Raw genomic sequence first — 60,948 nt, 5'->3', positions numbered from 1 at the left:
TTAATCCAGTAATGCACCCCTCTCTCCCTCCCCTCATAGAATTAGCCCAGGGCACCAGCCGGCCGTGTGAACCGGCTAATAAATGCACTTAATGTTGGGGCAGTAGACACATTCGGGTGTAATAAAAGCATTCTGCATTCACTACAGTCGGATATGAAAGCTATCGGTACATGGTTTGGCCATCGTGGATTATTTGCTAGAGAAACAATATTGCTTGCTTTTCCCACCCTTTGGACAGGCGTGTCTTGTTTTGTCCTCTTTTCTTCTCATTTTCCCCACCCCACCCTACCATCATTTTGAATTTGTCTTTGGTGTTTTATTCCCCACCCGTCTGCCCGTTCTCTGTGTCTCTCTTCCACAGTCTTCCTTCCGTCTACTTTTTGCTTTTCTCCTCCGTGGGCTTCTGATCTGTACTTGAAGATTTCTCCACCTTCTGGGTGTCCACGTCACTGGCTTCTTTTTTGGGTGGCTTTACCGCATCCTTCTTCTCTTCCTTCTGGTCCTCCACCACAGCTTGCGATTTCTCTTTCTTGGGCTCTGCCTTCTTCTCCTCTTCCTTGGGTTGGGCTTTCTTCTCTTCTTTCTTTTCTGCTTTTTTGGGCTCCTCTTTCTTTGCTTCTACTTGTTTTGGTTCCTGTTTCTTGGGCTCCTCCTTCTTCTCTACTTTTTTGGGCTCCTCTTTTTTATCTTCCTGTTTGGGCTCCTCTTTCTTCTTTTCTACCTTTTTGGGCTCCTCTTCCTTCTTTTCTACCTCCTTGGGTTCCTCTTTCTTCTTTTCTACCTTTTTGGGCTCCTCTTCCTTCTTTTCTACCTCCTTGGGCTCCTCTTTCTTCTTTTCTACCTCTTTGGGCTCGTCTTTCTTCTTTTCTACCTCCTTGGGCTCCTCTTTTTTCTTGTCTACCTTCTTGGGCTCCTTTTCTTTCTCTTCTACCTTTTTGGGCTCCTCTGCCGCCTTTTCTTCCTTCTTGGCCTCATCTTTCTTCTCTGCCTTCTTGGGTTCCTCTCTCTTTTCCTCTTTGGGCCCTTTCTGGTCTTCCTTCACAGGCTCCTCTTTCTTTTCCACTTTCTCTTCTTTCTTGGCTTCAGGCTTCTTCTCCTCCTTGTCCTCTTTGGACTTGGCTTTCTCAGTTTCTTTGGCTTTATCCTCCGGCGTGGGCTTCACGGGCTCCTTGGTTCCCTTTTTGACTTCACTGTCTGATTTCTCGGTTTCCTTCTTTTCTGACACTTTGGGCTCTCCTTCCTCCTTTTTTGTGGGAGTCTTCTCTTTCTCATCTTTCTTGGGTGCAGATTTGTCTTTCTCTTGCTGCTTAGTTTCTGGCTTGGCTTCGTCCTCCGCCTTTGGAGGTTTTTCAGTTGTTTTGCTGCCTTTCTTTGTGTCATCGTCCTCTGTAGTCTTAGGTTTCTCCACCTTCTCCACTTTCTCTTTGGGTTTGTCCTCTGTACCAGGTGAAGATGGCTTGGCTGCTGGAGATTTGGACTCCTGTTTAGCTTTGTCTTTTGCCGGCGTTTTTGCCGTGTCTGCTGGCTCTGGAGACTTTGGTTTCACGTCTTCTGACACCTTCGGCTTTGTGGGTTTTTCTCCTGGGGACTTCACCTGTGGTGCCACGGGAGATTTGGGCTGTGGTGATGTTGCTTTTTCCTGTTTTGGAGACTTTGGTTCGGGCAATTTCAGACTTTCTCTTGCAGGTGACTTGGGCTGTGGTGACGTTGCCTTTTCTTTTGTGGGTGATTTCGGCTGTGGTAGCTTCAGTTTGTCTTTAGCTGGTAAGGTTGATTTGGGCTTTTCCTCCACAGGGGATTTTCCTCCAGGAGACTTAGACTCCTCTTCCTCAACTGGAGATTTGGGCTTTTGTTCTTCTGTTGGGGATTTGGCTTTAGGTGACTTTGCTTTCTCTTCTTCTGCTGGGGATTTTGCCTCTTCTTCTTCTTCTTCCTCAGCCGGAGATTTTGCCTCTTCTTCTGCGGCTGGGGATTTGGCACCTGGTGATTTGGATTCCTCTTCCTCGGCTGGAGAGGCCAGCTCTGATTTCTCCCTGCTCGGTGACTGTGCTTCCTCTTCTTTCTCGCCCTCCGATGTTGGTGCCTCGTCTTCTGCCTCATCCCCGTCTTCGGTCACTTCTTCTGTCACCTGCGTCTCCTCTGTCTGCTCCTCCAGGATGACAGTCTCAGATTTCTCTGCAGCTTTGATCTTGTCTTTGGTTTTAATCCTGATATGTTGAGGACCTCCCGGAAGTTTTGTGTGGCCATCGATGTAAGGATATGGCCCAAGACCTGAGCTGAAGCGCGTCTCCTCTCCTTCAAGCAGTTTTCTGGAATGATAGAGAAAAAAGTTAAGAAGCGGGCCTAGCAGCGGGTAGCTCGTCACATTTCAAGGGGCCACAACTATGGAAAGTGCCTAAAATGGGGGTGATGCCACTTACAGTCTTAGACGAGTCAGGTCAGGACTTTGGCTCCAAATGTGTTGTTCCATTCTTTTGGTGGCACTCAGTAGGCACCACGATTCCTTCAGGAGATTTTGGACTGAAGTCCATTTAAGTTAAGCTACACAGAGTTCAATCTAGTAGCCTAAAAGAGTAATCCGGTCAGAAACATAAGGCCTGCCCACGTGAGATTCTCATAGCAGAGAGTTTATGGCACCCTGGCACCCCTTTGTTTCATTAGGTTCGACAGCCTAAGTGGAGACAGGTGAGTTGTGGGTACTTGGGATCTCTCAGCGGCAGACAATGAGAATAGGCAAGCGGGCCTTATCAGGAAGACACTATGGCACAGTGGCCTGCTGCTTACTCCCTTTGTTCATCCCTATTTCAATTTTGCTTTGGGGTTAGGTTGTACTTAGCAGTGTCCCTGGTATCCATATTTGTGTGTGTGTGTGTGTTTGTGTATATATATGTATATATATATATATATATATATATATATATATATATACACACACACACACACAAACACAGGGCGAGTCAAAATTATGTGAACATTTGAATGGCAGAAACATTTTATTCACTAAACATACTTCATATGTGCAAGATGATTTACACGAATGTCTCCACCTGTTCGCTATCATGTTCAGCACATGCCCCATATGTGGCACATAAATTGTATACAAGTACATACATAGCAGTACCATTAGGGTACCATAATTTTGATTCGCCGTGTGTGTATATATAATACATATAATATAAAAATGTGGAGTCCATGGTGGCAATTTTTTTTTTTGCCGTTTAGACGCTGTGGTTGCCATCCATCCATCCTCTTCCGCTTACCCGAGGTCGGGTCGCGGGGGCAGCAGCTTGAGCAGAGATGCCCAGACTTCCCTCTCCCCGGCCACTTCTTCTAGCTCTTCTGGGAGAATCCCGAGGCGTTCCCAGGCCAGCCGAGAGACATAGTCCCTCCAGCGTCTTCCCCGGGGCCTCCTCCCGGTTGGACGTGCCCGGAACACCTCACCAGGGAGGTGTCCAGGAGGCATCCTGATCAGATGCCCGAGCCACCTCATCTGACTCCTCTCGATGCGGAGGAGCAGCGGCTCTACTCTGAGCTTCTCGCCCTATCTTTAAGGGAGAGCCCAGACACCCTGCGGAGGAAACTCATTTCGGCCGCTTGTATTCGCGATCTCGTTCTTTCGGTCACTACCCATAGCTCATGACCATAGGTGAGGGTAGGAACATAGATCGACTGGTAAATTGAGAGCTTTGCCTTACAGCTCAGCTCCTTTTTCATCATGACAGACCAATGCAGAGCCCTCATCACTGTGGATGCCGCACTGATCCGCCTATCGATCTCACGCTCCATTCTTCCCTCACTCGTGAACAAGACCCCGAGATACTTGAACTCCTCCACTTGGGGCAGGATCTCGCTCCCAACCCTGAGAGGGCACTCCACCCTTTTCCGGCTGAGGACCATGGTCTCAGATTTGGAGGTGCTGATTCCCATCCCCGCCGCTTCACACTCAGCTGCAAACCGATCCAGAGAGAGCTGAAGATCACGGCCTGATGAAGCAAACAGGACAACATCATCTGCAAAAAGCAGTGACCCAATCCTGAGCCCACCAAACCGGACCCCCTCAACACCCTGGCTGCACCTAGAAATTCTGTTCATAACCGGTGACAAAGGGCAGCCCTGGCGGAGTCCAACTCTCACTGGAAACGGGTTCGACTTACTGCCGGCGATGCGGACCAAGCTCTGGCAACAATCGTACAGGGACCGAACAGCCCTTATCAGGGGGGCCGGTACCCCATACTCCCGGAGCACCCCCCACAGGATTCCACGAGGGACACGGTCGAAAGCCTTTTCTAAGTCCACAAAACACATGTAGACTGGTTGGGCAAACTCCCATGCAGTTGCTGTGGGTGCCATCACAGTTTATTACTTGCTGTCTTCTCTGTGCCCAATTATTAAGGGTCCTGTAGATGTTAAAGTAGCAAATAAAACAGTGAAGCCATCTTGTGGTACGTGGACACTGTGACTTTTTTTTTAAAGTGCGCACCATGCACATCCAGCCCGCTTAACGGTCACGCAGTGCCACAAAGAGTTTCATCAGGACCACCCTCACCAACCTGTAAGCTGCAATTTCAATATCCAGTGCCATCTTGACGTTGAGCAGGTCCTGGTAGTCCCGCAGCTGGGCCGCCATCTCCCACTTGGTGCTCTTCAGCTCGTTGTCGAGTTGCTGGATGGTCTCCTGAAATGAGGCACAGTCGACAAGAGGGTGAATTGTAGTGGACTTGACCAGCTTCACTAACAGGAGGTACAGTACAATGGCGGTTTAGGGTCTGGCCATAGAACGAAAAACTTGTATCGTTACAGTAAAAATAGACGGCCCAGTCACAGATAGGCCAAGACAATGCTGGTTGTTGGTGTAAGTGAAATAGTGGAAGCTCCCCTTGTCTGATGGACACGGTGGGGGCGGGGTTACTACATGGGCTTGGTCATGTGACCTGTAGATGGGTGTGTCCATTTCCAGGTGACTCTAAAAGAAGCCTTTGATTGAGCTGCACCCAAAGGGCCTTAAGTGACAGCAGTGACGTTTTGTGCACTATTTGAGCCTGTTAAGAAACAGACAGAGTTGAAAGTGAATACTTTTTATCAAATAAATACATTTTGATTTTTTTTTTTTTGATTGTTTAATGATGTCAGGAATTGGACAAGGAATCCAAATGTGTACATTACAGTAGCCTAGTACTGCGTCAGTATCTTATCTGTGCAGCTGTGAAAGTGAATACAAGTCAGCCCTTGAGATTCTCAGATTTAAGAATCCCGGATCTTCCCGTTCACGGGTTTGTCTTCAATAATTTAACTGAAAATTAGCCGTACGCTAAAGTTCTTGCAGCACGTAAACTTTATGGACTCAGATTTCAAGTGCTGGCTACGCACAGAAGACCCACAATGGCGTAAACAAAAAAGAAATAATTTGGATTTTTATCTCTTTCATTGTTTCAGTCTATTATCTTTTAATGTTTCATCAGTGGTCAACCTGTTGAAACTTGGTCAAAGATGTTTTCCGTTTAGAATCTGAACACAGACGCACACTCCAGAAGCTCTTCTAATGCTATTCTGCCATTGTTTAGGGCAAGTGGAAGTGAGTTTACCCATCGACGACGCCTCCTGGTGGAAAACATGCGGAAGTGCGAAAGGAGCTGATTGCAGCAGTGTTTCACACATGATGTCTCCAGCGCGTAGGTGATGAAAAGCTTGCGCAGTACAAGGTGGCGCATATCCATGTATGATGCTGTTTGTCTGCTTCACATCTACACGTCCTGAGTGAACGCGTTCGCCGTTGCTGATTTATTATTCCATAGTACATGTAGAGATCATGGTGGCGTGAGGAGACCCGGGTTCGCTTCCCGGGTCCTCCCTGCGTGGAGTTTGCATGTTCTCCCCGTGTCTGCGTGAGTTTCCTCAAACAGTCCAAAGACATGCAGGTTTGGTGCATTGGCGATCCTAAATTGTCCCTGGTGTGTGCTTGGTGTGTGTGTGTGTGCCCTGCGGTGGCCCGGGGTTTGTTTCCTGCCTTGTGCCCTGTGTTGGCTGGGATTGGCTCCAGCAGACCCCCGTGACCCTGTAGTTAGGAGATAGTGGGTTGGATAATGGCTGGATGGATGTAGAGATGTAGCAGCACTTCCTAATCACCGTAGATTATTATGCACACAGCTTGAAATTCCATCTTTTTTGAAAGCATAATCATTGGCAACTCGATGTATTACTGAGGTAAGTGACAAACACGCCACACCGCCGAGTGAGATTCACAGGGGATTGAGGACTGGGTAAGAGAGCCCGTTGGTCAGAAAAACAAAAAGAACCAGTGGGCGACATTGTTGGTGATTGGCTGCCAACATGACAGCACAACTCTGAATTGCTCAGTGTCGTCCCCGTGTGCTCTGCTGGAGACGCTGCGATTAGCACCATTGCAGAGGTGCGTCTCTGCTGAATTCGTTGCTCGCAGGAATGGACGTCTCCCGGTTCTCACTTGTGGACAAGATGTTCGCGACCCCACTGACTGGCCGGTGTTTGCTTTGTGAAGCAGCCCAGAGCTGGAGGTCAGGGTTGGTTGCACCAAAAGTATCCAAGAGCCCCAACTTCTAGGCCTAAAAAGGTAAAGATTTTTTTTTTTTATCCAGTCATTAGCTAAATGGAGGCTTCACGGCTTTATTCGTGTGGGAATAACCTTTGTGTTTTGGTTTTCTTTTATTCCTTTTGCAGATCCATGCTGACGCAGCAGTTCACCAACTCCTCACTTTATAGGTATGTCTGTTCTTCTTTTTTTTTATTTTCCTTAGTATTTATCAGAATTCGGCACATGCTGTTGCTGCTTGCACCCTGCTTCATTTCCGGTTTTGTCTAATTGAAGGGGAGCCAATGGTGACCAGTGCTGGACAAACGGCAAATGATGTCAAAAACGTCCACACAACAGAAAACGTCTCGCATGACTCGTGTCACATAATCCACACGTCTGTCCATTTGTATGCTCAGAAAGTCCAAAATACATTCCTTTTTACTAAAATATTATTCATATTTCTGGAAAACTCAATGCACAGTATAAATTATAAAGGCACTTTCCAATAACTCTGTCATTGTCCAGCACTGGTCTGTGTTAGGTCCCATTCAGTTACAGTCTTTATGTCCGTTCTCCGTGAAAACAGCGGGCAAAATTTTTTAACTATGAAAAAAATTGCTTTTTTGTTTAAAGTAAGGAAAAGAAATGAAGGTGAGGAAGGGGGTCTAACGAACACCGCCATCCACAGAGGTCACTCTTGATATGCCCATAGTCGTCATCATCATCAGTTACATCTCAGTGTTAGAGCAAAAGTTAGAAATTAAGATATCCGAGACTTTAACTAACATTAAGCATCACACTGCTGAACTTCAGGGCAACGATTTTCTTCTTCATAAATTCTTTTGAGTCCACCATCATTGGATAGTCTGCATTAATAGAAAGCATTTAAGGGTCTGTGTATCTGTGTGTTCTTCCAGTTGTTGTGTCTCTGTCCTACCAATAGATGGCGCATCATAAACCATCCATCCATCCATTTTCCAACCCGCTGAATCCGAACATGGGGTCTGCAGGAGCCAATCCCAGCCAACACAGGGCACAAGGCAGGAACCAATCCTAGGCAGGGTGCCAACCCACCGCAGGACACATCATTAACATTTGTAGTAATAAACTGCATTATATTTGTAATTCCAACAGGTGGCACATCACACACATTAACTCTGCTTTTATGAATCCCATACCAAGTCTGGAGCTTCCAAGTGGGTGGAGCTGACTCCGGTGGGGAGTCCAGGTGGGTGGAGCTGACTCCGGTGGGCCCCAATTTAGTCTAGTTGCAGAGCTCCGCCCAGTTACACTATGGTTAAGGCTAGGATTGTGGGAGGCTTATCTGACTGAAATAATGACGACTATCCATTAGCAACTCCTGGGTGGTAGCTTCAGGATAACAGAGATAGCAGAATCTACTAAATGGCGTATAAGAGAGACATATGCTTTGCATTTCTCTTTCCACCTGATGGCGTATCACACACATTTGTTGTAGTGCATTTATTACTACAAATGTTTGTAATACACCATCTGTTGGAATGACGAATGCGATGCATGTTATTACTGAATGCAATACAAAGTACATTCCAGTAGATGCTGAACTTTAAACGTTAATGCTGAGGTCTACGTTAATTATTTTTATTTCAACCCATCTTAGACAGGTAGCACAGCTAGTAAGGTATAAATGATGCCATTGAATGGGTGCGACAAGAGTGGCATTTATAGGTGGGACGTTGCAGGTATTCCAAACTGCAGTTACACTTTAATGGATGTCAGACCCTTACCTTGAATTCTGGTAACAAATATAATGATACTCGTCATGTACAGTGATGAGTAAATAAACAGCAGCATTTCAGAGGATGAATATATTTACTTACTGTAAATATGTGAAATAGACAATAAGGTAAAAAAGAAGATGATGATTTAACTTCAAACTTTCTTAATGGTAAGGCTCTGATGTGTGGCCCTACCCCATCCCTCTTTTTCCTGTCAGAAATGTTTACATTTGCTCACAATTATCATTGAAACCCACAAGAGGGCAGCAACTTCGCACTTTTGGGGTGCGTGTCCCACCACTGTCAGGGAGAACCGACACGGGGTCACTTGCGACAGGGGGCTTCAATTTTCATTTTTTGGGTTTCTTTCTTCTTCAGTCTGAGTCGTCATACAAGTCTACACGTCAGACTCCCCAAACATTTTGTTTTGTGTTTTATTGAGTGACTGGCAGCCATTCCAGGTAGCGCTCCATGTTAAAGTGTCATTGGGGCCTAAGTAAGGAAACCCAGGAAATTTAGGGAAGTACTTGGTGGGCAGTGGGTGTAGCTCTCAGTGCCTGGTATTCTTTGGTCCTGTCTCATTGTGTAAATGTGTGACCCCTAAACCATTGCATCACTAAAAGAGAAATAATCAGGTGCTTTTCAGCTATCATTTCAGGACACGATTATTTGCTGCTCTGTGGGCATTTTCACCCATGTTAAACCAGGCAGGACCCCCCACCCCTTAAGAGCTTGTCCTCCCTCAAGTAGATTCCCTAATGGCATTTTAAGTAGAGCTCAGGTAAAGTGGAGTGATGACCTTTTTTTTACCTGCAGTGATGAAACATCGCCGTTGTGCCGGTCCTCGATCTCTGAGCGCTGCCTCTCCAGGGAGTCCCGGGTACCTTTGAGGGTCTCCAGTTCGGTGGTGCGGGCCTGCAGCTGTCGGCGATATTCGGAGATCTCATCCTGCGCGTTGCGAATGGCGTCGTTGTTGGAGCGGGCGGCTTGGGAAAGTTTGTCCAGACGCACTGTTAAAAATAAATAAATAAATGCAACCTCTTGAGTAAGGTCTGCCTAACCGGGAAGAAAAAAGCTTTCTTAAAAGTTTTAATTCTCAAGGACGATTTGCGCGTTGGGCGTTTTCTGTTGCATTTGAAGTCAATGGGGTGGCAAGGGGGCACCTCGTCCCGTTTTTGTACACTGGGTGTAACTATGGGCATGAGGTGTACCTGATCGGTTAAGCTCTCCGAACCGTTTAGTGACAACCACAATTAGACCTTTCACCTTTTAGACTTAATTTCGAGAAACATCGATACTGGCAACGTGTTAGAGATACCTTTCGGGTGAGTCGTATGAATTTCGTATGTGAACCCAGTATATTTTATGACATTTCCAATGGATTAAAATTCTGTCTATAATCAATACATGTACTTTCTCAAAGTATAAAGCCAGCTTGTCAGAGGGACATCCAATCTCGGCGGTTTCCCATCTGCCTGCTGTTCTGAGAGTGAATGGGCAAATACATTTTTGAGGTAAACCTGAAGATGCGAAAAGGAAAACAATAACAGGTTTGAGAAACAGGAAACTAGATTCAAAATCCGAGAGACGACAATCAAGGTTGAGGGGCCAGGCAGCGGGTCAAAACCCGTAAGTTACCCGCCAGTAAAGTTTGCACTAGGCTTTTCGAGAGATTTGTTCTCCGCTGATCGGATAAGCGAATGAAGTTGAGCTAATCCTGTTATCCCATCGTGTCGACTACGCATAGGGTCACGTCTTCTGAGGCCCTGCCCCTGGAAAGGTGGGAAAGCAGACCTAACGACAGGAATTCAAAATGGCGGAAGGCGTTGAGAAACACGACACAAAATAACTGCTAAGTAATCCACATAAAACCAAATCGTAACACCTACACCCCTAAAAACAAAGGTGCCAATGCAGTTCTTTAGTGGTGTGCTATAGGGCAGAGGGTCTTAAACAATCAGTTGGGTCGTGGGCTGCTGCCGTTGGGTCCCAAGTATTGTTGTTTTTAATGGTAATGTGTCGTGGATGATGTGCATGGTGGGTTGATTACGCCAGTTGTTGCTCTGACCAACATGCTGTCATAGCCAAGCAGGACCCCACCCTCCCTACAACTGGATGATCGGGTTTGAATGACCAAAGGGGGTCCCAGTGGGTCACGCAGAAATTAACTTAGTGGAAAAAAGTTTGAGAAAGGCACTGGCTTAGATGATGGAAATGTTGTGCCAACGTAAATCCTTTTTCAGAGGTTGCTTCCTGTAGGTCAGTGTCGCCCATCTTGTGTTTGTAATGGATGTTCCTTTCGCCCACATGGAGCACTTTGCGCTTCCTCCTAAGATGAATGGGGCTTTGGAAAGGTCCTTAATATGTGGACAAAATCAGCATCTTTAAGGTGTAGTCTGCAGGATACTTGAGCGATCAAGAAATCCTGGACTTGGCCCATGCCATTGTATACAACAAGACTCCGTTCAAAGCTACTGGTATTTTACAAATCCCTTATCATCCGTTAGTGGCAGTGGAGGCTGTTACAGATCAAAATAAATAAAGCTTCTTTCTGGGTCCTTCATGTGGATGGTACTTAACCAGAAATGTTCCAATATGGCATCAATCTGAAGATCCACCAAGGCACCTTTCAAGAGTCTATCCTGCCTACTATACCTTATGGATTTCTGTTAATGTCCTCATTTTAGGAATCTTCTTAAAGCGCAAAGAACAATTCCCAGAATGAAGTGGTCCTCGGTCAAGTAAAGTTTCTACAAGGAACGCATTTGAGAGCCATTATTGTTAAGAGTGTAGACGCAGTCACTCGATCATACAGTGGTAGCTGGTGCTGAATTGGAGTAAAACACTGTACACAGACATATAACTTTACTTTTACTACCACTAATAACAGAATTAACTGTGCAGCCAAGCCACAGGGGATGTACAAACCAGTGTGTGTCTTCACGCCGGTCCCAAGCCCTGGTAAATGGGGAGGGTTACGTCAGGAAGGGCATCCGGTGTAAAATTTGGCCAAATCAATATTTGGACAACAATACAAATTTCCATACCAGATCGGTCGAGCCCCGGGTTAACAACCACCACCACCAGTACTGTTAGCCAACAGGGTGCTGGCGGAAATTGGGCTACTGCAGACTGAAGAAGAAGAGGGGAGACGTATCCAGAGGCAGGAGGAGAGGAAGAAGGTGAAGAGAGTGGAACTGAGGGTAGGAACTTTGAATGTTGGCAGTATGACTGGTAAAGGGAGAGAGTTAGCAGATATGACGGAGAGGAGGAAGGTTGATATATTGTGTGTGAAGAGACTAAATGGAAAGGGAGTAAACCCCGGTGGATCAGAGGTGGATTCAAATTGTTCTATCATGGTGTGGATGGGAGGAGAAATGGAGTAGGAGTTATTCTGAAGGAACAGCATGTCAAGAGTGTCCTGGAGGTGAAAAGAGTGTCAGACAGAGTGAGGATTATGAAGCTGGAAATTGGAGGTGTGATGATGAACGTTGTTAGTGCATATTCACCGCACATTGGGTGTGCAGTGGGTGAGAAAGAAGATTTCTGGGGTGAGTTGGATGAAATGATGAACAGAAAGTGGTGATTGGAGTGGATATCAATGGGCATGGTGGTGAAGGGAACAGTGGAGACGAGGAGGTGATGGGTAGGTATGGTGTCAAGGAGAGGAATGAAGAAGGTCAGAGGATAGTGGATTTTGCCAAAAGGATGGACATGGCTGTGGTGAATACGTATTTTAAGAAGAGGGAAGAACATAGGGTGACGTACAATAGTGGAGGAAGAAACACACAGGTAGATGACATCCTATGCAGAAGAGTTGATCTGAAGGAGATTGAAGACTGCAAACTGGTGGAAGGGGAAAGTGTAGTTAAGCAGCATAGGATGGTGGTCTGTAGGATGACGTTGGAGATCAAGAAGAGGAAGAGAGTGAGGGCAGAGCCAAGGATCAAATGGTGGAAGTTGAAAAAGGAAGACTGCAAGGTTGAGTTTAGGGAGGAGGTGAGACAGGCACTGGGTGGCAGTGAAGAGTCACCAGACAGCTGGGCAACTACAGCAGATGTAGTAAGGGTGACAGCAAGAAGGGGTGCTTGGTGTGACATCTGGAAGGAGGAAAAGGAAACCTGGTGGTGGAATGAGGAAATACAGGAGAGCACACAGAGGAAGAGGATGGCAAAGAAGAAGTGGGACAGTCAGAGAGCTGCAGAAAGTAGACAAGAGTACAAGGAGAAGAGAGAGGTGGCGAAGGCTAAAGAAAAGGCGTATGATGAGTTGTATGAGAGGTTGGACACTAAGGAGGGAGAAAAGGACCGGTGGGCTACAGAGAGGGGCAGAGCTGGGAAAGATGTGCAGCAAGTTAGGGTGATAAAGATGGAAATGTACTCACAAGTGAGGAGAGTGTGGTGAGAAGATGGAAACAGTACAACAGAGAGGTTGATGAATGAAAAGAACAAGAGATAGAAGAGGTTGGATGATGTGGAGATAGTGAATCAGGAAGTGCAATGGGTTAGCAAGGAGGAAGTAAGGACAGCGATGAAGAGGATGAAGAATGGAAAGGCCGTTGGTCCAGATGACATACCTGTGGAAGTATGGATGTGTTTAGGAGAGATGGCAGTGGAGTTTTTAAACAGATTGTTTAATGGGATCTTGGAAGTGAGAGGATGCCTGAGGAGTGGAGAAGAAGTGTACTGGTGGGCCGATATTTAAGAATAAGGGGGATGTGCAGGACTTCAGTAACTACAGGGGGATAAAATTGATGAGCCACAGCATGAAGTTATGGGAAAGAGTAGTGGAAGCTCAGTTAAGAAGTAAGGTGATGATTAGTGAGCAGCAGGATGGTGTCATGCCAAGAAAGAGCACCACAGATGTGATGTTTGCTCTGAGGATGTTGATGGAGAAGTTTAGAGAAGGCCAGAAGGAGTTGCATTGCGTCTTTGTGGACCTGAGAAAGCAAATGACAGGGTGACTGAGAGGAGCTGTGGTATTGTATGAGGAAGTCAGGAGTGGCAGAGAAGTACGTAAGAGTGGCACAGGATATGTACGAGAGAAGTGTGACCGTGGTGAGGTCTGCGGTAGGAGTGATGAAGGTGGGATTACATCAGGGATCAGCTCTGAGCCCTTTCTTATTGGCAGTGGTGATGGACAGGATGACAGACGAGATTAGACAGGAGTCCCCGTGGACTGTGATGTTTGCTGATGACATTGTGATCTGTAGTGATAGTAGGGAGCAGGTTGAGGAGACCCTGGAGAGGTGGAGATATGAGAGGAGAGGAATGAAGGTCAGTAGGACCACCAAGACAGCATACATGTGTGTGAATGAGAGGGAGGTCAGTAGAATGGTGAGGATGAAGGGAGTAGAGTTGGTGAAGGTGGAGGAGTTTAAATACTTGAAGTAATGGGGATTGTGGAAGAGGTGAAGAAGAGAGTGCAGGCAGGGTGGAGTGGGTGGAGAAGAGTGTCAGGAGTAATTGGTGACAGACGGGTATCAGCAAGAGTGAAAGGGAAGGTCTACAGGACGGTAGTGAGACCAGCTGTGTTATATGGGATGGAGACGGTGGCACAGGAGACAGAGCTGGAGGTGGCAGAGTTAAAGATGCTAAGATTTGCACTGGGGGGTGACGAGGATGGACAGGATTAGAAATGAGGACATTAGAGGGTCAGCTCAGGTTGGATGGTTGGGAGACAAAGTCGGAGAGGCGAGATTGAGTTGGTTTGGACATGTGCAGAGGAGAGATGAGGGGTATATTGGGAGAAGGATTGTGAGGATGGTGCTGCCAGGGAAGAGGAGAAGAGGAAGGCCTAAGAGAAGGTTAATGGAAGTGGTGAGAGGGACATGCAGGTGATGGGTGGGACAGAAAGATATGGAAGAAGATTATCCGCTGTGGCAACTCCTAACAGGAGCAGCGAAAAGAAGAATTCACTGTGCCACGAGTTGGGGTTGCTTGAGCTTTCGTGTGTTACGTCCGCAGACTTACTTGATTTGAAGAATGAGTAACAGTAAAAGGTCAAGACCGTGATCTTCAAAGCCAAAATCAAATTTACAAATTGTGGTGAATTAAGTGTCAGAACCACAAAAACATACCGAAGACTTCAGAACCAGCACTACTACGAGATTGGGTTTTGTATCCACAACTTGGATAAAGAGGGACCTTTTTTTAGATCACATTTAATCCCTTTGCGTCGATACCCGGTGGTCAGGGGGGGCCTGTCAACCAGAACAAAACCTTAGCGGCTATGTGATGTGATGTAAAACGAAGCACAAAAATTAAGTATCTTTTAACGTGGTTGGAATTTCCAAACTTAAACATCATAATTAAAATCGGGAGCATTCAGAACACCTTAACAGAACTGTTTGATTTTTCAAAACCCATGCAGGGGGAAAAAAACTATTAAAAACAAGCCAGCACTCTAATATTGTGCGCTAACTGCTTATATCGGGTACACCCATGGACCACCCTTCCATTCTTTTCCATTGCCCATTACTTGATGGGATGTCAGTTTATATCCAGTAGGTGACCAGTTTGGGTTCCACACATAGCAGAACTCCCAACAATGGGTCCTCAGCAATTTCACCTTCAAAGTGGCCAAGAAGGCACAATTCTGCTGAATTTCCTCCGAATAACATGGTGGCGAGTCTCCTGCACCTGGCAAGACGGGCAGACGAGCCGCGCTGGTGGAATTTACTTTTGGAGTGAGCTCGCCAGCTCCTCCGGTCTGCTTAACCCCGCCCTGTCCTACATCCAGCCAATCGTTACAAGGCATGTTGGCCCAAAGCCCGTCCTGCCAGCTCCGCCTGTGTGCCCGGTGGTTTTCGGTGTTCTGCGCTCTTATTTTTGGGCCTCTGCCTGTTTATGCTTCTCTTTCCAACGCAAGTAGTTCAGGTGGCATAAGAAGGGTCTGTCTGCGGACCTCCAGTGGATTTATTAGTGGCCTGCAGCTACACTTGATGCTTAATATGCATGTTTGCCTTCCCCTGCAAGCATCGGTTACGGTTATCGTTTTCAAGAAAGGCCCTGAGCCAAGACTTGCTATTGTAGACCTCCAGCGGCAGCCCCTCACACAGTCCTATGGCTGGAGCTTACACAGAGGGGTCTGCCGCTGGAGATCTGCAGCCGGACTGGATTGGGGTGGAATCGTAAAACTCTGGACATGTAGTTTCGAAACGCATTTCCTCAAGATCTAGAAGAGGTGTTTGGTTTGTTCAGTATTAACATCTTGTAGTAATTTAAGGCATTGCATTTTCATCCCCCCCAATCCAAAGAAGTCCACAACATATAGGCGAGAGACTAACCGTAGCCCTCCCAATGAAGCTCTACCTGCACCTCAAGAGCAACTACCCAATGGAACATCCCTCTCTAGGAAACGACTGGGTCAAAGGTGGGCGAAACAGGGGACAACCTATTTAGATGGGGCCTCACAACAAGCCCACCCACACAATGGACCACATTCTCTGTGCCCTACACGCACCGATGGAAGATCTTAAGGATGCTAATGACGCCGCTCTTACCTGGATACGGCAGTGGCGTGATGCGATGGTTTTTCGTTCCAACAGATGGCGCGGTACAAACATTTGTAGGAATGCATTTCATTGTCACAAATGGTTGTGATGCACCATCTGTTGGAATAACAAATGCAATGCGTGTTATTACTTACATGCATTACAAAATACATTCCAATAGACAGGCCTACGTTGAGTAGTAAGATTTGAACCCGTTTTAGATGGGTAGCACAGCTAGTTCTTGCTCTGAATGTTTAAAAAAAAAAAATGTGAGTGGAGACATCTTAGAGATTTCAACAAGAAGGGGGGGGGGGGGGGACGCTTGCATTAATTTGTATTGCTGTATGCAACTCTTGTACCCCATAATTGGCAGCCAGGAGCTGTTTGAGATTAATTAATTATATTTCAAGATATTCTGAGGCATTTCAGTTAGGCAGACAGTGCGGCGTACACCCGTTATGGAGCTGAACTTCAGACCGCTAGGTTCTGGTGCTCAAATCCCACTCCTGACACCATTGTGTGCCCCTGAGCAGGTCCCTTCACCTGCCTGTTCTCCATTTGGTTAAACAACAGAAATGCAACCCATTATATCTCCGATGTTGCAAGTCGCCATGGATAAACGCGTCAGCCAAATAATTAGAAATTCTAATATGACGGATAATTCGAGACTCTGAGATAAACGACTCCTGCTGTTCGTTTTAATTTCGTAACAGTCAGACACTATTAAATGTTAAGGCAAGTGCAGTAGACGCGTATTGTTAACGCCCCTTTAATATTTATTTGATATATAGCGCCTTTCCAGACCCTGGCACCCGCAACCTCCCTGTAGTATCAAACGCTAACTGTAGTGCTGAAGGACAGAAATGAAACTCCTGCAATGTAAAACCGTTTAATTTGAAAAGAAGATGACGGCGAGGTCATTTCAAATCGAACATCAGCCGCCGTTCTGAAGAATCCGATCTCCTCTCCATTGTTCTCTCTCCTCGTTATGACGCAGCATTTTTTTTGTCAGCTCTTAATGAAAACGAGAGTCGAGCCTGGCACGGTGCCATGTTGCAATGCAGAGAATGACTTTGGGGGAAAACTGCGTCCTTACCTGTGTGAAACGTATAATCCGCTCCTTTGTTAAATTTACAAAGAAAACTTTTAGGAAGAATAAAAAAAGTTTTAATGTGATGATAACGTGGCCGGTTGTGCTGCTTTAAACCATCAAGTAAATGTCCTGGCGGAGTAATCGGAAGCGCAGTGCGCCCGGCTGAGTGCGGACAAGGGCGGCATGCAAACACGGATGCCACTCACTACGTGGGTACTCGGTTAGAGGACGAGGTGCGCTCGTCAGGTCTCCGCGGATGGATTTGTCACTGTCGCGCATCCTCCGAAATGAAGGGTACGCGCTATTGCGACAACTTGCCATTTTCACGGCGATTGAAATTTAAACGCTTAAAAGAAAAAAAAAAGAAGAGTGCGATTGGGTGATCTTTAACCTCATGTAGCGCCTTCCGCGAGCCTGGTACTATAAAGTGCGCGGAGCGACATTGGCTCGCCTCGTCAGCAAAGCGACACGAGACCGGCAGAAGCGCAGTGCAGTCGCCGCTTTAGCGCATCGCCCTCTGCGACTCCAGCAATCCTCTTGATAAGGGGCTGCGTTTTGGGGGATTTGACGGGAAGCCGGAGTGTAGTCGGGAGGCGTGATTTTGTAGTGCAAAACTGCCGCATTGGAGCGCATCCCTCCGTCTCCGCTCCCTGCTTTTGACGCGTTTGAAACAAAGTGGAAGGAAAGAAAGCCGGGCAAGGCGATGATACACAGAAAAAGCTTTATATGTTACACAGCGAGATGTCCAGTGTTAGAAGGGTGTGTGTATACACATTGGCATTTTAACTGTTCGTGTAACACTATCGATTTTCAAGTGAGCTGTAAAGGCCCCTGATGGAAGTGAAATGGCATATAAGATCGATAGATAAATAAATGACGGACATGTCATCTCAAATGCTGACTCGACGGCGCGGTTCCTCTTCTTTCTCAAGTCTCCGTTGTATTATTTCAACCTTTAAACGGCTGGCTGCCGCACGTGCTCTCGCTAGGACGATACCGTACATGCGCATTATTTTGCTGCAATGGAGGAGGTTTCCAAGAAAAAGTTTCACCTCAGATGATGGGCGTTTTATCTGCGAGTATTGAGAAGAAGACAAAGCCGCGTACTGTATGTCGATGTTCAACTGTCGCCTCAGTAAGCACTGCAGTCGCTGTCGGTCACGTCATTAGGCGACACAGGCGGCCGCCTTTTATGAAAGTTCAGAGGGGCGCGCGCACGCTCCGGACACCGAAGGGCTCCGCTTATTTTAAGTCAAGCAGCGCACTTTCCGGAAATTCCACAAACCCGACCCCGCTACTCCGCTCCATAGGCTCCGAAGGGGACACCCAAACCGTCCTCAAAGTCTAGTAATACAGAATACGCGCTCCGGATACAGGAACTGAAATAGCTCTTCTTGTCGTGTCATCAAGGTGGTGGCAGTTGAAGTGGCGACCACTGTCTACGTAAGAAGCGAGCGAGTGGGTGTCTGGAAAGCTCCTCTATACTGTTAATTGTAACTTGATCGATTCTAGGTGCGACATTTCCTCCAACACGCACGAAATCGCTTCGTCGCCGCTAAGCGCATGCGCACGGACACGGATTGGGGATCCCGTAGCTCTGAAATTCCACACCCCCGACGCGCTACAGACACCAAGGTGCACCCCCGCGACCCACTGTCCGCACACTCCTGTTCTCGAAGTCTAATACTGAATGCGCTCTCCAGACATCGATTAAGACCCCCATCTATTAGAGATCCTTAGGGGCTTCGATCAGCTGTTTTTCCATTGATTCGAAAACTGACCACCCCCCCCCCCCCCCCCGTATATAGGGTGGTCCAGATCGAATTATGCAATTTTCATTATGCTGTAACTTCTTAAGTTTATTACATGGAGAATCCACAGCACCTGCCCTGCACATAGAGATTTCACTTAAAATTCTTTTTGTTGCCGATAGATGGCAGCACCTGCCCTGCATTCCAAATGGCGGGGAGACGGGTGTCAGTATAATTAGATCTGGACCACCCTGTATAGAGGTGAAAGGAACGATCCTTCTATCATAGATTGCCTTAGCTTCCATTTCCCCCCCCCCCCCCCCCCCCCCCCCCCCCCCCCCCCCCCCCCCCCCCCCCCCCCGTCTGGGATTATTATATGTGGCGGACACCTTCACCCAAAGCGACTTACAACACCTGAGATGCAGTTGGTTCATGTTAGGTAGAATGCCCAGAGGGGACTGGGCGGTCTCGTGGCCTAGAACCCCTACAGATTTTATTTTTTTCTCCAGCCTTCTGGAGTTTTTTTTTGTTTTTTCTGTCCACCCTGGCCATTGGACCTTACTCCTTTCTATGTTAACTAATGTTGTCTTATTTTAATTTCTTATTTTGTCTTTTATTTTTCTTCTCTTCATTATGTAAAGCACTTTGAGCTACTTTTTGTATGAAAATGTGCTATAGAAATAAATGTTGTTGTTGTTGTTGGTTGCATTTCGTTTGTTTGCCGGTGAAGTGACATGCTCAGGGTCACACTGTGTCGTTATCAACACAGCTTCACGGCTTGACGTCCAAAGTTTAAACCCCTTCGTTACCATCTTGAAAACACATCAAGTACCCCACGCGCCTGTCCCAAATTTCTATGTCGCGAACCTTGATGTCATGTCCAGGGTCAGGGGGCTGGGGTTGTGGTCTATCCAAGAAGCACCTGTGGGACTTGAGTTCATTTCAGGATACATCGACGCCCACACCCGCAATATGCTCTTTCATCCAATTAATGTTTTAATTTGGAAATCGGGTGTAGTTCCGGAAAATTTCATTTTTTTTACTTTTTGTTTTTTATTTTATAATTTAAAGAATAACAGATGGGCGTCACCGTGTCCCAGTGGGTGCACCTTTAAAAACCGAAGTCGCCAAATGGTTCTTCAGAGCAGTAGGGCTTCCCCAGTCTTGTAGGATTCCAAAAATTAGCCATGATGACAGATTTGTGAAATCCCAACTTTAAAAGGACCCTCACTGCATTGAATATCTCTGCCTCAGGTCAGCGTTTCTTCGTCTGTCAGTATCCTGCCTACTACTCGGTAAAACGTCCATTTTGCGCACATATTAGGGACCTTCTCAAAACCCAAAGCACCAACTTCATTTGCAAAGACCCCTTCCAAAAAGTAACCTACGCTCTATGGATGACAGAACCTTTATAGCGACCCCTCTAAATTAACCACATCAGCTGACTCGATTCATTAATTTCAAAAACCACTTAAAACTTGCGACAGTCCGAGCCGTCTTCTCAGTCCAAGTTTTCTTGTAGTATTTGCATTTCTGTATTTTATTCTAAATATCACTTTTTGTTGTTACTTATTATACTTATTGTTATTAAACGGTTATTTGTCAAGCAAAAGGTCTATCGAGAAGCACACAGCACAGTAAAGAGCCGTTAGACCGCCGTTATTTTTAAGAGTGTGTCATGCGGCCGGTTCGTTTTCTGGGTTGTTTGTGGAAGAAGTGCGAGTGCGGCCAGCAGGGGGCGCTAACATGTGGTCTGAGTGTGGAGCCCAATGTCCCAGCGCAGTGACGAGGACGCCGTGACTGAGGAAGATGAAGTCAGAAAAGATTCTTCGGCAAAAGAGAGTAGGGTGCCCACCACGCCTTGGTCATTCTGGCCCCCGAATCATCTCCTAACTATCTCACTCACTGCTTTACCACCTAATGGCTAATGTGCGCTGAGCAGACTGGCGCGTAAATCTTTTGTGTCGCGTCATCCAGATGGATGACCACCGCTGTCTACGTAAAGGGCATGTGAGTGCCCCTCAAGGCGCTATATACTGTACATGAATTTTTATTTCCTTTGAATTAGGCTAACTGAAAATTCGAAATCGATTCGTCATGACTGAGCGCGTGTGCACCCGAATGTACGTAGACACGGATTGGGGGTCCCGTAGATCTAAATCGATTCGAGCGTAGGACTGGCGGTATGTGCAGAAAATGGTGGTGGTGGTGGTATCACCCCGAAAAAGGACAGCTATTTCGACACCCTAGTAATAATCTCTTCCATCCATACCCACATTTAAGTACAGCATGATGATGATAATATTAATAATAATAAAGAAGCAGCAGTTCCAAGTCACCTGCTGGTAAGCGACACTTCACATAACAGTAAAACAAAATAAGAGAACCTTTTAGCCCCCCAAATAAAATGGACGCATTATTTTACCGCAGTCCATCAAGAGGTGACCTGCAATGTAAAAAATTCTTTTTGAATATGAGAGAAAACAACTGCTCCATTCATATTTAAGCACTTAGACTTAACACATTTTTGCGCCTGTTTTTCCTGTAGTCTCTCCCGTTAATGGAATGGCAACCGGACAGCAGAAAAAAAAAGCCAATTTTACCCTTGGGGATAAATTATCTATCTATCTATCATATAGTGCCTTTCACTATCTATCATAAGATATAAAATGCACTATATCTGTCTATTTCTATTTGATAGTGATTTTCATATCTATTATATAGTACCTTTCACATTATCTATCAATCATATAGCGCCTTTCATATCTATCAATCTTAAAGTGCCTGTCACATCTTTTTGTTCTGGATTCTTTATGCTCGAGTGAGACTTTATATAACCCCATTCGCAGAACCTTCCGTAAAAGAGGATTCATTGATCGTATAAAAAAAATAATATTCCTATATAAATAAATAAAGAAATAAGAAGAATTTGCCCAAGTTGATGTCACCTCCTCAAAGCGCCCCGGTATGTCCTGAGAGTCGCCAGACATCAGTTGATGGGACACTATCTGACGTCCGTTATATTCTGTCACGTCATGTCATTTTCTAATCCAGTCCAGGGTGGCATGGGGGCGGAGCCTATCCCAACTAGCATAGAGCGCAAGGTACGAACAAACCCAGGACGTGGCGCCAGACCATCGCAGGGCCAACACCTGTACACACACACACATAACCACGCACTTGGGGACAATTTAGTGTCGCCAGTTCACCTGACCGGCATGTTTCTGGGCAGTCTGAGGAAACCTACGCCAACTCCACGCAGGGAGCACCCTGGTTCGAACCCAGGTCTCCTCACCTGCCGATTAGCAGCGCCACCGTATTCTATTCGATTGGATTCGTGTAATTAGTTACCCAGTCCCGTTAAGTTTCGCCCTCCCGCCCGCCATGCTCACCTTTAAACCACTCCTCCGCCTGCAGGGCGCTTTTGCTGTTGTACCCCTCGAACTGCGAGCGGATCTCCCGCAGGGCGCTGGTTATGTCCGACTTGAGGGTGTCCCTCACTTCCAAGGTGACCTGCGAGCCCTGGATCTGGGACAGCAGCTCCCCGACCTCCTCCTGGTGGTTCTTCTTGAGGAAAGTCGCCTCGTCCTGCAGGGACTGCAGCTTCTTGTCCAGCTCCATCCTGGCTAGCGCCGACTCGTCGAGGTAGCGGCTCAATGCCCTCACGGCCGCCTCCAGCTCCTCGCGCACCCGCGTCTCATCCTCCACCCTCTGCTTCAGGTGCACGATGTCCTCCTCCAGGTGCTCCTGCTCTAGCTGGACTTGCGTCTTCTCGCCGCTCAGCTGCACCACGATGGAGCGCAGGTCGCCGATCTCTCGCTCGTAGAGTTCCCCGATGGCCGACCTGCCGGCCTGGCTCTGCCGGAGGGCGGCCGCCTCTGCTTCCAGCTTCCTGTTGTCCACCTCCAGTTGCCGGACCCTGTCGATGTAGCCGGCGAAGCGGTCATTGAGCGCCTGCAGCATCTCCTTCTCGTTCCTGAAGCGCGGCTCTCCATTCATGGAGTCCAGGCTGTCGCCCTTGCGGAGGGAAGACACGCTGGAGCCTCTGGACCAGGACTGGGAGTGGAAACCGCTGGAGGACAGCGAGGTGGCCGACCTGGAGACATTCTTGTGCGGCTCGCCCAGGACCTTGCGGTAGGCGGTGGCGCCGTAAAGACTATCCAGAATGTAACTCATGTCCGAGGCGGCACTCAGCGCACGGGCAATGCGGCACAGCGATGGAGGAGCCGGCTTTTTATAGGTAGTCGTCCAAAAAAAAAAAGTCAGCAAGAACTGGGAAAAAAAAGAAGAGCAGGCCACCCCCCCTTAAAGAAGCCACGGCGCCTTTTCAGAGGGTGCTGCAATTTTTTTTTTTTTTTTGCGCCAGGAATAAAATCCAGCGGGTCACCGTCCCGATTACGCAGTGGATGACTTCGCACAAAATGATGTCACCTGCTTTCGAGCTTCTCGGCCGGTGTGTCCTGAGAGGCGCCAGACCTCGGCCACCTGGGACACGAGCTGATGTCCACAGAATGGAGGTGATGATCGCATTCCCTTTTGTATCTTTTCCTATGTGCTTTTGCAAGGCGGGCTGGTTTGCCATTTCAGCCCCCTTTTTTTTTCCGTTTTTCATATCCGACATTGATATTCGATAGCAATTGTTACCAGGACGCTGGAAATGAAAATGCGATCCCAGGCAGATTCGTGCAGGGGGTTAACTTTGTAAGCACCATTTAAGATTTTTAAGTTGTTCCCATGCCCACTAGGGCTTCGTGAGTCGGGGTGGAGGGGCGCTTTATGGGATGCGTTTACATCCAGTCCAGGTTTGAGTCCTTCGGTGCTGCAGATGGAAGGCTGCAGCAATGCCATCGACCCACCGATCACGTCCATTAAACAGGCACCCATCCCAAATCTAGACGGGACAAGGTGATAGGACTTGCACTCGGGCAAGGGGACGTATCATTCATCTGTTTTTTTATTATACCCCTTTAAAAATAACGAAACCATTTCACGCTGGGAAGTGAAAAACTTTAAAAAGGTTTATAATATAAGGACAATCTAGCAGGACAGTAACGGGTCAAGAACACCTGAATTTAGATTGTGTCATAACGCGAGTCCTTGGAAAATCAGAAAGCCGTTGGCACTTTACAAGTCCGTTATCTCCTACACAAGGTTAGTTACTGTATGGAGCCCGTTACCGATCTAAGCATATGGAGGTTCTTTCTGGAATCTTCACGTGGATGGTCCTCACGGGAACCAAAAACCGCTCTGAAGATCCGCTTTTAAAAAATGTGTACTCATAAAAATAAAATGGCGCCGAACATGACTGGGCGCCACTAGCAATGGAATCGATCTGGAAATCGTAAATATCTATTATGTAGCGCCTTTCTTATCTGTCTGTCAATCAGTCGTATCGAACTTTTTATATTATTTGTCTATAATGTAGTGCCTCTCGTCTATCTGTAATATACTGCCTTTCGTATCTATTTGTTTGCGTCATTCTATATTATAGACAGATGGGAGAGTCACTATAATAAAGTGCCTTTCACATCCGTCTGTCAATTAGTCAGATAGTGTCTGTCTGTATTATAGTGCTTCTTATACGTTTTGTCTAACGGCCGTGACTGTCTGTTTATAGTATAGTGCTTTCACACCTGTAATGTAGTGCCTTTCACATCTGTCTGGCTGTCTATAATGCAGTATAGTACCACTCGTCTATCACTGTCTCTGTTTGTCTGTAATATAGTGTCTCTCACATCTGTGTCTATTATATAGTGCCTCTCACATCTGTCTCTGTTTGACTATAACATCGCGCCTTTCACATCTGTTTGTCCGTCCGTCCGTCTAAAGTATAGCGCCTTTCACATCTATCCCCCTCTGTTTATAGTATAGTGCCTTTCGATCTGTGTCTAGTATATAGTGCCTCTACTATCTCTGTTTGACTATGTACAATATAGTGCCTTTCATATGTCTATAATGCAGTACAGTACATGTCGTTTATCACTGTGTCTGTCTATAATATAGTGCCTCTCACATCTGTCTCCCTCTGTCTATAGCATAGTGCCGCTCACATCTGTGTTTATTATACAGTATAGTGCCTCTCCTCTATCTCTGTTTGACTATCTATAATATAGCGCCTTTCACATCTGTCTGTCAATTAGTCATATAGTGTCTGTCTGTATTATAGTGCTTTTTATACTTTTTGTCTAACGGCCGTGACTGTCTGTCTATAGTATAGTGCTTTCACATATGCCTACCTGTAATGTAGTGCCTTTCACATCTGTCTGGCTGTCTATAATGCAGTATAGTACCTCTCGTCTATCACTGTCTCTGTCTGTAATTATAGTGCCTCTCACATCTGTCTATAATGCAGTACAGTACATGTCGTCTATCACTGTGTCTATTTGTCTATAATATAGTGCCTCTCACATCTGTCTCTGTTTGACTATAACATCGCACCTTTCACATCTGTTTGTCGGTCCGTCTAAAGTATAGCGCCTTTCACATCTATCCCCCTCTGTCTATAATATAGTGCCTCTCTATCTCTGTTTGACAATCTATAATATAGCGCCTTTCACATTTATCCCCCTCTGTTTATAGTATAGTGCCTCTCACATCTGTGTCTAGTATATAGTGCCTCTACTCTCTCTGTTTGACTACGTATAATATAGTGCCTTTCACATCTGTCTATAATGCAGTACAGTACATGTCGTCTATCACTGTGTCTATTTGTCTATAATATAGTGCCTCTCACATCTGTCTCTGTTTGACTATAACATCGCACCTTTCACATCTGTTTGTCCGTCCGTCTAAAGTATAGCGCCTTTCACATCTGTCTCCCCCTGTCTATAGTATAGTGCCTCTCACATCTGTGTTTATTATACAGTGTAGTGCCTCTCCTCTATCTCTGTTTGACTATCCATAATATAGCGCCTTTCACATCTGTCTGTCTGTCTGCAGTAAAGGGCCTTATATCTTCATATCTCCATCTGTCAGGCTCCGAGTCAGTGCAGCACTTTTGAGGTTTTAGCTGCGACTGCAGTGCGTTAGCCGTGTAGCCTTCCAAGAAGGCGCCCGACTGTTTAGTTTTGTGATCATTGAACGGATCCTTTATTTTTTTTGGAGGTTATGGTTTATGGATGCACTCTGGAGGTTTAATGGCGCGGTTTCTTCTATCGAAGACATTGGGAACATACAAACGAGAAAGAATAAAAAGAAAATAACGCCCTTATGAAGCTGGAGAGAGTCTCGTATTTTCAGTTGACTCGCGACACAAGTGTCGTCTCATTTGCCTTCAGTATACTTCCTCGTATTTATGCGTCGTTCATCTTCCAAGCTCCCTAATTCTAACACAAGGTCACACGGAGTCGCCGCCTGTCCTATGCAGTAGCGACGGCAGCCCCACCTGAGCAGGCCGTTCGCGCCCTTTAGAATGGCGCTGGACAATCGCAAACGACTTCACTTAGGTACAGAAAGGAGACGAGCCGGGCTGGGGAACATCCATGTCCTCACACGGTGCCCATCTTCTTAGACGGCTAAATGTCTCCGCGCGCTCGGCTGTCTCTCCCGGATGTTCTGTTCGTCCGCCGCTCCGCTCTCCTCGCCGGCCAGGCGCCTGTCTGACGGTCGTTTGCTGCCCTCTGCTGGTCACTTTGTTTGCGCACCTGCTCGATTTGATCTCAACTTTGTCCGTCCAGTGGTGGGCTGGCCGTCGGTGTGTTCAGGTGCTGCTCCTGCCCCCTGCCCGGACGACTCCTCGGATGGGCTCCAGCTACTAAGCGACCCGACCCCTCTATAAGCGGGTTGAGATGGATCCGATTTGGTACAGAGGACCCATCATTCAAATTGGCAATTCCAATAACGAATTCTAACAAATAATGTACGGAATTTCTCTACGTTTTAACATGTATTTTATGAGAATGAGAGCTAATTGTGTGTGGTCGTATGACTAATGATCCGTACTCTTAAAAAGGATTTCCTCAGAAATGCCATAGGTGCCCAAATATATAAATGTAAAGAATGATTATTATTATTATTATTATTAATATGTCAACCTAGAGCCGGGAAAGTGACCAAGACACTATGCAGGATGTGTGTGACCACCACCGTGAAAGGCGCTATGAAAAAATGTTCATTAAAGCGGGCAAGAAAAAATAACAATTTTTCAGCAATATAATGCACCCATCCATTATTAACAAATGTAATCTCAACAAAACATAGGAACCGCCTGGGTGGGCTACCAATTAGAAAAATTAGGTTGTTTGTTGTGGGATTTCGATGGCTGCTGTGCCCACCTATAAAAATGCCCATCACAGTCAAGCGTGGGTGCAGTATGGAAGAACGTAACAGTTATGTCACCCCCTAGTGGTTAAGGTGTTATATTGCATTGTATTACACCAGCTGGTCCTAGTTGAGCCCCAGCATTAATAGGCCAAGTGACCTGCCATTGCTCCAATCGCGGGCCTTTAAACGGACACGGCGGCGCAGTGTGTAGCACAAGTGACACGTAGCTTGATGAGTTTGACTCTCATCCTGTTTTTCCTTTGTGTATTTAGTGTTAATTGTTTTTTCGGCTTTCGTGGATTCCACGTACTTTCATCTCCATCATCATTCCAGACTGGGTTAACTGGTGAAAGTAAAAGTGTGGACCCCTTTCAGGGTTCGTTACTGCCTAGCACTCTTTAATGGCGGGGCGCACTCTGAGTTGAAATTGATTGAATAGGTCCTTAGCGCGGCGTTGCCATTGAAAAGGCACTATATAATTTCATAAGGGGGTAGGTTTCATGCGAGTCGATTCTCTGTTGGTTGTCAAACCTGACAATGCTGAAGATGGCAGAAATGTCCAATCTGTGTCCTGTAAGGCACTCTGTTGTAGGTTTTCATGTTGGAAAGCCACCTCGACTTGTGTTAAGCGCGTTTGATTAAGAACCCCTGTGTTCACCTGTCCATCCATGCAGTTATCTGATCCAATGTTTCTCAAAGTGGGGGTCCGCAAAACAGCTGGCAAAATTTGGAAAGTAATTCATCAATTCTGGTTTATTCTCTTCTTTGCTTCACTTTTTTTTTAAACAATCACCGTCCGATTAGACCGCAACAAATAATGTCCTTTGTTATAAGACAAGCCAAAGAAGCGTTTAACAACACAGACATTCCAGACCGCGCCGCTGTGTAAATGAGCGGGGGCGTCAGCCAATCACGCCAGCCCCGTTTTCCGACAGCCAATCAAAACCCGACTAGACGCTGCTTTGCGCAGCGTGACAGCTTTTAAAGGGGGAATACGGAAATCTAAAAGACCTGAACTTTTATTTTAACACATTCTGAGACCCCCGCAGAAGCAGACAAACTTGAATTTTTGCCTGTTTCCCTCTTTAATGTTATGAGCGAACAGGAATAATTAGAAAGCTTCGAATTGCTCATTTTTGTATTTACTGTGTCACAGCACAGGTTGCCTTGTATCCCGACCGGGAAGCCATTATTATAAAAGGACGTTAATGGACAGGCATCCCAGCCAGGGTGGTATAACAGAAGGTCAAACTGCTTCACGGGGGCCACGTATTCTGCGTTTACACGGGGCGGCGGCATCCTTTTGGTGCAGCTGTGGTGCATATTGGGATATGTAGTCCTGATAGACGGCCCTGTAGTTGTACTTGAGTGGCCGCCAGGAGGAGCTGTCCGGCAACATTTACGCGTGCTTACGAAGAGGAGGGGCTTACTGTGGCACTGGGAGTGCTCCCGGGGTCTTCTGGCATAAAAGAAGCTTCTGGGGCGTCGTGGAAAATGCTTGTTGGACTGTGTGGAAGGAGAGGAAGTATACGGGAAAATTATTATATAGCACGGCTTGATAGATAGATATATACTTTATTAATCTCAAGAGAAATTCACATTAAAAATAAATAAAAAACACAGAAGGTTTAAAACGCCACTTTCTCGCAAGCCGATTGGTAAATGACGTCCGTTATATATGTGTTAGGGTTCGGCCATCTGAACGTAATGGACTTGGAGGAATCCAGTCTCCTTAGGAAATTAATATAGCGCCCTTTCAAAGGCAACACACACTAAGGTCTGTCCACCCCACTATGGGATTCCTGAGCACATCGTTTTTATCAATACGGATCATTAGCCATACACACACATTTTAAAATGTAGAAAATGACGTGCATTATGTATGTGTGTTAGGATTACTTAGTGGATTCATTGCCCACTTCAGTGATGGCCTCTCTTTACCAAATCTTTCTAGCGCCTTTAATTGTATTATACGTCCTGATGGACTAGCGCCCCGTCCAGGGTTTTGTTCCTGCCTTACGCACTATGCTAGCTGTGATAGGCTCCCGCAGGAGCCCCTCTGAGCAGTCTCCAATCACTAGGTAGGAATCGTTCCGGGCAGCCCAGCAAAGGGTGAATGAAGGAGAGGAATAAGGAAGAATTATGAGATTGTACCGCGAGGCGACCTATTGGAAGGTGTCGTGACAAATGGCTGGAGTTTGGGGCTTGAGGGATGTAACGGAGGGATTCGTGGGTCACGTGTCAGCACCGTCAAGTGAAAATAAGCCAACGTCTGCACATACATTTTTAAAAAAAGTAGATGACGATTACTTTAAAATATTTGGGCGTCTGTGCATTTAAGTACCGTTTTCCATGGGATGTTGCCAAAGAAAGAAACTGACAGCGATTTAAACCTGAAGTGACATGTAATAAAGTTTCAAAATGAGCGCAGGTGGGCAGCACGGGTCTGCCGTCTCAATTATTCTCCTGGTTGCGGCTGTCACTTTGCTTTACTGGTCACTCCGCCAGCTCTGTGGAAGGCGTTACACCATCACGTCAACATGGACCAGACCAGAATAATAATAACACATATAAATTTTATATGACGAATAACATTTTGTGGAATCCACGCCACGAAGAACTGCGAGGAGAAGGAGGTCCTACCGAGTGTTTGGGTGGTGATGCGATTTTCTAACTCGCTTAATCCAGACCAGGGTTGCAGGGGGTGCTGGAGCCAATCCCAGCCAGAATACTGGAGAGGGCGGCAGACCATCACACAAACACACGGCCCTTAGTGTCGCCAACTCACCTAAACGGCACGTCTTTGGACTGCAGGCAGACACGCAGACTCCACTTTGGGTACAACCGGGACGCGAACGCTGGTCTCCTCACTGCAGCGCTACCACTGCGCCATCCATTCACGATTTGCACCCAAGAATTTGATTAGTGTACAAAATCCTAATGTTTATTCTCACTAGTGCCACACTGAAGTGAGCGACCGTACCTACCGGTGCACCAGGTTCTTCTTTAAAATTGTCCCCCCTGTGCCACCCGGAGAGACAAGTCACCGAGTGGCGCTCAGAATTTAGACGTGACCGATCGGGCGAACGCGCTCCTCGCCATTTGAAAGTCACCTTTGGGTTAAAATCGGGCGCTTATTGCGTGGCGGGCCGGCCCTACGAAGATTGCCGAACCTCACCGGAGTTTGCCGAAGGGCCTGTCGCGGCTGCATTCCGGCGACATTAATGCGAACCGCTGGTAGTATTGGCAAGCCACAAAAAAAAACCAAATGCTTCTTAACAGTCGGCTGGTTGACCCCGACCTCCGTACATCCGTTTGAAAGTCATCGGACAGGGGCGCGCGGAGGGTTATCCCCGGCCGAAGGACGTGTGCCACGTTCGCAACTCTCGTGAGAGCCGGGGCGCCGTGTGGACGAGGACGGCGCATGCCGAGCAGCCCGGGGCCCGTCACCGTGCAGAGCGGGCGCGATGTTTCCACGGAGTCCGGCGCCGAGATGCCCGTAGAGCTTGGCCCGAACATTCGAAGTTAACGCCCCCGCTGGGACCATGGCGGCTTTTATTGTGAGTATGGTGACGGTTTCGGTGACTTCGTGGGCCGGCCGGGGAGAGCCGTGTTTGAGGCGGACAGGCAAGAGCTGACAAGTGGGCCTCCGACGTGGCGAGTCGCCGCTGACTGTCCCTACAAAGGCTCTGCTTGAAACCTGATTGTTTCTTCGGGGTCCGGCTTCCCCAGACCTCATTTTTTTAAATTCCTGCTTACACGTTTGGACGGGGGGGGAGCACCTGGGGGGTTGGCGTCCATTAACAATTAATGAACAAAACGGACAATTAGGTAACGGTGACACGTGGGCGGGGCTTTCAGCATTGGCAAGCGTTAGACTTGAGGCGTGGTCTGTTAACGGGGCGTGTCTCCTTAAGCTGAGGCCACACCCCCGGTTTCACTTGTACCCTGATTTCAATCTTGTGCTGCAGTGAGGAGCGGCGCTGCCTCGTGGCTCCACCATCTTAAATCTGAATTTCTTCTCCTTGGTGTTCCGATGGGGGCTGGGATATGGTCCTCTTTGCAGATTCCTGCAGCTTGTGTTTGGATGTCATATCAAAGAGTTTTTGGTCTTGTTCATGTCATGTGTGTCTATCATTGTGAAGAGCTGGTGCTGGGGGTCTCCCCTTGTAGACTTTGGAAAGTCTTTCAAGCAGGGCACATTCCTTGGAGATTGACACGACTCATGCAGGGATGAAAGTGGTGGTGGGGGCTTGGGGGGGGGGTGATGGTGGTGGTCCCCCTCGGAGATTCTGACAAGTTCAGGTCCTGGAAGACAGCAATGGTGGGGGTTTGGTTTGGTTCCCTTTGGAGATTCCTCCATGGTGTGCAGAGTTGGGTGGTCCCCTTAAGAGATTTTCACGTCTTGTGCATGGAGGTCAAATGTAAGCCCGCTTGGGGAGTCCTCCTTGGAGAAGAACTTAGTGGGGTGGTGGCAGCAGCGGCATGAGGGAAAGATCCCCCACCAGACACCGACATCTACGTCAGCTTTAATTAATTAAACGTCGTCCCCCAAAAAACTGACACCCTAAGTGAGCCCCTCGTTCACCAGTGTGGTTGTGTACGTGACAAGCGTTGTAGTGGTCCGGCGCTGTGTCCAGGGGGATCTCCTGCCTTGCACCCTGTTTAATCAGGAAAGGTGTCCACGGAAGGCGCTTTAGCCTCTAAAGTTAGTTTTTATTGGTTAACTGTTTGTTTATTAACTAATTCTTTACATGGACGCCCCGCAGTGCTTACCTCTGGAGATAAAGTGACGTCCACAGCAGTGCAGCCAGATGACCTCCTGCAAGTCCGGGTCAAGAACTGATCACGTGACCTGACGACACCAATGGAGTATCAGAAGGTGAAATTAACACGGAAAAGACCGAGAGTCTCAAGATCAGACGTATAAAATGTTAACACGTTACACAAACGAAAGGTTAAAAGAAAGAATAACTAAAAAATTAGTGTTAATATTTTATAAATCTATATATTTAAATAATCATGTGTTCTTTATTAATACATCACAGTATTTAAACATTAACAATTTACATATTAACATATCAAATAATGAGATATTACCGTATTAACACATTACACAAATGAAATATTAGAAGTGTCATTTAAGACACTTTAAAGAAAGAATATGAATTATAAATTATTAACACATTGCACAAATGAAATGTTACACTTTTATTTACAAACTTTAAAAGATATAATATCCAATCATGTTACCTTACTACACTAACACATTACACAAATGAAAAATCACAAGTTTTATTTAACAAACTTTAAAGAAAGAATATGAATTATAAATTATTACACAATGCACAAATTACTTTTTAAAGTATAAAATAATTTCTAAATAATCATGTTTATTAATACATCACACTAAATATTAACAATTTTATTTAATACACTATAAAAGATGACATATCAAATAATGATATTACCGTATTAACACATTGCACAAATTGAATATTCAAATTGTATTTAATTTAAATAATCCTCTATTCTGCTATTAACACATTACACAAATTGAATATTAAATATTTTTTTTAACATAGATACAACATCTAATAATTATATATTTACACATTTGACAAATTAAACCTTCATTTAACAGACTATATAGGGTACAATATTTGAATAATCTCCTATTCCTACTAACACATCATACTAATATAATATTACAAGTTTTATTTAACAAACTAATTAGATTTATAATCTAATGATTCTAAATTATTATATTAACACATTGCACAAATTAAATGTAAAAGAAATGTAGTTAGCAATCTATAAAAGCAAATTTCTAAATAATCTTATTTTTGTATATTAATATATCACATCAGTTAAAATAAAAAAAAAAATTTTAACACATATAAAATATTGAATGTTGATATATTAGCATATTAACACATTGCCCAAATTAAATATTACAGTTTAACACAATCCAACAGAAAGAATATCTGATATTTGTTTTAACACATTTTACAAATAAAATGAGTTTCATTTAACACACTATAAAAGGCACAATATCTGAATACTCTTGTAATATTTTATTTGTATGATGTTAATATGTTTCATTTAACAAACTTTAAAAGAATATTAATTATTATATCTTCATTATAAAATATATCTTAATTAAAAATTAGTATATTAACACATTGCACAAATTAAAATTTTTTTGTTAAACTATAAAATAATTCTAAATAATTGTATGTTCTTTATTAAACTTTAAAAGAATATTAATTATTAATTATTATATCTTCATTATAAAATATATCTGTTAATTAAAAATGAGTATATTAACACATTGCACAAATTAAAATTTTTCAGTTAAACTATAAAATAATTCTAAATAATTGTATGTTCTTTATTAATACATCACACAAATGAAATATTAAAGATTGTATTTAACGCATTATAAATGGTAACAAGATATTAACGTTACACAAATGACATATTTCCATTTATTTTTTAAACGAAGGACTGCCACACGTTTCTCTGTTCTTTCTACTGATACGTCACCCAAGTGACGTGTTGCACTTCCGTCTTCCTTTCTTTTTCTCTTAACACGTCACACAGATGAAGTTTTATTTCCCAGCCTGCCTTCTGTTTTTGTCCCTGTGGGTGTGCGGGTCGGCTCCGGCTCCCTACGCTCCTGAACTGGATTTGGCCGGTTTGAGCCGGTTCTGTTTTCCGTCCTGCCCTTCTCACCGTGTGCGGTGTTTACTTCATGTGACGTGACGTCGCTCGTTTTTTCCTTCTGCGAGTCGCGCCTTCACTTTCTGGGCTGTAAACCAAATGTGACTCTTCATTGAGAACACGACTCCATCAGTTCAGTTCTGTCTTAAGATTTTCTAATAGAAGAAGTTGCCTCTCAGGGTCTCAGCTGTGGCCGTTGCTTGCTGGCTTTTCTTGTGCTCGAGCCGCGTGTGCACCGGCTGACATGCCGATATATTCCTGAATGAATTTCTCGAGAAGCACAGGGTCTTCCGGCGGTCCACTCTGGTTGGCCAGCGAGCTCCGCGTCCGTTGCGTTCCCACTCGCCGGCCAGCCCAGAATCTGGAGTAGCACTCGGCTGACCAGTGACGAGATCAGATCCCGATGTGGGTGCCGAAGTGCTGGCGGTGCTGTGTACACCAAAGACCGTAATGTGTGTGTCTTGTGTTTTGTTTTTGTCTCGTCTGCTCAGAGGTCTGCACGTCTCGCATCGAGCGCCTTGGCCGGAGGGGACCGAAACGCTGGGCCTTATATGGCGAAGGGAGCAGCGCGCCGCAGTTCACTGGACAGAATCGCATGACGGACTCTTGTTACCAGCATGTATTCCAAACTGAGGCCCAGTGTGTTAATCCAAAAAGATCACGTAATGGTAATAATAATAACGATAATGGCTCCAGATTAGAGAGAGACTAGCCCAAAGTCAGCGCAGCCTGTTAAATCTCTAGATAAGCTGAAGCCCAGGTGCCCACCTTGAAGGTCCGTTTCTTTGTTAAATTGTCGGACGCTCGCCTTCTGGCCATTCGGTTCCTTGTTGATCTCAGTTACTCCTCTCCATTTGTTTTGAGTACGAGTATTTCGGGTCAGACGTTTAAGGTGCCAGATGCAGCAGGGCAGCCTCAGGACATAAGCGAGCCCCCTCTGTGTTCTCACGGTGGCTTTTCTGTGACACTTTTTTTTGAGCTGATGTGACTTGCCATTCAAGCTCCAGTATGGCCTCATCTGTCCACGGGACCTCCCGGCCTAGGCATCGTCCTCTCTTCTTCCGTTGAGCCCACCCTGATGGACCTTGACCTTGGAGTTCAGCTTCTTTGTCTACAATTTCCCACAATCCTCCTGTCCATGCTGGGTCAGTTCTTCCACTCCTTCAACGCCACAGCAACGTCAAGCTGCTCAGAGATGGTGGTCTTCCAGCCTTGGCCTATCACGTTCTTTCTGTTCTCCTCAGGCGACTCTCTCCTTTGCTTTCTCTGGTCCACGTTGAGTGTGAGACGCACGGTGACAGCAAACGGCAGAGGGGACGATTGACTGCACGATTGGAGACGAATGCAAGAAAACGGCGAATGAAATTATTTAGGATCTTTTCGAGGGGGTCCCGACATGTGTCTGGGCCGTTTTAGATCTTTGTAGAAGAAGCAACACTTGAGCTCTTGACCGGTAGACGGCACTTCTTCATTGAGCCCTAAGGGAGGGGGAGGCCCACTTGATTTGTCCACGTCTGTATTTTGATGTCTAAAATCTTAGAAGAAGTCAAAGTGCTGACCTGACTGGCTGTCCTTTCAGAATCCTGCAGTAGGTCAGCACTTGGCTGTGAAGGAAGAAATCGATGGGCTCTAAATAATGGGCTGTTTGCAAAGACGCCGTGTAATCATCCGTCGCCACTTCCGAAGACCTCATTAGGCGCCTTGGCACCAATCTCAACGCCGGAGACGCTGCCAGCTTGGATGGGCACCACGTTCACAAATTCATTTTCTAGTAGCTACTGTTAAAAGAGACGAGGACAAATGGGGAAAAAAAAGGGGGCAACACCCCCCCACCCCCATCCCAAAGTTTAAAGGCCTTTCAGCAAAAAGGGCCGCCGTCACTAAGGGCGCCAGTCTAAGACCAGACTGGCAAGGATGACGACACCTCTGGTAAGAGCAGGCCAGGCAAGCAGGAAGGGGCCAGACAATGGAAGTGATGTCATCGGTGGGCGGGAGGGCTGGCTGTCAATCATCCGTTCTGCAGAGGGAGGAAGAGAAGCGGCATCAGTATACAGCGCCACCTTGTGGAGACGGCGTGGAACTCCCACCACTGGACAGGACAGGAACTGTGTGTGACACTCCGTCATCGGTCACAGGCAGCAGGGTTCAAGGCCTTCCATCTTGATTTTATTTGTTTTGTATACAAAAAGGCAACCAGAAAAGAAAAAATGAGCAACAAAAATATTGCTTATTACTACGAAAATTCTCTGTTGTAGAAAAAAGTTATTGTTAAAAAGAAATAATAATTTAGAGTAGCTGTCGTCGGCGGCAGTGAAACAGGACTAACTTTAAAAATCAATTAAAATGGAAGGTGGGTACGGTCTAATGTCAAACGTCACCACTGACGGGAGAAGAGCACGTGGCCAGTGAGCAGCTACCCACTAAAACACACGAAGCTCTGATCTCACTCTCAAAAACGTCAAGCGCTACCCCTTAACAATCTGTGGTTGATAATAATGTCTATTAAACAAACCGGTATCGCTAGCTAAGCGGAGGTGAGGTGCGCTCCAACACGTGGCGACTCCAACGGAGGCTAGCTTGTGAGGGACGAGGGCCCCCGCCTGGCTCCCCACTCCTGACACCTCACTTCCCACCCCCCTCGGCCTGCAGCCTTTCTCTCGGATTTGTGCAAATAAATCGGCGCCGTGAGCGAACTGTGATACAAACTATGACGAGAGAAGCCGCAAAATCAACCGGAATGTTCAAGCAAATTCTAGAAAAAAAACCCGAACTAAATCCGTGAAGGAGGTCCCTCGTTTACTAGCTAAGCGGAGGTGAGGTACAGGCCCCAAAGTTGACGCTGAGCCTCTCTCTCGGATCAGCGTGAATATATCACTCCTGCAAGCGAACTCTAGCGCGATGAGAGAAGTCGCAAAATCAACCGGAATGTTCAAGCAAATTCTAGAAAAAAAAGAATCCGTGAAGTAGTTGAAAAGCAGACAGACAGATGGACGGGCAGGTGGACGTGGGATTTTTTTTGTGTAGATATCCACACTGCTCAGTCTTTACTGTTCACGCATATTAACTAATGGAAATGTATTGTGCATGTCTATCCTTACATGTATCCTCGCCGTTCATCTTTCGGTAACTTCGTGTGTTTGGACCGACCTCCAGCCCCTTCTCAGACTTGGTCATTTGGCCACCACCAATGGTAGACAAGCCTCCCTCCCCATTACGGGCCATGAAAACAGCATTTGAACGCTGCCCACGTTGAGATGGCGACTCAGCCTCCTCTACTCCAGTGCGTTCCCATGATGCCTTCTTCTCAGGCTCTTGTCATTTCACTCCCCGTCTGCTTTGACACTTCCCCTCTTTGATAGCGACTCTCAGCGTGCCTCCTATGCCTCGTGTGTCTCTCACTCACATTTTGAATTTTCAATCACATCACCACAGCCAGACTGACCAATCGCACTGCTGCAGGCAGCCTAACCAATCACGCCAAAGCCAAACTGACCAATCAGATTGCTCTAAGGCAGTGATACTTAAACTGTTTTTTTTTTCTTGTGATGCAGTCTGCACCACCCGGTCCATGACGATTGTCATATCGGGGTGTGGCGGCCATTGCAGAGTCGCCGCTGACGGTCATAGTGGAGCCGACTTGATTACAAACCGTACTCAACCTTTTCCTCGTGTGAGTCGCGACCCCAGTTTCATTGTGGTTTCATTTTGGCCATTTTAGACCCCAGAACTGAACGTGAAGAGTGCCAGCCAAGTGAACCGAGTGGCAGGTTTCCACAGTGCCAATGAAGTTCTGAAGGTTTCTCTAATAACCAATGTGCATTTATAAAGTACCTGACTAATTAAGAAGTTGACCATTAGGGCGCTGAAGGAATGGCTGCTGAAAATGAGGCATTGTGGTCATATGCGACTAATAAATTCAATTCAAAGTCAGTCATCTCAAGCAGTAATTAGCAACATTAATTAACGGGGTCCCATTCCTCTCTAATAACGTGATATTTTTTTCCTTCTCCATCTCTTGTAGGCTCACCCGTCAGTTAGAATCAAAGGGACAGAGCACAGCTACAACCCCGTGCTGTGTCAAGACGACAAGTGTCAGGCCAGCTCCAAAGGCAGCCACATGCACTGTCCCTTCTGCAGCGTCACCGAGGCCTACCAAGACCCAGTGATCCTGAGGGCACACTACCGAGTCAAGCACGTCGATAAGGGGATTGACTTTGCAGGTATGTCTCGCCCTTTTTTTCCTTTTATTGTCTGAAAGTAATTTACGCTGAAGTTAATGGCCTGGGCCTAACTGCGCCGTATTAATGTTTATTTATTTATTTATTTTATTCAATGACTAGCTGTACCCCGCAGCTGCTCCCATGTCGTAGTGAAACAGGACAAACAAAAAATTAAAAAGAAATGTAATTTTGGCCAAGCAGAAGGTGGTGGGTAAGCTCCAATGTCAAATGTCACCACTGTTTCTGATCGTGTTCAGCTCCTGATGGGAGAGCGTCCCCCACATGGGGAGAAGAGCACATGGCCACAATATAAAGGGTATGCTACCCTCTAAAACACACGGAGCTCTGATCTCTCTCTCGAAAATGTCAAGCGTTACTCCTGAACAATCTCTAGATGATAACGTCTGCTGAACAAACCGGTATTGCTAGCTAAGCAGAGGCCAGGTGCGCTCCAACACGTGGTGACAGGTAGAGCAACTCAAACAGAGGCTGGCGTGTGAGGGAGGAGGACCTCGTCTGGCTCCCTACTGCTGAGGTCCCACCTCCCCCTCCCCTCGGTCTGTAGCCTCCGTCTCGGATTTCCGTGAAAAAATCAGCGCTGCAAGTGAACTCTGATACTTGGCACGATGAGAGAAGTCGCAAAATCAACAGAATGTTCAAGCAAATTATTGAAAAAAACCCGATCTAAATCCGTGAAGTAGTTCTCTCGTGAAAAGCAGACAGACAGAAGTTTGATGATATATAATATAGCTATATAATAGAGATATAGATGTACATATATAGAGATATATAATATAGAGATATAGATATACATATATAGAGATATATAATATAGAGATATAGATATACATATATAGAGATATATAATAGAGCTATATAATAGAGATATAGATATACATATATAGAGATATATAATATAGAGATATAGATATACATATATAGAGATATAGATACAGATATACATATATAGAGATATATAGATATATAATAGAGATATAGATATACATATATAGAGATATATAATATAGAGATATAGATATACATATATAGAGATATATAATATAGCTATATAATAGAGATATAGATATACATATATAGAGATATATAATATAGAGATATAGATATACATATATAGAGATATATAATAGAGCTATATAATAGAGATATAGATATACATATATAGAGATATATAATATAGAGATATAGATATACATATATAGAGATATATAATATAGAGATATAGATATACATATATAGAGATATAGATACAGATATACATATATAGAGATATATAGATATATAATAGAGATATAGATATACATATATAGAGATATATAATATAGAGATATAGATATACATATATAGAGATATATAATATAGCTATATAATAGAGATATAGATATACATATATAGAGATATATAATATAGAGATATAGATATACATATATAGAGATATATAATAGAGCTATATAATAGAGATATAGATATACATATATAGAGATATATAATATAGAGATATAGATATACATATATAGAGATATATAATATAGAAATATATAGATATACATATATAGAGATATATAATAGAGCTATATAATAGAGATATAGATATACATATATAGAGATATATAATATAGAGATATAGATATACATATATAGAGATATATAATAGAGCTATATAATAGAGATATAGATATACATATATAGAGATATATAATATAGAGATATAGATATACATATATAGAGATATATAATATAGCTATATAATAGAGATATAGATATACATATATAGAGATATATAATATAGAGATATAGATATACATATATAGAGATATATAATAGAGCTATATAATAGAGATATAGATATACATATATAGAGATATATAATATAGAGATATAGATATACATATATAGAGATATATAATATAGAGATATAGATATACATATATAGAGATATATAATATAGAGATATAGATATACATATATAGAGATATAGATACAGATATACATATATAGAGATATATAGATATATAATAGAGATATAGATATACATATATAGAGATATATAATATAGCTATATAATAGAGATATAGATATACATATATAGAGATATATAATATAGAGATATAGATATACATATATAGAGATATATAATAGAGCTATATAATAGAGATATAGATATACATATATAGAGATATATAATATAGAGATATAGATATACATATATAGAGATATATAATATAGAGATATAGATATACATATATAGAGATATATAATAGAGCTATATAATAGAGATATAGATATACATATATAGAGATATATAATATAGCTATATAATAGAGATATAGATATACATATATAGAGATATATAATATAGAGATATAGATATACATATATAGAGATATATAATAGAGCTATATAATAGAGATATAGATATACATATATAGAGATATATAATATAGAGATATAGATATACATATATAGAGATATATAATATAGCTATATAATAGAGATATAGATATACATATATAGAGATATATAATATAGAGATATAGATATGCATATATAGAGATATAGATACAGATATACATATATAGAGATATATAGATATATAATAGAGATATAGATATACAGTACATATATAGAGATATATAATAGAGATATAGATATACAGTACATATCCATATTACTAACCGAGAATGCTAAACCGGATGATGGACGCAGGCACATCCGGCCATGGGCCGTAGCTGCAAAAAGACGTACTGCGCAGGCGCAAGAAAGGGCGGATGGGATACACACCAAGAGGGGGATTTAACAAGCCCCTGGAACACAAAAAAAAAGAACACAAAACCACCCCACACACCCTACAAGCAACGGACGGGACACACAGAAAGAGGGGGATTCAACAAGCCCCTGGAACACAAAACGAAAGAAGACGCTCGCTCAACAACAATCCTCACCCACACACCCCCCCCCAATCAATAAGAAGTGACACCCAAAGCCACATATCTAAAGGAAACGTCCATATTAAACATACGTCATCTCAAAATCTTCACACTAGGCAGCATAGGTGGATCTCATTAAAATAAAGCACTATTAACCGTTCAACTGGAGAAAAGGCTCCATATTAACAGTGAGTGCGAACCTCCTTAATACGTATCCATATTTCGCACGCTGAGGAACAAACAAGTCATGCATACACGGTCACGGGTACAAAACTATTCGGATTGGATAACGGAACCAAACACACGAACACGAATGAAACAAAAAGAATACACGGCGGCGCATACAACGCGCTTCGGAAAATACGTGAGAAAAAATGTCTCGGATCAAAAAACGCAAAGCTCAAGTAACCCCGTTACAGAGACGTGCCCAAATGAACAGACACATTGAACGTAGATGCATACAGCGCGCGTCTCAAAGTGCTGCATCAAAACAAGCACGATTTCAAAAGAAAGAGCTTGCGTCTCAGACATACAAAAAAGGGAGCAAAGCAACGCGCATATGACCTGACAGAAAACAAGCAAGCAGGACTCAAAAAGCAGAAAGCTCAACTGACCGACATACAAAAACGGACAAGGCACGATACAAACAATGCACGACGTAGAGTGAAACGGACTTTGCGCAAAGCGGAGGCGGATCAATTAAAACTCAAAAATAGCGCGTCACAAATAATGGACATGCAACAACGCGGCACTCAAACACCACAAGCAAAACATGCCCGTCGCAGACATCAACACCAGACGTCTGCTAAACTCTTACGCCAGTTGGCTGACAACGCTTTCAATAATGAGTCCACTATTGAGGAAAATTCATTGGGATTAATGAATGTCATTTGCAATCATTGTCATTCACTTAACTTCACAGAAGAAACAACTGGCAATACAAATAATGAATTTACACGTTGTTGTCAAAAGGGGCAGATTAGACTGCCTCCTTTACATTCATATCCGGAATATCTACAGAAGCTTCTAAGGATGTGCCTGAAAGTAAAAACTTTATGAACTACATTAGATCCTACAATAGTTCATTTGCTTTTGCATCTACCAGAGAACATAACAGGACACCAAAAGGCAATGGCCCATACTGCTTTCGCATATGTGGTTAACACAACGCACTATATTATGTCCAAAAAATATTAATGTTAATCACATTATTAACCAGGTCATTTCATTACTTCCTGGAGAGACACGGCTCTTTCTAAGCTCTGACAAAGTTGACTCTGATGACGACAATGAACATCTGAATTTCCCATTAGAATATTTGAACACTATTAACCCGGATGGATGACCACAACACAACCTTACCCTTAAAAACGGAACAATAATCATGCTATTAAGAAACCTTAACACTAAACAGGGTTTATGCAATGGCACACGGTTAGTCGTCAACACCATAACACACGATGTTATTCAAGCAACAGTTCTTTCAGATTCACATGCTAACAATACTGTTCTCATTCTTGGAATTGACCTTACGAGTTCTGACCTAGAATTACCTTTTACATTGAAACACCGACAGTTCCACATTAAACCTGCATTTGACATGACCATCACAACAAATCACAAGGACAAACCATGGACAAGGTTGGCATCTACCTCTCTGAACCCGTTTTTGGACATGCACAACTTTATTTTGCCTTCTCATGTGTTCGACGTTCATCTCACATTAAAGTTAAAATTAAAAATGATCCATGCCAAGGAAGACTCATTCAAAGACAAGACACCATCTTTACTACTGATGTTGTATACAGAGAAATATTCCAATAAAACATTACTCTATGCCAAACACTCTATTTTGTATTTATATAGGCATCATCCAAACCTGCACACTATTCTATATCTAATTCATACATCTCACTCTTTGTCATGCCCCAACGCCAGGGGTTGGCGAGCGAAGCGAGCAGGGGGCGGAGCCCCCTAGTATAGAGATATATAATATAGAGATACAGATATACATATATAGAGATATATAATATAGATATATAATAGAGATATAGATATACATATATAGAGATATATAATATCCATCTTACTAACCGAAGGTTGTAAACCGGATATGGACGCTTGTCGCTGGGCACATCGAGGCCCACGCGCACTGCTGCACTGCACAGAAAACACAGAAACGAGAAGGTTGTAAACCGGATGTCACGCACACTGCCGCAGTGCAACGAGCCCACCACCTGTAAACTACACCTGCGTCCCAAAATGCTGTGGCGCCTGCCGCGCGCGCCTACAATGTGCTTGCGAAAGGAGTCACGGCTCAAACCAAAGAAAACACAGAAACGAGACTACGACCTGTGAACTACACCTGAGGTAAAGTGTGCACGCCAGGTTGTACAGCCAAACAGATGCGACCGCCCACACCACCGCATATACCCTCCATGATATGTCTTCACGCAGCGGCTTCCCATGTCAGTAGTTCAAACGGTTTGATTTAAAATATTGGACAGACAAACGAACAGCCATGGTAGCATATTATATATAAAGATAGATACAGATGTATAGAGATCTATCTATCTATCTATCTATCTATCTATCTATCTATCTATCTATCTATCTATCTATCTATCTATCTATCATATAGTTTGGAATTCTGTTGTGAGTGATGTAACAGACAACACTGATTGGTGGCCCTGCTCTGTGAGTTTGCATGGTCTACCCCTTCATGACTGAACTCTTGTTACCCCTCGACACTTTCGTTTACATTTGACTGGGCAGATCTAGCAGAGCAGAGATCTCGCGTTCAGTACTGATGGGCCTCAAAGGTAGAATTCTGTGCCAGTGCCACATTTAAGGTCACTGAGCTCTTCTGTATGATGTGTTCTACTGCCAGTGCTTGTCAATGGAGATCGACCGTCTAAGTGGTTGACGTTCTGCACCTGTTAACAATGGATGCCTCTGTAACACCTGAACTCGGTCATTTAGACGGGTGTCTACATACTTTTGCCCATATGGGGTATATAGATGTGGTGGGCCATCAATTGTTGCTTTCTGCCACTTGTCACAACTGGAGTACATTCTACTTTCCTGCTACCCTCTAATTGGGCGAAGGCAGCGATTCGCAACAACATGCCATAGGGTCCATGACCCTCTTTGGCTGGTTTATCATGAATGTTAAAGTTGGGGGGGGGGGGGGGGGTCATCAGAGCTTCAAATGGATCAAGCATGATCATTAGAGTGGGGGATTGTAGGGAGCTCATACTGGATTGGCTGTTGCGAATCAGTGGGTGGGGTTTTGATTTCTAATTTAAATTTTAGAAAGTTCACCGTATTCATTTTTTTGACCCAGTGCTGATTTTTTTTTTTTTTTTATCTTCTTCATTTAGGTTTAAAGGTTCTCCGCTGCTGCAATCACTGCGAGATTGTGGGTACTATTAAGGGTGAAAAGAAATTCAAAGGGGCTCACTGGCACTGTTACCGGTGCCGCAATGGCTTCAACAGGCGGGACGAGGCAGTGAAGCACTATAAAACTCACTTCAGGAATCCGCACACCACCTTTCAGATCCAAATCACTCAGGTAAGTGAGAACAAACCTGGGGGGGGGCAAGGGGGGGGTGCATTTTACAGTATTTGACGTTCACGCCGCATTTTATATCCGACATTGAAGTTACGCTGTGTGTAAGTCGTGATGGGTTTCTTTTCTGCTCGAGTCGGCTGCTCTTAGGGCTTGTGTTTGCTTTGTCGAAGGCTGTCCTGGGGTCTCGTTTATAAAAGTTTGTGTGGATTTGGGCGTCAAAATGCGGCCACGGCAAACAAAACAAAAAACAAAGGAAAATGTGTGGGCCAGAAGAAAATCTGATTTATAAAACCTGGCGGGTGCACATTTCTTTGCAATTTACTGTTCATGAGAATGCGCCACTGTGACGGTCCGCTCAGCTCTACACTCTCATGTTGCCCCCCTAACTGAAACCACAGACCACGATGAGCCGTGCAAATGATGGGACAGACTTGCAACAAGGGGCAGGTGTAAAAGTGCCAATGCTTTGATTAACAATAAGGTGTCTCAGAACAAGCACAGTGCCATGCGATCTTCTTTGATTAAATAATCGAATAATAAATATATAAAACAAAAAAAATACATGAGGCTGGAAACATTTCTGAAAACTCAGTCCCCGTTGCAGACTTTCTAAAACTGACATCTCCAAATGGGACCCCACGGCCAGAGGAGGCGAGGCATCCATCTGACAGGCACAGCCAGCTGTCGGCCACACCGAGTGTCACCTCACTCCTTCGACTCCCGCTGCCATCCATCCGCCTCATTCGGGATCGAGCATCGGGCTGCTCCAGGTGTCCAACCAAATGTTCATTTGTTGTACCCCCTCTCCAGCCCCCTCGAGCGCCGACCCCACTCTTTTCCTGGCTGCCTGCTTACTTCCCCTTTTAACCTCCCGAATCTCTTCCCGTCGTTCCCTGTCTTACTCTCGGCCATGTCGGCTCCCCTTATATTGGCTGGATTGGGCACAGATGTGACCCTCTGCCTACTCGGAGGCGTGAATACGACACCTGACTGATCTCCTCGTGTTGCCACATGAGTGCGCGATCAGCCACAGTCAACCCTGGAGCAGCACTGTCACGCGCACGTCCACAGCCTTGTCTGGGTGTTGATTATTTATTTAAAATATATCTATAAAACAATACTTTTTAAAAACCACACTTATATTAAGTTAAAAAGTGCACTAAAAAGTAAAAAAAAATAAGTCTCTCATCCATCCATCCATCCATTATCCAACCCGCTATATCCTAACTACAGGGTCACAAGGGTCTGCTGGAGCCAATCCCAGCCAACACAGGGCACAAGGCAGGAAACTAACCCCGGGCAGGGTGCCAGCCCACCACAGGGCACACACACAGGACAATTTAGGATCTACAATGCACCTAACCTGCATGTCTTTGGACTGTGGGAGGAAACCCACGCAGACATGGGGAGAACATGCAAACTCCACGCAGGGAGGACTCGGGAAGCGAACCCAGGTCTCCAGATCTCCCAACTGCGAGGCAGCAGCGCTACCCACTGCGCCACCATGCCGCCTTCGCCCCTTCAATGACGTTTAATTTAAAACCAGCTTCATATTCTCTTCTGATCAAACGCTCCGTCGTAGATAAGGGATGCTCTTACGATGAGGGGGTGAGATACAAAAAAGACAAAACGGTGCAAATGGGAAGAACGCAGTACTAAGTGCAGTAACAGCAGGAATCTAAATCTGAAACGCACACACCCAAGCTTTATAAACGATGCCCCCGGTACATCAAGTAGCAAAGTGGAAACGACGTGATAGTTGCTTTGGCTTGAATGAGGGAATATTCATGGCTGACGTCGGCTTGTGTTACCACGTCTCGGTCACCGGAATGAAGACAACAAACTCTGATGGGGTGCAGTCAAAAAAAAAAAAAATGTCCACAGGTGTGTAAATCCTCGCTGGTCAGACCTGAAGAGCAAAAAACCTGCCGCCCCATGGCCTTCTGGGAACCCCCAGCACAACCAGTAAAACACTTTGATTTGTGCCTTTTGCTTCTTTTTTTTTTTTTTTCTTGCAAAGGAATGTTTATACTGGGTGGCACACGAAAAACCGAACCAACTCCGTCGGCATACGTTTCTTAGCCCGTACACGAAAACGAAAGATATGCAATACAAAAATCCAGTTGCTATTGTTTGAAGGAGCCACGTGCAATAAAATACACGTTTTTAATTGTCGTTGTCCTTCAGTTCTTGGACACAAGTAGTTCTGCACGGCTTCATTATGAAGTGAGTGCGACACACGTTGACGAGACCTGCGCGAGACATGCACTTGTTGTGCCAATTTACGTGTCGATTTCCTAGGGCCATCCGTTCCTGGATATCTGCTACGACCACAGGTGTACGAACGGACGGCGCCCGATTCTTTTTGCAGTTTGCAACTGACCCAGTCTCACGCCACTTCTTCACCAACTCGTGAATATTGCTCTTTGCTGTTAGGTTTACGCCAAGAAACTTCAGTGTGAAAATATCCCGCGTTTCCTTAAAAGAACCGGTAGACACGTACGCCTCCGCTATTCCGATCCTCTCTTCCGGATCTCTTTCACTGGCTCACAGCTTCCTTACTAATGCAGAGTTGGGGCTGCTGACCCGTCACGATCTTAACGGCAACCGCCTGTATAATAGCTGGAGCCAGTCGTTCGGAGTCGGTTCGGTTTTTCATGCGCCACCCTGTATATTCTAATGAGGGTGGAGATGAGACGGTGGTAACAAAGGGACACTCTAGAATTGTGGGTAATGTTAACGCTTGTTCTGTCTTACACCCAGGAGGTTAACAGCCGACAGTATTACGAGCAGAGTGCCGAAGCCCACGCTAAAGCCTATGGAGGGCTCACCATCACGGCTGGCACGAACGGAGACTACAGCAGCATCGGCTCGGTTTTTGCCCAAACCGTCATATCTTCAGCAGCTGGCACGGAGACGTTCCTGACTGATGTGTCCAAGGTAAAGATGTTCACCGCTGACTTGATCTTGTGGATGTGCCGTGTAAAATAGTCGATTAGGCAAACGGAGAACGTACCGCGGCTTTAAGCCTAGCATCAGTTTCATGGCTTGTCCCTGCTGACTGCCCCCATTTGTGATTTATGGTGTTTTATGTTCTTTGATACCCTCGTCTGGGTCTAAGTGCCTTACTTCTTCGACCTTTTAGAGCTTTATGTCATTGTCCCCGCCTAATAAGTGGCGGTCTCGTTTTCTGGATGTCTTTAGGCTGTCAAAAATGTCAATTTTGTTAACGGATATTCAGCATTCCTTCTCTCTTTAGCCATTACTATTGCTTCATTTCTTGATATGTCCTAATTCTCTGGCCTACATTGCAGTTCCTGTTTTAGAAAGCAAGCATATAAACGAATCATAGCCAGCGCAAGCTGCATTAACGTTTGCATTAGAAGACACTTGGGAGATGAGATCTTCAGAAGTACAGTTGTAAAGGTCAAAGTGTGGAAAGACAGAATGATAAACACATCTGCTTACCTCAAGACCAAGAAGTCTCATAGGCCTATTCATAAAAAAAAAATAAATAAAGTGATATGGGGCTGCTGGGCCGAGAAAGGCCATGTCAAGTCAGCCAGTGCTCAGCATGGATTGTTTTTTTAAAGGACAGCAGTGTGAATAATGGGATAACAGTTGGCGCAGAAGAGACTGTGGGACCAGCTGCTCATTCGTCGAGAAGACAAACGCTGATCCTCATGGACTCTGATGACGCTGGAAATATGGCGTATGAGGATACAGGCAGCCTCGTCACCGAGACGGTAGGTTCCTTTTTAGCAGCATTTTGAGAATGGGGGTTGGAATAATGTTCAGTAATCAATGAATTCAGCCATTTTCCAAATCCATGTACTGCAAATCAAGGTTTGGGGGGATCTGGGGCTCGTCTCAGCAGTCATGTGAAAAAGGACGTACAACCTGCTATGGTTTTATGTATTGGGACATAGTTAAAAATAAAAAAAAAAAAAAAACATCTGGTCCTGAGCAGGTTCTAAAATGATTTCAGTCTAACGTTGGGTGGAAAACAACACATCAGAGTCCACCATGTCATTTATTTATTTATTTAACAGTCGTCGTTTTCTTCTTTCGGCTGCTCCCGTTAGGGGTCGCCACAGCGGATCATCTTCTTCCATCTCTTCCTGTCCTCGTCATCTTGCTCTGTGACACCCATCACCTGCATGTCCTTTCTCACCACATCCATAAACTTTCTCTTAGGCCTTCCTCTTCTCCTCTTCCCTGGCAGCTCTATCCTTAGGACCCATCACTCATTATACCTAGCATCTCTCCTCTGCACATGTCCAAACCAACGCAATCTGCCTCTCTGACTTTGTCTCCCAATCGTCCAACCTGAGCTGACCCTCTAATGTCCTCATTTCTAATCCTGTGCATCCTCTTCACACCTTCATTGTAAGGTGACCTTGAGTGTTAAGAAAGGCACCCATTAAATCTTCTTTCGACTACTCCCGTTAGGGGTCGCCACAGCGGATCATCTTCTTTCATATCTTTCTGTCCTCGTCATCTTGCTCTGTGACACCCATCACCTGCATGTCCTCTCTCACCACATCCATAAACCTTCTCTTATACCTTCCTCTCCTCCTCTTACCTGGCAGCTCTATCCTTAGCACCCTTCACTCTTTATACTCAGCATCTCCTCTGCACATGTTTAAACCAATGCAATCTCACCTCACTGTCTTTGTCTCCAAACCGTCCAACCTGAGCTGACCCTCTAATGTCCTCATTTCTAATCGTGTCCATCCTTGTCACAAATCTCAGCATCTTTAACTCTGCCACCTCCAGCTCTGTTTCCAGCCCCTATAACATAGCTGGTCTCACTACCATCCTGTAGGCCTTCCCGGTCACTCTTGCTGATACCCATCTGTCACAAATCACTCCTGACACTCTTCTCCATGTTTCTCGAGGTAAGGATACATTTTCTATTTGATTGTATGAGTTCTCACATAATTACAGAACTAATTTTAAACGAAACCAACGAATGGCATGAAAAATGAACATTTAAGATGGAAGCTTGAATGCACTTCTTTACGCAAAGAGTTATTGGAATGTGGAACAAACTACCGAGTGTAAAGACAAGACAGACAACCATAAAGGGTCTGGGGCACATCGAAGGTGAACCCCTTAAACTGAAAAGTGCAAAACGCTCAAAAAAGTGTGTTGAGACTTCTTGTTAAGTTCACGGAGTCTCTCTAAGGTGGCTACGTTTCTGGGAAAGAAGTGGCGGATCCAGGTGGCTTGACCCCAGAAGTGATGTCAGTGTTGGAGGGATGTCAATCTTCTTTTCTGTAGAGGGGGAAAGGAGGAGAGAAATTGTTACTGCTTAGTGCCCTCGTGTGCTCCAGGGATGTAATCTAATTATCCAAGTGCGCGCGTGTGACACGAGTTATTAAGTTGAACCAGAAATCTTGGCAGCTATTAGGAAGCATCTGCTTGAGAAGATGGGACAGCTTAGCTCTTAGCTACACAGACGAGGGACACATGGACTGAGTGGTCTCCTCTCATTTGTCCTTGTGGGTAAGGGCCAGAGGCAGCATTATACAGGAGGCCCACTTAAATCATAAAGATCAGTCTTCACTGAAGAGAGATATCAGGTATAACAATGGAACTTAAGGGATGATTTATTATGGTGGGGGGAAACCTGGATAAATTGAACCTGACATTGGTTGATGTTAACACACCAAATGTCGACGATAAAGAGTTCATGGTGAAAGGCTCTTGTGCAGTGATTAACGAAGATCATGCACTGAGTAGAAAGACAGATTTCACAGTTAACTTTGGCCACAGCTTTTGGTAGTAGAAATGGAACAAAATATTTGACTTGTAATGGAGGGACTGGCATCCCATAGGAGATGGGGGGGATGGGATTCCATCATGGACACTCATCCAGGCTAACTATCTTTCCCAGCCTGGAGGCCATAGTGCAGTGCTTCCCAGTGTCATATGTCCTCCCCTTATACACAAAATGGCTGGTGGAACAACCGCAGGGCATGCTGGGAGCTGTAGTCCTGATGGGCAGCTCTGTTGGGATACTTGGGTGCTTACAGGGGAGCTCTACCACTGATTTAGGGGACCTGTGGTGTGCAGAGAAATCTTACTACAGTGCATTGTCCAACAATGGCGAGAACCCGCAGTGGAGCGCCCATCTTCGTTTGACCTCGGCTTCAACTAGAGTAACAGCAGAGCGCTGCACCGTGTGTGTTCCAACTACCCATAAGCCATCAGGAGACATGTTGTTCTGCCTCCTTTTCTCTCTGTTGGTGGCGACCGCGAGATTCTCCTCCTCTTAACGTCTGCTTTTCTTTTCTTGTCTCCTCCTTCAGGTCGGAGAGGCTGTGGAACAGAATTTGCTGCTGGAGAAGCAACTTATCGAACTTCATCAACAGAATCAAAGCCTGCGGCTAGAAAAAGAGGAGACGGAGAAGAGGCTGAGAGCAGAAATCCAGCAACTCAAAGATCATGTAGGCAGCAAGTGTGAGATGTCGTGCTTGATGAGGGTCTGTGCGTGTGGATGTAAATGTGTTTAGTGTGTGTAACTAGCATATTCCATCTGTTTCTACCTGATGGTTAGCGCATGTCGTGTAACTCTCTTCTGATCAAAGCGAGTGGCAGAGAAGGAACCATCAAAGTTGCCATGAAACGCTTTTCCAAGTCAGTCAGGTCTTCCTTCTGCGTAATCCTCCATTTTTGTAACACCCAGTTGAGGGTTTCAGGGACCGGATAAATTAAGGTGTACATTAAGGGCAGCAGTGCATCATGGGGCGCTGTAAAGCACACACTGTGAAAAGGGGGTCGATTTAGAGTTGAAGATGAATGTAACCTGCACCGTTTGGGATGTGGGTAGAAGTCCCTGTGAGTTTATTTTACCTCTGTGGTGTGTTTGTATCGTCATTGTACAGGACGTTGCTAATTCTTCTGAGATCACATGATCAGTTTATAGCTAACCTATTTGCCAGCTGCTGCTTTTGATCCACCACTTTATTTTTTCTCATTTTTACTTTCTCGTATACAAAGTATAGGGAAAATATTGTAATCATCCAAAGATTCAGTGTCGAGATTTTCATGAATCTTGATGTTTTAGACCTCCCTGACTTTCTTGTATACGAAGTAAAGGGAGAGTATTGGAGTCCTCCAAAAATTCCATTTCGAGATTTTGATGAATCTCGATGTTTTAGACCTCCGAGTCCAAAAATACAATTTTTAGCATTCTCTGTGTGTGTGTGTGTGTGTGTGTGTGTGTGTGTGTGTGTGTGTAAACACCTGAGTACGCTTTCACTTTGGTCAACCGGTCAACCAAATTTTGTATACAAGTATTCCGTACAAAATGTACATTTCTGTCAACTTTTGCGCTATTTCCGTTAACCGGAAGTGGTACTTTACCTTTTATTCATGTAGCTACACAGTCCAATTTATTCAACTTTACTTTTATAATAATTGTTCAATAGATTATTGATTTGATTTGATTGAGTTTGTTGTTGAAAGTTCTTTAATGTACATAATATAAAACTATAAACCTTGTCTTACGGTTTACTCCTCAAATATCCATGCCCATATCTGAGAGTACGAGAAAGTCAAGGGGAGACCACTCCCGATTTTTACATCTCCGGATCCGCTGATTTAAATTCTGAACCTTGTACGTCTACATGAGGATCAGCACCTCCATGTTTCTGGGAAAGAGTATTTCCTCTCTTCTCCTGGTCGGGCATGAGGAGTTACCTCACGCGGAGGTGGTGAAGCATCTCGGGGGGCCTCTCTGAGTTCGATTTACTTTCTCACAGGGAAAATATTGTAATCGTCCAAAAATCCTAAATTTTAAAAGTTTGATGATTCTTGACGTTTTAGACCTCCCTGAGTCTGAAAATACCATTTTTGAAATTATTTGTGTGTATGTGAACACAATAACTTGAGTTCGCTTTCACTTAGGTCAGCCAAATTTTGCATACAAGTATTGGGTACAAAACGTAGATTTCTATCAACCTTTGGACTATTTCCACTAATCAGAAGTGGTACTTTCCCTTTATGTCATACAGCTGTACTTCAATATATTATTAACTAGGGGGCTTCACCCCCTGCTCGCTTTGCTTGCCAACCCCTGGCCTGTGCTACGCGCCAGCCACTTTCCATCTCTGCCACTCACATATGTGGATTTCACTTTCACCGGACAACAAATCTTTTATTTCTCGCTTATATGCCTCTTCTTTGGGAAGAAACACGACGTTTCCCTGATGGCAACACAAATTAGACGATCTACAAGTCTCTGACTTAAATATATTCGATCTCTTTTCACTGTTCCCGTTATTTCACCGAGTAATAATTTCCATTTGTTTACGCTAATGTGATCTTTCCTATCCTTTTTTTGAGACTTTTGAATTTTTGTCCTTTCATTATCTCTAACCTGCTCTGTGTGTGTACCACGCCAACGTTTTGGAACCTCTTTATGACATTCTACTTTGTCGTCTGCTCTTTGTCTTTTATTTCTGACCCCTGGCATGGTTAAATTTCTTTTGCACAAAGTCTCGTCTCGCGGGATGTGAAAGTATCTCTCTGAGAAAGTCACGTCTCGTCCCTAGATTTTTTTTTATATATTAGAGAGATTTGATTTGTTGTTGATGGTTCTTTAATGTACATGATATAAAGATATGATCATTGTCTTGGGGTTTGCTCCTCAAATATCCATCCACATGTCTGAGTATACGAGAAAGTCGAGGGGAGACCACTCCCGTTTTTTTTTTTTTGTAGTGTAATTGTTCCCCCCAGAAGTAGTAGCTCATCAGTTGAATAAGCCGTACGGCCCTCTTTGGCGACTGAAGGACAGCCTCGTGTGGCCTCCTGTTTATAAATCAAGAGTTTGCCGTTTGATTCCACCACAATGTGTCGTGGCGCACTGTGGGTCCCGGCACCTCTGAGCCTACGTGATACCAGGAGGCCTCAAGACTTCGATCGGGTTAACTTCTTGTGATTCACCCTTCATCCACATGCTGCTGCCATCTCACCAAACCCTTCATTTTCTTGTTGTTTCGCCTTGCTGATTCTTCATCATCCTCAGCCCCTCTTAGCTCTGGTGTTCCATTCTTGGTCCTGTACTTTTTAACACTTTACATGCTGCCTTTAGGTTCCATTATTAAGAAATATGGCTTTTCACTTTCATTTTCATGCTGACGATACACAGCTTTACTTGCCAATTGAAACTTTACAGGAAGGTCCAGGCCACCTTTTACATGAGTGTTTAAATGAAACAAGATCCTGGGTGGCAATACATTTTCTTCAGCCCAAATGAAAAGAAAACAGAAATACTGATTTTTGGAAATGTTGAAATATCACCTTCTCTAAATAATGCTCTAAGTATCATATGAGAGGCCTTGTATCAAGAACTTGGGGGTTATTTTTGAGAGAACTTTTGAATTCGATGAACAGATCAGTTCTGCCGTTAGATCCAGTTTTTTTTTATCAGTTGAGACTTTTGTCAAAGGTCAGGGCCTTTTTTATACGCTTTTATAACCTCCAGGTTAGATTATTGTTATAGTCTGTACCTTGGGGTTGATCAGGCATCATTACACGGCCTACAGACGGCACACAATGCTGCGGCCCGTTTTATACCTCGCACTCGCAAATGTGATCGTATTTCTCCACTGCAGCAGTTGAGGCCAAACTGTTTTCATGGTTAGAGATGTCAAGCCGCAGAAAACGAAGGGTGAATGACAAGAGGGAATGCAGAAGTAGAATGACAATAAACCAAGGAGTCTACTTCCAAAGATGGACTGGTCAGTAGGGCTGAGCCTGTGGTTAAGGGGCTGCACTCATATCTGGAAGGTTCCTGGTTCAAATCCCATTACTTTCAGAAGGGATCCTACTCTGTTGGGCCCTTAACCTTACAATTGCTCCAACGGTGCTCTGAAACAACCCCCCCATAAAAACATCAGGCAAAAATAAAATTTCCCCTCTGCGATTAATACAGCATATCAAATGTTGGTAATTTATTTGTTACTTTTTGAGTTCACCTGTCACTCCTTTTCCTTTCTCAGATGGCTGGTCTCGTACAAGCAAACGTAAAGATGTTTGAGGAACTCCAGCTTTATCGTGCGGCTGACGACACAGAGCACAAGATTGCTAAATTGGTGAGTCCTCCTGCGTTTATTTTTTTTATAAATTATGTAATTGGGGAAAAAAAGATAGAATGTAAACTGAATTGAGAGTCTGAATACTACCATTTGAAAAGTGTGCGTAAGGTTTTCAGTTTCGGCTGTCTTTTTTTTTTTTTTTTTGGCCATCTAGCCATAGCTAATGTAAAATATAAAGTGCTCAGCCTTTCTAAAATAATTAAGTATCTATCTATCTATCTATCTATCTATCTATCTATCTATCTATCTATCTATCTATCTATCTATCTCATAAACGTTGAGCCACATTCTTTCTTTTCACCTGTATTTTACTTAACCCTTTAAACAATTGAAGAAGGAAAAGTACATACATTCATTTACTTACTTCCCTCAAAGATGGCCGAATTGCTGCAACACAGCCCAAAAAGCCCCCCCCCCCCCCCAACCCACTGGCTTTCTTAAATGACCTGATTCAGTTGGTCAGTCAGTGTCTGACCCACTTTGTCCTGAACAGGGTCACAGGGAGTGACGTATGCAGCCTATCAGAGCTTAACATAAGGCAGGAAGAAACCCTGGACAGTCCATCGCAGGGTGAACACACACATGGGCCAGTTTAGCGTGGCCAGTCCATCTAACCTGCACGTCTTTGGACAGCGGGAGTGAGCGGAGTACCGGAAGGAAACTCGCACAGACACAGGGAGAGACCATGCAAACTCCACACAGGGAGGACTCGGGACACCAAACCTGCGAGGCAGCAGCGTCACTGTGCCACCCTGTCCTGGTTCCATTGCATATGAGAGACTTTTATCTACTAAACGAGAGGAATTTTTCAGCTTTCTATATTTAAGAATTTTTTTTTTTTTTGAGTAAAGATATTTTTGAATGTTAACGTTATTGGTGTTGTAATTTGTATATGCAGTATAATTTCTTTACAAACTATATACGAGGGGGTACCCAAAAATAACTGGAATTGAAATAAAAAAAATTGTTTCAACAATTTTTACTTATTGAAAATACCAAAAATAGCGTACATAATACATAATAAGAACTGCGATGGGCTGGCACCCTGCCCGGGGTTTGTTTCCTGCCTTGTGCCCTGTGTTGGCTGGGATTGGCTCCGGCAGACCCCTGTGACCCTGTAGTTAGGATATAGCAGGTTGGATGATGGATAAATTTACTTCCATTAAAGGTTGGATTTCTCTCATTTTTTTTCCATGTCAGACTAAAGTACTTCACCAAAAGGTGACTTATTTTTTTTTTTTTACACCCCCTTTTTACTCTTCTCTCCCAAGGATGCCAATAATGGGGTCATTGTACACAGCGGCCGTTTTTCCTGTCACCTTATTGCTTTGTTTTTGATTTCACCTGAGGGTCTCTTTACGTGAAACTGTCTTCCTTGATATTCCATTTTGCTTCCTGTGTCCTGCAGCTGGAGACAATGGAGAGGCAGCACAGCGACCTCCTGCACACTCAGCTCGCATGCTTGAGAAAGGAAGTGCTGCGTAGTTCGATGCCACTGACCGTGAACGGGGACACAGAGACTCTGCGCCTGACTCTGCCCCATCATAACGAGAACCACGGCGGCCATGTCATCTCCCTCTTGGAGTCCCCTCATTGCACGGGGCGGGAGGCAGAAACGGGCGGACTGGCGGCACTGGAGATTGTGGAGGTGCAGCTCGAACCCGCTGCCGATCTGCACAAGGCCGGCGGCACATCGGAGCGCCCTTACCACGTGGAGGACGTCCCGCCACAGAGGACTCTTGTCACGGAAAAACGGAAAGCTGCGGAGCGTGCCGAGGTGGGATGTAAAGCAAAAATACAGAAGGTGATCGGAAGCTAAAATAGGAAATGCACACACACACTGTCGCAGTCTGGACTGCCGTCTTCTTGACTGAAACACCTTTTTCTGTTTTGATTTTATACGTTATAGCCGACTGATGTCCATTTTTTTTAATCAGTCATTCTCTGAAGAAAAAAAAAAAAAGTAGAATTTTTCTTATGATTACTACGTGTAAATTAGAGCCTTTTTATCCCGTTCCAAGTCTTATTTCTTTATAGCACCGTTCCCCGTGAGGGAGGCCAAACGAGAACCCTTTATATTCATTGGACTCTGTGCTTCAAGTCACAAAACGCAGCTGGATCTGAAGTGAAACCTGCCATCTTGAAGGAACCTGACCGACATCGGACCTGAACCTGGGCGTGGCTTCTAAGGCTTAACGAAGTCGTGTCCAGTTTGGCGCCGATTCTTCACGTGCTCGGTTCTGAACGTTTCTTGCATGCGCAAACCTTTTATTTCTTGTTTTGAGGACCTTGGGAGTATTTGCATTGGATTGATGGCATTTCCCCATCTTCTAGAGTGGCGATTTTTAAAAAGTACGAGAGCCTATTCAGTAAGTGTTTAGGGGGGGACGACACAACTGGATGTGATTTGACACACAACTTTTTATTCATGTTGTACTCCTGTCAGGACCCCGAGATGAAATGACCTGTGGGAATGGAAAGGCCACCAGAAAGGGAAATGCGGATAATGTTGTTTTCTATTTTTTAAAGTATTGTGCGTCTGGGGTGTGGCGTGGGTGCTGTGAAACGGAGAAAACAGGGGGGCTTGAAGTTCTCGTGACGTAAGAATCAAGTGGAGAAGGAAGCAGGAAGTTCCTGCCACGGCCCACCTCCCTGGCCGTGATGACATTTGTAAGCATCTCCCTTTATTAATAAAACAACATAACATCTGTCTTGGAGAGTCTGTCGCCATCGCCGTGTCCGTCGCGGAAATCTGCTGAGACACAACACGTACGGGGGCCCTCTGTAATGTTTAGGACGCAGGCACCTTTTCTTAATCTCGATTTCTACCCTCTGCTCCACAGTTTAAAATGACAAGTCAAACGATTGAGAACGGGGATTAAAGTGCACATCGCAGACTTTGATTGAAGGGGATTTGCAGACACGTCAGTCGCACAACGCTTTCCTACCATGTCAGTGCCTTCAGGAATCCCCCAGTCATCTCCAGTAAGAGATGCTGAGAGGCTGGTCCTGGATTATACGAGTCCTCTTGTGGTAGACCAGCTGCCTGTCGGACAAAGCCTGGAGTGGAGGATGCAGTTATCTCTCTCGTCCACAAGGCTTGGCCACACTGTGTGCTTTCTAAACAGCAGGCCCTGGACTACTAAAGGAGCTCAGTGGTCTCCTGAATGAGAAGAAGAAGAGCATTCAGAGCAAGGGCTGAAGAAAAAGCTGAATGAAGGAAAGGAGACTAAAGCTGACATAGAAAAGAAACTCGCTCAGAGTAACATGAAGGACGTCTGGAATGGACTGGTCTGGTCATCACTGCTGGACTCCAGCAATCTGGTGCTAGAAGGAGATGTGGACCAAACTAACACCCTGAACCAATTTCTTCATAGATTTTGACCCCCTCTGCCACCTTCTTCCAATGACCAGTCTCCTCACAGCATCTCTTCTACAAGGAGAACTCCTATCACGTCAACTGGAATGGCCAGTGATGAATCCACCTCTGACCATAACTGAAGACCAAGTGAGAAGGCAACTGAGGAAGCTACACTCTGGAAAAGCCGTGGGACCAGATGGAGTCAGTGCTTGAGCTCTTAAGGCCTGTGCCGACCAACTTTGTGGTGTCCTCTGTCACCTGGTCAGTCTGTCCCTAAGGCTCCAGAAAGGGCTGCTATTGTGGAAAACATCTGTCAAACGGTGGGTGCCTCTTCACCTAATGACTACAGACCAGTGACAACTTACATCACACATCATGAAGACCTTTGAGAGGCTGGCTGCTCCAGGACTATACGAGTTCTCTTGTGGTAGACCACCTGTACCAGGGGGCCAATTATCTGTCTGCTCCACAAGACTTACTCTCACCTGGTCAAAGCTGGCCACACTGTGAGGAGGATGTTTTTTGGTTTCTTCAGTACCATCCAGCCATCCCTGTTAAGGGGTCAGCTCAGAGATATACAGGTGGGTGAGCCGGTGGTGTCCTGGATGATGGACTATCTGACGGGCAGGCCACAGTTTGTAGGACTCAAGGACGGGAGCACCACAAGGAACAGGCCTGTCCCATTTTCTATTCACTCTGGACACCTCTGACTATCTAAATATAACAGCAGGTCAGGTCACCGGCAGAAATTCTCAGCTACTTCTGCACTTACCAGGTGGAGAACTTTGAGAATTGTCTGCAATTTAACATCAGCTAAGCCAAGGCACTGCTTATTGATTTATTTACCTCAACCAAAGAGCTACTCGGTCAAGTCACTGTTCAGGGAGTGGATGTGGAGGTCTGGTACTCTGCTACACGTACGTGGGGGTCCACATCAATGACAGACAGGACTGATATCATAACACAGAGGAACTAGAGAAGAAAGGGCAAAGCAGACTCTTCTTGCTTAGGAGACTGCGTCCCTTTCATGAGGTACTGACATCTTTTCACCTCTTCTACAGCTTTGTGGTGGCCAGGGTGGTGTGCATCATTTCAATTAGCTAATTAGAAGGACAGTTATAGGATGCACTCAGTTTGAAGACAAAACTGAGTGCCATTGTGAACAATGCTGCACATCCTCTCAATAACAAGCTAACATTGGGGACTTTCAGCCAACGAACTATTGAGCAGAAGCGTGTCAAGAAAAGCAACTCGGGGTTCTTTCTACCAACAGCAATACGCCTGCATAGTGCCTCACTGGGACAACCAAATCAGAATTTTTTTTGTTTTTAATTTTCTTTCTTTTTAGACATTTTGGTGTATATTGGAGAGGTTTGTTGTTTGCCATAATAATAATTTTTCTATAAAAAATCCCAGACGCCCCCCCCCCCCCCAATAAAGTTTTCTGTGCCATTCCGTTTCTCATCCACTGGCTAATGTGTGCGGATTCACAATACGGAGTCTGACAAATGAAAAGAAACCATTCAAGCCATTGGGATTTGTTCATTAAGCTGATAGCTAAGTTGTCCCATGTATCTCTCCTCCTGGTATTTCTTAAAAGTTGTGAAGGACGCTACTTCGACTCCATGTCTCAAGATGTTTCTTCCAGATATCCACAAAACTTTGCTTAAAGAAGTGCTTCCTGGCTTCCATCCTAAATGCTCTTCCATTTAATTTCCACCGGTGTCCTTGAGTACGGGAGTCACCCTTCACAGGAAAGAGTTCTGCTGGATCTACTTCATCACAAGCCCTCAAGGATGTGGAATGCCTGGATTAGTTCACCGAGCGGATTCCTCTAACGCAATACAAGTCCTCAAGTCCCATGATGCACCTGGTTGCTCTCTTCTGCACACCGTTAAGTGCTGCTATATCTTTCTGGTAGTGTGGTGACCAGAACTGCACCCAGTACGCGAGATGCGGCCGCCACTTGTGCATTATACAGTCCCAAGCATAATTATCTCTCAATTTATATTCAATACAGTAGTTTTAACGACATAACCTAACATTTTTTTTGCCTTTTCAATGGCTTTTGCACATTGGTGAGACAACAAGAATGTTGTCATCATAAAGTGCTAAATCCTTTCTTCCATCTTGTATTTATAACTGACGTTCCTTTTTTTCACATTCCGTTTTCTATATTATAATTAATTTTTCAATTCGTGTTCGTCCAATTCTTTTGCTTATTTTCTATTATCTACCATTCTTCCAATTTTAGTGTCATCTTCGAAATGCACAAAGTTTACTAACTTTGTCGTTAGCGGAGACTGCAGCAACCCCACCCCGGTCTATGTAAAGCGCTATATAAATGTTAACTATCTGTCTAGCTAAGTCGTCCACTCCCGAGACTTCGCACCACCAATTCACGCTGGCAAAGCGAAATCACCAACAAGTTATGCTCAACGCGTCTCATTTAGAAACGCGTGAGTATCTTGGCCGAATGTATCGAAGTGGCGTTGTTGTCACCTCAGCTTTGTCAATGTCATCCTAACTCTCAAATAAGTGATGCGCTACACTTCCAACTGAGACATCAGTCGACTGCACGTGGACGACGCTGCTGAATGGTGGTTCAGCTGTCAATCTCATAAATCGTCCAATTCAATACAAAGCCGGGCTCTTGAGTGTTAATCTGACTGGTCCTACAAGTCGCCAATCATGTAGAACAACGGAACGGTTTGGCCATTCAGCAGCCAATCAAAATGCGCGCTGGGCGGCACCTTCTAACAGGGCGCCTTCAAGGTTCCTCCGTCAGGATTTGTTTGTGTGGCTGCTGCGCGTGTAACAACAAGGCGAGCCTGTGAACAGACAGGAGACGAGGCGTGCAGCATCGAATACTTCGTTCTGTCGGCGGTGTCTCGACAGCTCGCTTCATTCCAGTTCGGAATTTCTGACACTACACGGTGACTTTGCCTTTGCGCCGTCAAGCGGGAAGTTTATTTATTACCAGATGAGAACTTGAGGCTCAGGAGAGCGACCAGGCCGAGGCGAAGCCCCCGTGAGCGCCGGCCAATGAAAGCCCGCAAAAGTTCTGCACGCAGTTGGGAAACCGCCCAGATTTTTTTCCCCTGA

The 60,948-nt window shown here is 44.8% G+C and overlaps 3 protein-coding genes across 10 annotated transcripts in view; 2 read left to right on the top strand and 1 right to left on the bottom strand.

The window, feature by feature from the left end:
- Positions 1 to 258: 258 nt before the first annotated feature.
- On the bottom strand, positions 259 to 22,860 carry LOC114668781 (neurofilament heavy polypeptide-like). 5 transcript variants are annotated; one of them, XM_051921061.1, is made up of 6 exons: positions 22,036 to 22,860; positions 9,115 to 9,314; positions 4,551 to 4,675; positions 872 to 2,309; positions 812 to 841; positions 259 to 604 (listed from the first exon to the last, which is right to left on the bottom strand). In XM_051921061.1, the coding sequence occupies exons 1-6, from the start codon at positions 22,817 to 22,819 to the stop codon at positions 374 to 376; spliced, it is 2,808 nt and encodes a 935-aa protein (XP_051777021.1). In that variant the 5' UTR covers positions 22,820 to 22,860; the 3' UTR covers positions 259 to 373. The 5 variants fall into 5 exon arrangements, with proteins under 5 accessions (XP_051777021.1, XP_051777020.1, XP_051777023.1 ...); XM_051921060.1 differs by having other exon boundaries at positions 812 to 871; positions 902 to 2,309; XM_051921063.1 differs by having other exon boundaries at positions 902 to 2,309.
- Positions 22,861 to 23,141: 281 nt separating this feature from the next.
- Positions 23,142 to 57,181, top strand: zgc:193801 (uncharacterized protein LOC564476 homolog). 3 transcript variants are annotated; one of them, XM_051921064.1, is made up of 9 exons: positions 23,142 to 23,160; positions 34,123 to 34,299; positions 37,653 to 37,851; positions 44,180 to 44,370; positions 47,134 to 47,310; positions 47,964 to 48,116; positions 50,688 to 50,825; positions 54,387 to 54,479; positions 55,891 to 57,181. In XM_051921064.1, exons 2-9 carry the CDS (start codon positions 34,249 to 34,251, stop codon positions 56,299 to 56,301), a joined length of 1,413 nt encoding a protein of 470 aa, XP_051777024.1. In that variant the 5' UTR covers positions 23,142 to 23,160; positions 34,123 to 34,248; the 3' UTR covers positions 56,302 to 57,181. The 3 variants fall into 3 exon arrangements, with proteins under 3 accessions (XP_051777024.1, XP_028680392.1, XP_028680394.1); XM_028824559.2 differs by lacking the exon at positions 23,142 to 23,160 and adding an exon at positions 29,989 to 30,465; XM_028824561.2 differs by lacking the exons at positions 23,142 to 23,160; positions 34,123 to 34,299 and adding an exon at positions 29,989 to 30,465.
- Positions 57,182 to 60,575: 3,394 nt separating this feature from the next.
- tpcn1 (two pore segment channel 1) overlaps positions 60,576 to 60,948 on the top strand; it is a 63,771-nt gene continuing 63,398 nt past the window's right edge. The window contains exon 1 of one of the 2 annotated variants that reach the window (XM_051921035.1): positions 60,576 to 60,948. This exon is cut by the window's right edge and continues 246 nt beyond it. The gene's annotated coding sequence lies outside the window, so the exon portion shown is untranslated. The other variant, XM_028824018.2, reaches the window with a different exon arrangement.

This window comes from Erpetoichthys calabaricus, chromosome 18 (genome assembly GCF_900747795.2).
Source record: "Erpetoichthys calabaricus chromosome 18, fErpCal1.3, whole genome shotgun sequence".
NCBI classification, from domain to species: domain Eukaryota; kingdom Metazoa; phylum Chordata; class Cladistia; order Polypteriformes; family Polypteridae; genus Erpetoichthys; species Erpetoichthys calabaricus.
This window is presented reverse-complemented; position numbering and strand designations above follow the sequence as displayed.

Bases quoted from the DNA above. Each gene is read 5' to 3' on its own strand.
- LOC114668781 (XM_051921059.1), bottom strand. From the start codon at position 22,819: ATGAGTTACATTCTGGATAGTCTTTACGGCGCCACCGCCTACCGCAAG. The intron at 9,315-22,035 runs GTGAGCATGGCG...TATTTTTAACAG, and splicing joins GGCGGAGGAGTGGTTTAAAG to TGCGTCTGGACAAACTTTCC. The intron at 605-811 runs GTAGAAAAGAAG...GCAAAGAAAGAG, and splicing joins AGAAAGAGGAGCCCAAGGAG to GAGCCCAAAAAAGCAGAAAA.
- zgc:193801 (XM_051921064.1), top strand. From the start codon at position 34,249: ATGTATTCCAAACTGAGGCCCAGTGTGTTAATCCAAAAAGATCACGTA. The intron at 44,371-47,133 runs GTAAGTGAGAAC...TCTTACACCCAG, and splicing joins TTCAGATCCAAATCACTCAG to GAGGTTAACAGCCGACAGTA. The intron at 47,311-47,963 runs GTAAAGATGTTC...GTTTTTTTAAAG, and splicing joins TCCTGACTGATGTGTCCAAG to GACAGCAGTGTGAATAATGG.